Source organism: Chiroxiphia lanceolata, chromosome 1, assembly GCF_009829145.1.
Source record: "Chiroxiphia lanceolata isolate bChiLan1 chromosome 1, bChiLan1.pri, whole genome shotgun sequence".
Classification (NCBI taxonomy): domain Eukaryota; kingdom Metazoa; phylum Chordata; class Aves; order Passeriformes; family Pipridae; genus Chiroxiphia; species Chiroxiphia lanceolata.
In genome coordinates, this window is record NC_045637.1 from 60,769,371 (window position 1) to 60,841,459 (window position 72,089).

Below are 72,089 nucleotides of genomic sequence, written 5' to 3' on the forward strand. Positions count from 1 at the left end.
TACGTGGGAGTTGACTGATATCTATGTTGTCAGCTGTTTGCCAGCTGTTTGCTCCTGGGATGAGCGGGGTGAATGTTAGCTTCTCAGAACCATCAAAATAAACAGCATCATTTCTCTTTGTTCTTTCTCTGCTGCACAAATATGTTCTGTGGGTAGGAAAACTTCCCAGTTCCAAAATCTCACCCTCTTTTCTTCAATCAGTTATGAATACATATCAGTATTTATGTGTTTCTCATTGTTTGGTGATGCCCATAAAAACTGTAGAGGAAGCAAGAATAATAATTGTGGCAGCTATGGAATATCCAGAGTGTAATGAATGCTGTAAAGACAAGTGTGAAAGTAAGGGGCTACTCAAAGTAAAAGCCTGTTACCCAAAGAACAGTAGTTGAAGTCGACGGAATTTTTGCCATTGATGTCATTGTAAACTAGGTTGACCTTTGGCCAGGCAAATATAGAGGTAGATGAGCTGTGGCAATGTCTCAGGTTCTCTCTGTGGAACAGCACGGCACTGTACAGCTGCAGGCCCAACCCACAGTGGACATCATTTATGTAACCCTTCATTCCTCCTCCATGGAAAGAGGACAGAGTAGACTCAAGTTTGCCTCTGATGACTGTAACGCACAAACCCAACATATTCAGAATGCCAGCAATTATTGCCCCAGGCTTTTGGGATGTGAGGGTGAAGAAGAATTCGTTATACTTCCTGTGATCTGGTTTCTTTGATGAAGGAATTTCTCTCCTATGGTCCTGGTTTGGTAAGTGGCTAACACATGCCTAGTGTCAAATATGTAAGCAGTGCTACTGACATAAATGTGAATTTATATTATGTATGTGAATATAACTATTAATTTACCTACACTTTACCATGATCCTAAATGCTTTGCTGGAGAGATGGTCAATATTCTTAAATTATTTTTAAGAAAAAAAGACTTTTATTTTGAGATAGTAATAAATACTAAATTCTTGGAAGATTAAAGGATTGAGAAGACTTTACATGTCACTTTTATGCAGGTATATCTCCCTTTGAAGTCAATGGAACTTGTGTGTGCCAAAGGGCAGAGATATAGGGTGGCAGTATTTCATAATATTGTGACTTAGGAGCCAAAAACATCAAGGGATATCTAGAAAATGAACTTTTAAATGCTTGAGTGCTTCAAAATGCTCTTTCTTCTTTCTTTTTCTTGTTTTATTCTGTTTTTTTGTTGGGGGGGGTTGTTTTGTCTTTGGTTGTTTGAGGTTTTTTGAGGAAAACAACTTGGAACATTTTTTTTTTTACATGGAATGTAACAGTTAACATCCACTTGAAGGAAAATTTGTCTTTCAGGGATCTTTCCTGATAGTAAAACAGAACAGCAGAGGTTGTTTAGAAATGCGCATGAGAACCTCAGGCATTTACAAAAGAGGCAAGGGGCAATCTAGATGCAGGAGGAGATGTTGCTGGAAACAGGAGGGTGAGCTCTTGAGCATAAAATAGAGATAACCAGGAAGCAGAATGATCGTAAGCCAAGGGAAGGTGTATAAACTGTCCAGGAGAACAGCACATCAGAATCTACCTCTGGGAAATCTGATGAATCAGGGAGGCTGTGACTATTTTACACCTTGGATTATTTGTGTGTGCTCAAGCAAGAAAACTATATAGCTATTTACTTGCTTGCCAAAAGAAAACAATTAGAGTGTGTTCTTACTGATGCTCTTAAATGAGAACATTATTTTTGTTTTACAAAACATTGCTCTTATTTATTGACTTTATTTTGGAAGCCTGCAAATGTTGCATTTCTCCTTACATTAGGGGAAGGCTTAGAGCTCTTTATGATTCTTTCTTTTCACATGAACTGCATCTAGGAAAGTGCCGAGGAAAGAACGAAGGGTGCTTAGCACTCTCCTGCACTGCCTAACATTGTTATAAAAAATTGTACCTTTCAAGAGCTGGGACAGAGACTATGAGGCTGAACTGTTCCATTTCTGGTAACAATAGCATAATATTAATCACCTATTAACAGTCTTGGTCATCTGGATTCTTTCCTCATTTTCTATCAACCTTTTGAAAATCCTGTTTTGCCCTTGCTGGTCACTCTCACGAATGGCGTCATCAACTGTATCTTGGTTTGAAAGGATGTATGTGCGGAAAGGGAAAGAAGAGGGATGAGAGGTTTTAGCCAACATGCTTTTGCAAAACGACTGCTAGCTTACCACATTGCATTCTTTTTTTTCTTGCTAATTACAGGAAAAATGATTTATTAATATTTGTGCAATGGTAACATCTCAGCTCACCCACAGCCTTTTCTAATCCAGCCAATTATTTTTAGTATTACTTTTAAGCTCTGACTTTAATTAATGGGGTGCAGAAGTTTAAAGCATATGGGGTTGCTTTTCTTAAGACTCGGAACAAGCAGAGTTTTTAAAAAACCCTGCAGAAACACTTCTCAATACTGCACTTAAACTCTGTTTCTGAAAATACTACATATAAGTTGTCACATTTTCTTCAGCTTGACATAAAATTCTGTGACGTGTCACATCAAATAGCAACAATCATGAAATTTTTAGGGATGTGTCAGTTTTGAGATACACACTTCCTTGCTTTGATCCACCATGGTTCAATTGGAAGATAAAATAATCACTTCCATTTCTTACTACTTTTTATAAAAACATATAATAAAATATATATATTTAAAAATTTCCAAAGTATTTGTTCTGAAGCCCCTTTAAACAGAAAATTCTTGTTGCTGCTAAAATCTGCTGCAAAACCAGCACTTGAGTTTCAGTGATGTGTTTTGCCTTCTCCACAGGAAAGCTTGAAAGGTGCCATCATTTATGGAATACCCATGGTCATAGCTGGTCTTCCCACACCTAGAGCATGATCCTAAGCCCCCTGAAGTCAGGGGTGGTGGCAGATACTCAGCACTTTGTGATCCGGGTCTGTCTGAATAAAACTTCAGCTGCCTTTTCAAGCAACCAAATTGACAACCTTCCAGGAAATCCTTGGTCGCGCACTGCTCTCCCTTCAGCAACAGGTGGAGCGAGGAGTGTGCAAACTTTGCTAGGATTTCAAAAGGAAGCCACATAACTACAGCACCACCTCTTCCTACTGGGTGAGCTCATTTGAATGAAGCAGGAAACAAATCCTGTTGCCCTGGGGTCCTCCCATGCCGCCCCCCTGATCCTTCCTGAGGGCTCATTCGTCTTGGGCGCCCGTCATGGCTGTGGTGGGTGGCAGCACACATCTGTCGGAGTCTGAGCACAGCTGCGTGAGGGGAGGGCGCACTGACCGGCAGCCCCATCCGTGGGGTGATTCATCAGCAGGACGGCTACTGCTGGGAAGAATTCCTCCCCGGTGGGATGAACCTCCAGTGACTCTTCTCAGGGGCCAAGGATGTCCCCCTCCCATGCAGGCAGGGCCATCGCTCAGCCCAGGATTGAACTCTCCCTCACCTCCTGACCCCATCTTCAACTCCTACACTTGTACTAAGGCATGAACTGGGGCTCAGAGGCCTCCTACCCCACCTCCGCTTCATTTCCAGCCTCACATCGGACACTGGAGGTTGGGGAATGGCTGCCCTCAGCCCCACAGCATCACCTCTGTCTCCCCTCACATACCATACCAAGCTGAAGAGGCTTCCCTGCTGAACCCTGATGGGAACATTTTCCCATGCTGGAGGCTGCAGCCACCTTTTAACAATTTAATCTTAATCTCCTCCTGGCCCAGACCCTCTGAACCCTCCATGAGGCTCTCTTCTGCGGACCCATTGCCACTCTCTGATTGTCCCTGGATGCACAGACCAAAGAAAAACTGTGGAGTCACTCTGGGGCCTTGACTGTTGTCAGATTGGGTTGTCCCTTCTGTTTTGGAGGAGTGAGTGGTGGCTTTTGCTTAATGGCTCTGGAAGCCATTGCCAGGCTGGGGGATTGTGCTGACATCCCAGGAATGTGTGACAAAGGGTGCAGAGGATGCCATTTCTAAATCATCTGGTCTGACTATGTTGTGCTGGAGGAAGTGATAAGGAAACAGTAGCACAAGGACAGCAGCTGAACCTTTGTGCTTTTTTGTACCTTTTTTTACTTTTTTTTTTTTTTTTTTTCCGAGGAAGCTTTCAATGTGCTTGCCTGCTGGGTCCTCAGGGAATAACATGCTCTGGCAATTTATTACACTGTCTCTAGGCAGAGCCTACCACTGCTATATCAGGGAATTACTTAAGGAGTTACTCAGGTCCAGGTGGCTGTTTGAGAACTTATATCAAGAACTTACATCACCTACTTTCTCTTGTAGTTAAATTTAGGTTCCTTCTTTATGCTCATTTCTCATTTTATCAGAGCATAATTTAACCACTGGTCACTGGAGACAAAGAAAAGCCTAAATAAGCTTCAGAATACACCCAAGAAACTCCACTGGGTAGAGCTAAGAACCAATGTTTTCTTCCAGAAATCAGTGTCCTTTCTCAGTGACTCTAGTAGCTTATGCCCTCCATGTTGGATGAAGGAAGTAGCACACAGGAGAAAAGAAGGAAAAGATACATGACAAGAGTTATCAGGAAGGTCAAGGGAAAGGTGAAGAAAAGGTATTTGCTCACATCATAGAAGAAAAGGCAAAACAATGTTTTTTACATTTAAACTCCTTGGCTAAGTTCACTACTGCATTCACTAACAGGGGCAGGAAGTATATAGAAAGTGGCATGAGCAACTGCATCCCATGTCCCAGACTAGCAGGGTGAGTGCTTGGGTGCTCCCACACTGTCATTGCAGACCAGGAGAGCTGGTTAGGGTCCGGAAAGGAGGATGTGCAGGGACAAAGTTCTTCTTAATACCAGAGAATGTCCAATTCCAGGGGCTGATGGCAGAAACTCTATGGAAAAGCAGCTTGGGTATGCTTTATGTTTGTATTGCAATGAAATGTATGTTTCAGGGCTTTGGACATTTTTATAAAAGCACGATGATGAATATAGAGTACATTTAAGTAGATTTGGACTCTGACTACTGGGGACTGCCTGTATTGGGACAGGTGGCAGAGGTACCTCTTTCTATCCTGTGTCTTTCTCCATAGAAATCAGCTAGCAGTTATAGTGAAGCATTTTAAGGCAAACCAATACCAGTGACTGCTGCAGTGCAAAGTCTGCCCTGTAAACTGCAGTGGTTTGGGAGCTGATTGACAAGCAGCTTAGACATCTGGACACCAGGAGCAGGGTAGACAGATGGAGCTGCCAACCTTTTCAGCTTGTCCCCAGGTAAGGCTGTCCCAGCTCATCAGTCAGCACCCTTACGTTTCTTAGGCCTTCAGATTTTAAAAAGGCTATACTGACCCATAAATCTAGTACGATGAATGGGTTTGGTTTATGATTCTTTGGCTGAATAATAATAACTCAGCAGTTTGAAATGTTTGAAGACTTTTCTTTGCTCACACCTTCCAGTGTTTAGAATGCGGTGTTTCATAGCAGTTTTACTTTTTCTTTTCCTTTTGGTGGAAGCAAATTTTTTGCCTATAAGTAATTTAATTATGCTGCTGGTTTTTTTCAAGGAACCTGTAAGCATTGTACAAGCTTGACAGCTAAGGCTGTGTGATGCTGTAGGCCAGTAGTCTTTCAATTCAGAAAACCTATGTTCATGTTTGGATATGAGATGTTCTTAACAGTGTACTATATTTGCTTCTCTCCTTAAGAATGTTTGTGTCCATTACAAAATGCATTACACAGTTTAGTGCAAATTGTAGTGTCTTATCAACAGAAGGGGAGGGAGATATTAACAAGTGTATCTGGACAGATTGAGATGTAAGCTCTATATTTCTTGCCAAGAATTCAATGTGTCAAAGGGTTTTGAAGACCTTCATAACTTGTTTTTGAAATTTATCCAAGCCAGTAGCATAGGCAGTGTGATGCACCCAAAAACTCAAAGGAAGACCGTGTCGTGACAGTCCCTTCCTGGTGCATCATGTGACCCTTCCCGGTCACACTCCTCCGTGCCCCAGTAAGGGAGTCTCTTCATTAAGCAGAATTCTCACTCCTGAGCAGAAGTAAGTCCCTTAAGTGATCACTTGCTTCATTACAGAGGATTGAAAAAGAGGGGTTGTGAACAGAGAACAGACATATAGATTTATCTGCAGGTTGACTCTAGAACTGAGGGATAAGCTGCAACTTTCTCAGCCATAAGGTAAAATTGGTGACTATATATCGCATCCATCATCCTAGCACTAGTCTCTCTCTGATAAGCAATTTCTGCTTTGTTGTCTGTATGCAATAGTTTTTCCTTCTGTGGCTCATGAGCCAACTGGAGGCAAGTGTAACCTAGAACATCTCTAGTCTTTCTTACAGGTATAGACATACATGTAATGATTTGACTCAGGATGTACCAGAGCCCATTCTCATCAATCTGTTTTGAAAGCTGTCTTCCATTTAGTCTATTTAGTCATGAGAATCAATAAATGGTTATTGGTAGTCCAGACCCATGTCAGCCAGATCAGTCTTATTTTCGTGGTGGGCATTTGCAAAGACACCTTCATGTGTCATGACCACAGCACTTCACTCTCAGTGTGATACTGAGATGTGAGATGTCTGCAGTAAAGTGGACATCAATTCTAAAAATGTCTGGAGTGACATGGGACTGATTGTCATCCTGGCATGAATAGGTACTGTCTCAGAAATATATGAATAATATAGCATAAGTGTTGGTCATTTGTCAATCTACTGTCCTGGAAAAGACTGTACCTAAACTAGCTTACATTAATCCTTTGGAGAAAGACCTAGAAAAAAACATGTATAATTGTGTTGACCAACATAGCTTGAGTGCCTTTCCATTTCTGAGCCCTCTTGGGGAAATCAGATTAAAATGGGGGAAATATTTTGCTTTAATATGATTTTCATGGAGTAATGAATTGAATGATAATGCACAAGTTACGGTGTATCAATCACATTGGTGAATAATATTTGATGGATTTAATAAAACTTACCTTTCCCTTTCCTCTTTTTCCTTGAAATATCTCCCTTTTTCCATATGTAACTCTGCAGCTTCATTATGATCTTCTACAACTAGTGCCTCCTTATTGTCAGGTAAAGAGCAAGCCGAGTGATACTGCCTTTTTCCTTCTTCAACCACTATCAGAACAGTGCAACAACCCCAGTCACAAACTCAAGAGTCTTTTGACAGCAGCAATTAAGCAACTTAATTAATGAGTGAATAAAAATGATAATATTTACTGAATGGGAGCATCCTGTTTTGCATTTTTATTCAAACTGTGCACCTGAAGAATACCACTGAGTATACTACCTCCTCCCCTTCTGCTTGCAAGCTTTCTTCATTTTTTTTCCCCACACTATTTTGACTTTGCAAGCATCCAAAAACTATTGCACACCTAGACACAGGCATGATGCTGAGGCATCAAAAGTCTCTTCCAGGCAGCTGAGGGGAATAGGCTGCTATCTTTGTTGTTGTTCTGCTGACTCTTAAAACCTGGCTTATATTTAAGGGACAATTTCTATGGTGTATTTGCAAGCTTGAACTTCATATCAAAGTAGGTGATTAATTACTGATAAATGGCTAATAAAACATTAATGCATTTTGTAATTAACAAACCTTGGAATGATAGTGCCTTTCACCCACTTTCTAGACGTGTTTCACATGCATGTATACAGACTTCTACTCCTCCATATTCTTTATTTGACTGTTAATCTTTGCAATCTTCATATATTACATGCATACATACAAATATATATTTTAGTCTACATGGGTTTTCTCAATGAAATATATAACCCATCTCAAGTGCAAGTAAAGCCCCATACATAATTATTTTGGAATGACAGACAGTGAATTCCTTAGCTATTATTTTTGACGACCCTGTCATGGATGCCAGGCATATATTGTGGTAAGAGCCTGAGAAACTTGGGAAAACCCACCTGGGGAGCAAACTCCTTTTTTCTTTATGGAAAGGTTCCCCAAGTGACAGGCTTGCAATCCTGGGTGAGCTTAATTAAAGTCAATAGAGAAAACTAAAGCATTCAAAATTGCTGCCTTTGGGGCTTCCCCACTCTTCTTTTTCTTCATTTGCTGACACTTTTAAGGGGAAGGTGCATTTTAAATTCCTTATTTGGGGCTTGGGGCTCAGTTCATCACATTCCCCTTCTGTTCTGTATCCCACATTAAATCTCTCTGACACTTCAAAGTGTTTCCCATGATTTATGGCTAACTAATGCAGGTGCACTGGGCCTCCTGTGAGGTGCTGAATGTCCTCTTTGACATCAGTATTAATGAATGAAGTTTTGGCATATAAAGCCAGGTAAGGCATATTACGTAAAAGTACAGATAAGTAAACTGAGGTGCCCAAAAAGACAGCAATGAAGCCAAAGGGAATTTAACTTTACTAGCTTCCAGACTTCTGCAGTATTTACTAAGCCTCTTGTACCACGGGGTCTGCTAAGAGTATCTCCTTGGGTTTTTCCAAAGTATGCCAAACCAGACTTTGTGTCCCCAGTCCTACCTCATTCTTTCTCCTCTCCTGCCTCAGTTACCTGTCACAGGCCATACACACACAGAAGGAGCCAAACTGTGAGCTCACACCCATAAAAAAAAAGCGCCTTCGTGTAATAGAATCTTGACCATCTGCTGCACCTCGTCTGTTTTGAATCATACATTGTCAAATGTTACAATCACAACCAGGCCTGAAGCTTGGATTAGTTCTTTAGCTTGTAATCCTTATTTTTTAAATGAATGCCAAAATGCCTACTGATTGCAGCGCAAGAAGGGCTCATCAACCGATAGCTACAATCACCTTAGTTTGGACCCCATCGACACAACTCACTGGAAGTGGTGTCAGCACCTGCAGTGAGACTGGGACTGGGGCATTTCTGACAAACTACCTTTGAGGTTTGCTTTTGGAATAAAATCCTCCTTTACCAGCCTCTCATAGTGAGATGGCCACACAACTTACAAGTGAAGGCATTTTTATTAGTGCCTAATGCTATATATGCTAAATGAGGTTTGTGGATTAGGAAAACGCTTCAAACATTCAAATGATCAAAATATCTGATCATAAAGATGGGTGTCAGAAATTCCCCAGTTCCAATTGTTGGTCCTATAGCACTTATATTATTCACTTCATGTTAATCTAGGCTGTTTGTATATTTATTGTAGGGGTAGGATGGTAGTAATTACATATTCCGTCCTCCACAGCACTCAGAAATGTAAGAGGTATGCCACGTCAAGATCAGGGGTAAGTCAAAGTCCAGTGAGTATACCTCTGAGGTAAGGAGATCCACTTAGATTCATAGCAATTAGGGCTCTGCACAAAATGCTACCTGAGATCTCAATTCTGAAAAAAACCTTCCCATCCTGTTTTGGGCTTGTGGGATATCTAAATCCAGCAGATCAAGTTCAGATCTGTTTATATTTTAAAGTGTGGCAGACCAAGTGCCTCTTTTCCCTCTTCCTCCTTATCATGCTCCCTTGGCAAAAAGCTCACCTCTTTACTTTCCTCCTGGAGGAAGGATATCAATGCTGAAAAGGTTAAGTGTGCCGCCTTATGAGTTGGGATGTTGTGAAATTTACACTCATTAGCTTCTCTGGGTGGCCATCAGGAATTTAATTAATATCCTTGACATGGGTTGTTGTAACTGATATTGTGGCTTCCAGATGCCCATTGGTGAGAGAGACAGAGATTGCACTTGTGAAGAGTGACAGCTTTCAGGAATACGCAGAGGGTTTGTACTCTGTCTTGCAAGAAGAAAGACAGCTCTGGTTGCCACCTTCTTCCTGTGGGAAAAAAGGGAGAAAAAAACCGGCAGCCTTTTTGCAGGTAGCCTCACTCATGACAGTAACATCACGTCTGTTTCTGCCCTTGTCAACACATCTCACTGTCCACAATCACTCATCATCTCCAGACAGACAGCACTGGAGGAGATCATCAATTGCCAATGCAATTCAGCAGATACACTTCATAAATTTTAATTACATTCCCACTGAAAATGAATGGTCAGAAAATATAAAACATCTGCCATCCAGATCATTTACATTTTTCATACAATAAATCATTGGCAACATCCAAAACAATGGATTAAATCATGTGGAGTGTGATAGGTCAAGAAAGAAGAAACGGCACCCATTGTGTGATTACTGTTTGGACCAAAGCCATGACATGGTGTACAGTATCAAGGAAAATAAAAACATTAAAAAATAGTAACTGTTTGGACTTGTCCTCATAAATAAAAGATCCCTAGTCTCAGATAGACCCTGCTAATGGATCTATGACTGTGCCTATGGAAAAATGAGGGATTGTTTAAGTAAAAGAATATTTAGTTAATTAAGATGGAGGGAAATGAGCATTTATCAATTGAGTGTCTGGGCTATTTAGCTTGTAAATAGAATAAGGAAGGGATGTCAGTGGAAAATAATCTGTTAATCAGGTTTAACTAACATCATGACTGTTAAAATTATTCAATCAACCTTTTGTTCAATAGAGTGGTGTGAAATTCTAGTGTGAGATCATCAAACAAGTGTCCAAATTAGGTATTTTACCTGGAAAAGCATCAGAAGGCTTAGCAAGCCAGGCATGGGATTCAGAGGGCATCTACTACATCCTTTTGGCCTCTGTTTGGCAAGGGAGCCAGCCTGATGGTACAGTGATGCTTGATGAGCCCTGCCCCAGGAGGTAAGAGAGCTGTGCTCAGCTCCTGTTCTATTTCAGCTACTGTACTGCTGGAGAAACACACCAAGGCAGCAGGATCATATTTCCCCCCATACAGGGTTCGAGGCAATGCAGCCAGAACCACAAACACAAAAAATTACATTTTGCTCTAAGTACCACAGATTTCCTCAGATCTGGTGAGATTTAGGTGCCTCAGACTCTTGGAAGCTTTTAGCCCTGAACTGTAGATGCTTTATGTTATTCAATACTATTTTTTTATCCTGAGCAATGATATCATTGTTATGTCACCTTGTGTTGCATTTTCATCCAAATGGTGCTTTTTTCAGCAATCTTAATCACTACTTGCACCGTTACCAAGCCTGGGACATTGCCCTCTCTTCTTTGAGCCATTCTTATTCTGTAAAAACTGAAAGTAATTTTGGTTGGATCCACCTCAAGGCTTGTTTTTTTCATCTTTTAAATAGTACCAATACAAAGGCATGGACATCCATGGAAGCAGCAAACTGCAAGCACACTCAGTCGCAGTTGGTGAATACAGCACATCTTCATCCCTAGAGCTGATGAGAGATTAGTGTGTTAACCTCAGTATCTTTCCTGTTGAATGAAGTGGGTGAAAATCAGGTATACACTGAGCAAATGTTTATTTTGACTGGAAGCCCTGTCACTTTGTGTATTTATGTGAAATAGAGAGATGTATGCTTAGCCTGAGGAGGTAACTGCACTCTTCAAAAAAAGGCCATTGATGAATGGCTGTAAAAGCTATACTTTTATCTGTTTTATGTTCTTCTAATGCTCCTAAATTGTTGTATATTAGGTTAAAAATAGTTCATTCTGATGTTACAATATGAGCATGTCTCGCAATGGTATGTGCAATATAAGCCTCTTCCATTTGACGATTTACTGCTGTTAAAAGGAAATAAAAATCCTCATAACATATGAAAGAACAATGTAGCTGAGAGATTTTTCAAGGTGTTCAGCTTGAGTTCCTTGAACTAGGAATAATGGTTTTTTGACTTGATGTGTCTGCATATTTTTAATTCAGTTACACAAATATCAGAGGGAAAGAGGTAGCAATTTTTTCCCTCATAGAGATGTTTTACTTCATACTAAACTCCTTTACAACAATAGTAATTATTGAAAAATATCACAGAAGTGCTGCAGCACATGTTATTATTATTAGTTACTATTTATACAGTGACACATATTGCTCTACAGACAAATAAAAACAATGTGGCTTTTCCTCTCTTACAATGATGGTTTATGGGCTTTTTATTATGAATTTGGACAGCTGGCTTAGATATAAAAAGTAATTCTCCCCAAATCTATTTCTTTTGCCCTAAGCTCCACCCCAAACGCATAAGTTTTCTAAAATCACAAAGTATTGTTCCATTTGGTGTCTGCTCTTCCCACCTTGTGTCCCATCCCCCCACTCCCACCCAACCCCACACTTGTTCCATCCCCCAATCTCTCCTGTTTTTTTCAGTCCCATTACTGCCACTTTCACATCTGCTCAGTTCAAGTCTGGAAGCAAAAACACCAAACCATAGTGCAAAGTACCTGGTATCTCTGCCCAGCCCAGAAATAAAATGTATCAGCAGTCTGTTTTTTCCACTATTTCCAGTCTTTGGCCTCAACAATGATCATCTGTATATGGGAGGATATAGGATAGTCCATTGGACCAACTATTTCCTTACGGCTTTGTCCTCCAACAAAGTGCAGTCCTCACATTATCCACTGCCCATTGCTTCCTCCTAGACTTTCATAGAAGTACCTAGGGAAGCAAAACTACGCTCCCAATGTGCTGGGTGGTCCAGCATATAGAAGAGGATATATGTTACATATTCTTAAAGGAAATAAAAATTATACTTGTGCTATTCAGGGAGTGCTACGGTCTACTGAGTGTAACTCTCTTAAGCCTTCCTTACACCATGGATTTACAGATTTCAGGGGGCCAGTTAAGAGCATACATTCCCAAGAACTCATTCAATCAGACACAAACAAGAAGTTTGTCCAGTCCCTCACATTACTTCAGCACTTCTTTCTCAGTGTACCTTTCACCATTTCCTGCGAAAATTACAGAGATTTAGGAGAAACTTCAAAAAGGCATATAGGTGCCTAACATGCCACTCAGGCAAAACACAATTGCCTAAATTGAAATCATCCATCTTATTTCTTATGCAGCTGAAGAGTAGCTCAGGTAGGGCACCTAGATGTTTCTAATAGAGCTTTAGCACCGCTGACTTGCTTTGCCTCAAATGCACACTGTTGATGAGTGCCTCCAGATGATCCCCACCAGCTGAGTTTTGATTTGCATCCAGGAGCAAGGTCAGAACGCACCAGCTGGGTTCCTCTTGGGTAAAATTCGTCTGGAAAAAGCACTCCGGGAGCATCCTGAGCACGCCCATGGCACAAAGGGGTGCCTCAGCTGATGGGTCCAGGCTGCAGCTAGTCCAGAAAGAGTGCCCTGAAGGACATGTGCTGTGGACATGCGGTGCTCACTCCCAGCTCTTTTGCTGCACACATCTGCTCCTATTGGTCTGCATGACTAGTGCAGGCACAGCCACTGTAGCTGTGCAGCTTGTCCCAGAGCTGACTGCATGTGCACATAGGTATGTGGGTCCAAGTCACCTAGATGTGCGTGTGTGTGCGCGCGCGCACATGTGTGTACACATGTAATATATAATTTTTTTGTGTGTGATACACCAAAAATAATGTATGAGCTCCCTCTGCTGCTTTATACAAAGAAATTAATCAAGAAAAATTGCTTGCAAAGCTGAGAGTATTTTATTCATATCTTGCTGATAATGCTGCAAGCACAAGTAGTACTAAAAATAAATGCATATTATACTTGCAAAGCACTGTCCAAACATTAAATAATTAAACAAAAGAATCTGCGCTTGTTTCTTTGTCTCATAAAATATTCCAAATATATCTGGTTTTATTGAATGAAACATGTCAACATTTTGGGCACAAGAGTGTTTTCTGACTGCCAAGAAGGTGTAATTAAAAGCAGTGAAAACTTTGTTGAGAGTTAAGATACATTAAATACAGCTAGTTTTTTTCTCTTCTTAAAGAGAATAAATAATTTTAAAATACTTAACAGTGATATATTATTGTGTTAGTAGTTTTTGGATGCCTTTTGCCTTTTGTTAAACAACATGACATAAGCTACTTCTTGAAGTTTATCTGAATTTTTAAGACCTGTAGAAAGAAATATCAGATTACTTCAGGGATGAAAATAGAACCATGCTGAAGAATGTTGATCTAAAGATTTAAAAAAGCTCTAAAATATATTTTTGTCTTTTCTTTCTTTTTTCTTCTTCCTAATTCTTCTGCTTTAAAAATGGTGCAAGAGCAGTATCTGAAATACATTATTATTTTATGTATTGGAAAGGTAATTTTGATAAATTGACTTGCAAACAAGTTATTTCCTGAAGAGGCAAAATCAAAAGTTCTCTGAATATTGTCAGAGAAAAACTTAGAGCTGCATGAAATTTTTCAGTCAATTTTTCATCCTGAAAAGTATAGATTTAGTTAAACAGGGAAATGGATGTATTTCTATCAATTTCTATATCAATTCACAGGATCAGTTTGAATGACTTTTGAAAGATTTTTTTGACATTTTGAATTGCAGAATAACAGACTGAAGGTACCCCTGGCATCATCTGATCCTTAACCAAATTGAAGTGTCTCAGTATTTCTTAGGTGGATGCTTTTCTCCCAAAATGCACTTTGAAAATAATTAAAAAAAAAGAGAAAATATGCAGAAAAAACTCCCAAAGTAGAAAGCAGATGAACATCATGAACATTTTGAATCACACTCGACACTGAATGAGACATAAAGCAATGTTTGACTTTGCCTTTCAACTTCCTGAAAATTCAAAAAATTTTTAACCAAAATAATAAAACAAAACAAATTTATTGTCAGAACTGTCAATAATAGTCAGTCAATATGTATGTGCAGGGCTACTTAAAGCCTTGACCTGAATGGAGAAGGAGAGACAGTGAGAACCAAGTAGAAGAAGCCTTTCACTGGGATTGCACCAGTCGGGTAGGCTGAGGCGAACACTCAGTGGAGTTTACCCCATGTTATACAGAATCACAAAATCTCTAAGGTTGGAAAAGATCTCCAAGATCGTTGAGTACAATCTTTGACTGATCACCACCTTGTGAACTAGATCAGGGCATCAAGAGCCACGTTTCCACATTTCTTGAACACTTCCAGGGATGGGGACTCCATCACTCCACGGGGCAGTCTTTTCCAATGTTTAACAACCTTTTCTGTGAAGAAATTTTTCCTGATGTCTAGCCTGAATCTCCCTTGGCACATCTTGAGCCTATGTCCTCTTGTCCTGTTGCGAGCTGCCTGGGAGAAGAGGCCGACCCTCACCTGTCTACACCCTCCTTTCTGGTAGTTGCATGTTGCTGAGAACACAGCTGTGTTGGGCAGGACACGTCTCAAGGATGAAGGACCACTGCCTCCCTAAGATCTTGCTTTATGGTGAACTTGCCACTGGCTGCCACAAGAGAGGAGCCCCAAAGAAGAGATACAAGGACTCCCTGAAACAACATCTCAGCCTTGGCCATATTGATCACCATAACTGGTCTACTCTGGCCTCCAGTCAGGAGGTCTGGAGACACACCATCTATAATGCTGCTGCTTCCTTGAGAACGCACGCAGGATCACTCTTGAGGAGAAAAGACAATGCAGAAAGAATCGCGTCTCACAGAATTTACCACCTAAGGAGTCTTTCTGCTGTGCCTTTTGCAGTCGGATGTGTCTATCTCGGCCTTTTTAGCCACCAGCGCACTTGTAACACATGTGGGTAGAGCCCTTCCCAAACCCTTCCCAAATCTTTGTTCACAAAGCCTAGCCATGAGCTGAGCTGAGAGAGTTATAAGGTCCCCTGTGAGCCTCCTCTTCTCCAGGCTAAATAACTCCAGCTCTTTCAGTTACTCCTCAATATGACCTACTCTCTAGACCCTTCACCTGAAGGGCAATGAAGTTAGTGAAGGGTCTAGAGAGTAAGTCGTATCAGGAGCAGCTGAGGGAGCAGGAGTCTGTGAGAACTGTAGAGGAGGATAAACTTCAGCAGTTTCAAGTTTTCAGAAAAATTTCATAATAACAATTTCTGCATTTTGACTTACAGGACTGAGCATTTCCTTGACTTTTGAATAGTTGTGTATTTAGGATTCTCACAATACCTTTGTTTAACAAATATTTGCCGCATGGTCCCCATATGGGTTAAGTGTGACTAACACCCTCTTCTTAACTTTCCTCCATATATTTCAACTGTAGCACTATAGACCTGTAACTGAACGGTAAATAGTTTCAGCCACTTCTAGTTTTGGGCTATAATCTCATAGGTCATAACTTGAATGTCTATAACTTGTTTCTCTATGTGTATACAAAAGCATTAACATACACAAACAACTGATAATAAACTAGTCTAATCATGGAGCTATCTGTATTTTCTTCACCATTAGTGACTTACCAAGGATAAGATGCATTTGAGATTCTCCTTTTTTTGTCAAGCTTTGCTCCAGTGAAACTACTAGAAAACAGTATTTCTACCTGATTAAGTGTTGAGCTGGGATTTTGAGCTTTGCTAAGTAAAAAGTATAACAGAGTCCTCCTTAATTGCTGTGTATATTACTGGACCATATTGCACAGTAACTACTGGGTAGCTGCATTGAAAAAGGCTGCACCTCTCACAAAAACTGATCTTTAATAAGCCATCCTTATTTGTCCACATTTGCCAGACCTTTGTATCATGGCAATCTCTCTGTAAACACTTCTGATAACGTTAGTCTCTATTCTGCTTCTATTACTGCACCAAATTTGAGTCTAATAAATACACAATTCACTGATGGAGCTATAATTATCCAATCTGCAGGCTTTGCACATATAGGAGTTGAATCAGATATTCAAACACAGGGCCTGATGTCTCTTCTGGCAACTCCACCACCTCAGTAGTTTGCATTTTACAGTTTTAAATTGGTAACATTAAATGTCTTTAATAGCTTATTACTGGAATCCTTTACACAACAGAGATGTGGTGAATACAAATAGAGTACTTGACAAATCACAGACTGTAATGGTTGGCAGATCCCATTGGCAATTTAGTAATGTGCTCAGGATCACAGATATTAGGGTTGGAAAAGACACATTAGGTGAAATCCTAGGTTGACTGAAGAAAATGGCAGAATTTCTGTTGAGTTCAATGGAGCCAGTTGCATTAATAGTGTTGCATTATATCACCTTCCAGTATTAATCATAGCGATTCAGTCTGTGTGCAGTCCTACAGGGAGCACCTTGAATCCAAGCACTCAGATTTGGTAGGAAAGTATGTAGCTATAAGCTTTATTGATTATTGTATTCATTTAGCACTGGCCAAACTCCCAAGGCCCTACCTCTGGGCTTATTCAAAATTTACTAAGTTTCTTCTTGTTGTATAATCCTGGTCAGGAAGTCCAAGAGGATGTCCCTGGGACATTACACATCAGAGCTTGAAGAGACTCAAAACTCTCACAAGATCCAGAATGACTTCTGCTGAGCTTCTCAGACGTTTGCAGCAAGGACAGTAGGCTTATTTAAAGTTGCTTGTTGGAGCCATGGGCTCCTTCTTAAATCTTGAGTCTCAATATTTTCCATTGTCACTGGAAATATAAGTCCACCTCTAAAGAGGCAACTGAATATGCCTTCTGCAACAAGGTTTCCTTAGATGGTAAAGAGGCAGGAGGCTACCAAGGACATAAGGCAGTTAGTTTGTCCTCATTGAGATCGAGATTGAGATTAGAAGAGCAGTGCAGGGCATTCCAGTAGTGTATAGTAGGAGGCATAATTTAGTACACCCTAAACTTCATTTGCCCTCAGGTCGTCCCAAATATTCCTTGAGTCCATTCTAGAAGCTGAGGTTCAAAATTAATAAAATGGAAATGTGACATAGATGTTTTCTGCTTGTAGTCATAACGAACATAAACTAAGCATTGAGTCCCTGAGGTGGCTGCACAAAGTTTCACTGTCATTTCAAGGCTCAAGTTCTGTCCTGCTGTATAGGAATTAGAGGACAGTCCCCAGATATGAGCCCTTGAGAAGAAAAGGTACTAACCGCTGTAAAACTTTACCTGGTATGTAACTGGTGCACTAATATATTCTGCTGATAAAATCCCATGGTCATGTATCATTTCAAATCCTCCCACTGACTTTCAGGCAGTAACTGAAAAGCAAAAATGGAAGGTGATCATTGCCTCAATAAAAACCTTTCAAAGCCAAGTGTAAATGAATGCTGTAAATTGCGCATTTCTTTCCCCATGCGTCTCACAGATCTGAACTCTGAGGATCAATCAGTTGCACACAGGAGTCATGACCCTGCTCTCATTGCTCTAAGGAACTGTTGTCTTACTGTATGCTATGACCCTTGGCGTGAACCTGGTAATACTAGTACTTGTGGGTCTATCAACAACAAGCCCTCTGTGGTCCCAATGTGCTTAAGAAAACTTAATTCCTCTTGTTCCAAATGTAAGGATCTCTTTTGTGCCAATTACCCTTTGACACTGCTATTAAAGCTTACTTTTCCAAACACTGGTCCCATAAACACTTCTCCCTTCACAAGGAGATAGGCTAGCAATAGCAAGGAAAGCTAGTGCAAAAATGTTTTCTTTCAATGTTCTGATTTTGGAATGGTTGCTAAATGTATGCCACTGCCTCTTAGGAAGCTTTGCACAATGGCTGGATAGCTGACTTCCTTATGACTTAATCTTCAGTTTTCCTGTAGGCTTAGCAGACAGGTTGTAAATGCTTTATAGTCCTTATGGTAGTGTTAGATCTTGCTGTGAATCTATGGGTGAAATCAGATTCTTACAGATCACTATTCAAAATATACCTTAGCATTGACTGCTGAGGTGGTCAGTCACAGTCTCAAATAAACCTTCTTTGTGGCTATATTAGCCTTGGAAATACATATTTTAGTTATTTCCACATTCTTGAACCAAAATCACTTCCTCCAACAGGGAGGTGAGTCCTGATCAAGCCAGTTCAGGTGCTGCAGCAGCAGCAGCAGCAGCACTGTTAATGCCTGCAGTTGCTCTGCTTGATGATTCTGTAGAAGGAGCATCAGAGTGGTGCATGTACATCTGTTAGACCTGTTTATGTGTGAATGATCCATCAAAGGCTGGGAGGTGAAAACTTGATACAGAACACACCAGAGCACAAGGAAATGCCTGGCCTTCCCCACTAACTTCTTCACTGATGCCTTTTGTCTACCTCTCTGCCCCTTTACTGAGCAAATAAACTGGTCATTGGTTTCTACGGTAAAGTCTTGGTGTCTTTTCTGGCTGAGTGGCACGTTGCCCCACCAGCGGGAAGCTGGGCAGGATGGTTTAGGCTGTCCATTTGCCAGGTGAGCAGGTTGGTGGCCCTGGGATGCAGCTGCACTGTGAGAGACTTGAAGAAGAGAAAGCACAACTGACGGCAGCTGATAGCTTGACGGCCTGGAGGCCTTTCACAGACTCATTCAAAGCACAAATGCCACTTCTGGGTCTTGAGAAGGGCAGAACAAGCTTAAAAAGGATGAAGGCTGACGTTTCAAGGAGTGTTGTTGGGGGACACTGGGCTCTCTTCATGGCCACTGCTCTGCTCAGGGGCTTTCAGAAATGCACTACCTTGTACTTAGCCATGATTTCTGCACTTTGCTGTAACTCACAGAGCTAGACTCCTTGGTCCTCAGGGCAAGGCTTCCACTGCCTACCCGACTTCTCAGCAGGGCTCCTTAGGTTGTACTCAGCCCAGCTCCTGCCACACCAGCCTGGCTGCTCCTTGCCCCAGAGGTGAGCAGAGGAGCTCCTGTGCATCTGTGAGGAGCCCACGGCCAGACCTCATCTGCCATTGCATGTGAAGCAAGCTGGGTGTTCATCTCATATTGGGGGCTGCAGCTGGGAGCATCCACTGTGCAAATAAGTAACTCTGCTCCGCTTACCTCTTTAGCAGCTTAAATGGTAATGGGGTACCTTCTTGGACAGATGAAGGCAAATGGAGAAGTGAGCTGCAGTAGTTAGCAGGCAGGATCTGTCATTCCCTTGCCCAAAGACTACAAGGATGGCCTGTCACTCAGTTCATCTGGCCTGAAGATTTCTGATTTTGGAAAAAAAAAAAAAAGGATTTACTGTCTTCTTTTTCTTTTCCTCTGTTCATTCTGTGAAAGTTAATGTTTCCCTGCTGTTGTTGTTGGCATTTTTAACAGAAAGTCAGCAGCTTGGGAGCTGGTGGTCTGCAAAAGTAGTCACCACACACCCCAGGGTAAGGGCTGCTTGCACTGGCTATGGGCTGGACAGGCTGCAAAAGGGAGCAGGGAAGAGTGAATGGAAGTGGATGAGGGTTGTAGCATCAGGTTCACTTTTCAGGATTATGTGGGATGGTCTTTATTACTGTGATGTTGTCTGCTTCCTTCTCTCAGGATGTTTCAGTCATGTCCCTTGGGCGTGCTCAAATGAGCAATAGTAAAACTCCTTCCCTTAACAAGTGGCACTGGTGAAACCATGCTCCCATTGCTGGCTGATTTAGTGAAGAAGCTACTGTCCTGGTCTTAGTTTACTGCCAAGTCCCGTTGTGGGCACACAGCAGAAAAGGAGGTTTTTTATATATACAGTCAGTGTATTGTAGATGGTCATATTTTTTGCTCAGAAAACTCTTTGCCTAAGAGAAAACAAAGAATGGGGATACCCTAACCCCAAAGAAGAGAGTTTTGGAAAGCTACATGCAAAGGGAAAACAGATATACAGCCTATCCACTGAATTTGTATGGACTGTTTTTTTCCTGACATGCTAACTAATGGCTCTGAAATTTTAGTGGCCTTTAGTCTTTGATACTGATTATAACAATTGAATTTCAAAGGCCTGACTTGGGTTGTCTATTATTATTATAGTAGCTTTACTGTTTTTGTTTGAGCAGCTCAGTTAATTTTAGGTGGAAAAGACCTTATTCTCCTGTGGTTAACACTTTACGTAGTCACTTCCTGAAGAGCTTCCTCTCTGATGGCTCCCTTTGGGCATTTATTTCCAGTGAGTTAAGGTGGGCTTTTGGGTCAGAGCTTAGAGAGCTGTGAGTCAGGAGAGAATCAAGGATAATGTATTTTTCTCACTCTCTCTATCTCTGTACTGCTTTATTTCTGGAAAATCAAATATAACAGTTTAATCAAAAAGGAAGTGGGAAACAATGTAAAAATACTGCCTAGCTTTTGTACAAATAAAGAATAAATGAAATAGAAGCATATTCATCAAAACCCAAGTCAATACTGAAATGAAGTTGGCCCCTGTTGGTATATGCAACTTAAAGGGAAAAGAAAAAAAGTGGGGAGCAAAGCGCATAAGAAAAAAGAATATTTTTTGTATGTGTGTGAAATAACTGTTTTTCAGAATATAATAGCAGTAACACATTCTATGCATAAATGTTATGAGGGGGAAACTTCAGCTTTAAATTAGATATTTTTCTTTCTGTGCAAAAAGAATAGCAGAGAATAGCTTTGGATACATGTTGGGAGTGGGAATTACAACCTGGGTAATTTGGAGGGGCTGAATTACAAATATCCAATGCGATTGATGATAACAGGGCAGATGGGCCCTTTAAAGTCCTGGCAAGGCAGGAGGTCACACTTGTAATACCGCGACGTACAGAGACTGGGAATCCACTCAGGGGACTGGGAACCCTCCCAGGGGCTCCCAGCCAACAGTCTTAAATATAAGTTCTAGTGCAGAAGGAGTATTGAAAATGTTGAAAAAAACCCGGGAAAAAAAAGAAAAGGTGGCACAAAATATGGACTATCAGTAGAAATATTTGTCTTACAGTGTCTGAGGAAACCACTGCCTCGTTGTTGTTTGTTGATCTTTCTCTTAGTCTTGGTTTGGGGAAAAGCTGCTCAGGAGTTTTCCCTGGTCTGACTATGGGGCTTGGCCTAGTGATCTGGTGGAAAATGAGTCACGGCTGCCCCCATCAGCTACATAGTGATGCCTAAGAGGTGACTTGATTCCCACTCAGATCAGCAAGCACTCCTTCAGCTCACCTGCATCACCCTCCTACAGAGCTCTAATATCTTAATTCACCATGAAGGTATCCATGGAGGTTAGACAATGATCCTCTCAGGTCCAAGGACCCACCCAAAAACAGACACTAACATGAGGCAGTGACTCTTTGCCATGCCAACAGTCAAAAGAGTAGTTTACAAAGTGAACTGGGAAAACTAAATGGTGATCTGTTCCATCAGATGATCACTGGATGCATCAGATTTTCTCATGGAGTACGAAAGTGTTGTCAAGAAAGGCTTTAGGAAATTTTATTCCTTATAATTTCTTCTTGTCTTGTTCCTCAGGATTTAGAGAAGATTTTGGGATTGGGATGTACCTATTTTTTGTATAAAAACTTGGGTTCACTATGACAATATAATTCTGCCATGCTTTATCTGTCATCTGAGTAAGATTTCTTGATGCTAAATGAATGATTTCTGGAAAATGAAGCTGTATAGGTTAAGGCAAACTTGTCTTGCATTTTGTCCAAGAACGATAACCATTAGAAAAATACAACCAAAGTGAAAGGTAGGAAAGAGTAGAAGCTCCTCAAATTTTTCCCTTCCCTTTCAATTGACGTCTTTATGATAACCAGATTTCATGAGAAATAAAGATCTGGAAAAAAACTGGGACCCAGTTTCCTCCTGGCCTTGAGGGCAGACCTGAAAAAATTCATAAAGCTTTTCACAGGAATCTTTAATGAAACCACCTTGGAGTCCTATATGGTCATCGGGGTTACAAAAACTCCAGTTAACCGCAGTTGGGAGGAGGCCAACAAATGGATCACATTATCATGTGTTTGTGGTACTGGTAAAGTTTCTGTCAAGAGATTCTAGTTTAAGCACACTTCACACCTGATGAAAGCATTGCTTTTTTAATCATTTACAATGTGGCCCTCGTTGGATGCAACATAACTTCTGACGCCAGAGATATACTAGCTGTTCAATATAGGATACAAAGCCACCTTTCTCCATATTGAACTCTTCATACAGAAAAGGAGAGAGACAGCACCTAATTGTGAGGACATTGGTCAGATAAAAGTGTGTAAAGAGAAGCCTCGAGCGTCAAGGGAAGCAGAAAAAGAAACCAAAGCCATGATACTATTATGTAGTGATTTGCTTCATCTAAGTGCCCCTTACTCTACCCAACAGAGGTTGTGTTGCAACTAGTGCCTGTGATGAGTCCCCTTACCCTTACTGTCCTTGAATGTGCTTTGGCAGGCCTGAATTTCCTCAGTGATTATTTTACCGTGAGTATTGGAAAGGCAGATGTGTGGTTTGCCTCCTGGGCAGGAGAGCAACTGCCTGCAGAATGCTGTTAGCTGGGAGATTTAACTGCATAAACTGAAGTGCTGTGAGTGATGATTTTAGAATTGGCATGTTCTCCTTTCAACTTATAAACCTATTTTGGTATTTATATAGAGCCATAAAATATAGTAGGAGTGTTTTAATATATTTACTTTCACAGGACAGCAACATATATCCTGAAACCAAAGCTGCTATTTTTGTTTTCTTTATTTGTTTTCTAGTAATATTTAAATTATTGATCACATCCGCTCAGGCTTAGTAAATCTTGCATTCACATGTACCTTTTTAATGACTGAAATAGTGATTTTTTTTTTTTTTTTTTGAGTCTCTGGATAGTAATGTTAATGGGCATACACTGCTGAAGAACTGCTTTAACCCACCTACAAAATAAATATGTCTGCCGTGATGCTGTCATGGTTAACTTCGATGGGAAATCACCATCTTATTGCCCAAGAAAGGAGTGGAAATGTTATCTGGAAAGAAGAGTTCATATGACAATGACATTGATTTTAAGATGAGATTCTGCTGCTATGGCTGCTACTCTGCCTTTCCTGGAGCTGCTAAGATACAGTTGAGGGCAGAAATGGACAAAAAAATGTGGCTAATAAAGGAGTTAAGAGCGTTCCTCATTTATCTAGGAATGAAAGAAAGAAAGAAAGAAGGAGAGGGGAGTATCCTCTGAGACTGTAATGTATTTTCTGAGAAAGAGACAGACAAAGGTAAAGTGAATGGAAAGTTTTGATGAAGTTGGAAGGACTGAATAAAGGAAGTTCCATTCAGAGTGGGAAGTGTGGTCTTCAACATCACCACCAGTTTGGCTCCAACTCAAATAAAATAATAGATGTTTTCCTTGACCTTGTGCTACTTTCGTAGTGTGTTACATGATATGTTCAAAAAATTAAACTGGCTCTTAATAATACTCGTTACTTTGGTGTTATTATTGGAGTCCTGCATACAGACTAATCCTTCAGGCTTCACTTGGACAAAACTGTCAGTGTTTTCAGAGTAGGTTTCACCAAAATGTCCAAAGAAAGCTTGTGAATACAGTCTCATTTCAGAGCACTACTACACATTCCCAACGCTCACTGAAATGGTAGCTGAAACAGGTTGGAAATATCATAGCAGCAGTGTTTGGAGATACATCAGCATTGCTTGTTTTCATCAGTCTGGAAATACTATAAGATTGGCTGGAAGCAGACAGAGAGGAGTGAGTCTGTTCAATGGGAAATAATGGACTTCAGGTTAAGGTGGAAGACACAGAAGGATTCCCCTTGGAATCAGCTTGTTCACCTCTGGCCTTTAGAAAACATGCAGTAATGGGCCAACACTATCAAGGGCCTGTAACAGTGAGCTCAGAACTCTTTCAGATCAGCATAAATAGGATCTGTCTGTGCTTGTAAGGATGCCTAGTCTGCATTTTTATAGGTGCATAAATAACTTGGCAGACTAAATTAATGCACAAGCCAGGTTAAGACCTTTATAAAAGAAAAAGATTGTTGCATTATTGGCATTAATGTGATTGAAAGGGTGAGTGCAGAGATATAATGCCATATGGCGGCAAGCAACTCCTATGGTAAGCTTTCTGCTCCCCCAGGCACTGGGAAACAGGGTGTCAGCTTAGGGAAGTAGAGCAGAGAGTGACTAGAGTACCACTTATGAGGATCTTGCTTAGGTTTTCCTTGTCATCATTGCTGGTTAAGGAATGAAGGACTATGCCTATCTTCAGCTGCTGTAGAGTCTAGACAATTTACAGACTTTTCCTTTAGAACAGGAGAAGAATTACTGTTGTGCATTGCACAGTGCTTTTCCTTTATTTGTATTTTGCCTGCCATCCCCAAATGTGCTTGCCATCTTAACTCCAAAGAGGTCTCTTGTTCAGGAAAATGCTACCTAGAGTGAAGAATTTGGAAGAGCTCTCAAAAATATACTCGAATGTGATTAAGCATTCGGGTTTGAAATGGGTAATGTTCAGTGTGCACAGAGCACTGGAGGGAAGGACAGAGAATGAGGAAGAAGCAGAACTCAGTGTTGTCAGAAAGCCTCAAGACCTTTGAATTATTACCCTGAAAATTGAAACCGCTCTATCAAAATTCATGGAAGTGTCATGTAAGGTTGTTCTCCCCTGTACCTTATTTCCAAAGTTTGCACTCTGAAATGTGTTTATCTGTAATTCAAACCTAGAGGTCTGACTCTGAGTGACCTCGAGTTATTTTTTTAAGCATTCTCTATTTACGTGACTCTGTGCATGATGACCCTTTGGACACAGAAAGATATGCTGATGTGCTTTGAAATCAAAATGAATACACACAGACACACCCACCCCCTTTCCTTCCACCCCTCCCTGTGTGGCAGCTCCTAGAAATTTATCTTTTCTCTAAGTCTAAGGAAAGATTACAGAAAAGTTGGGATGTTATTGTTAGAAACTAATGCCGCAGCTACTGTATTATGCATATTCTTAAAATACACGTGTGCACAGTATCAGATGCCCATGCTGTCCAAACATACTATGTCATGTGAGAGCACTTCAGAAAAATCATTACAGTTTATCATATATTGTGTCCCCACCACCACCACTTGAGGATGAAAGTTTTCAATACTAATGTAGTAAAGTGTGTATTATGTTGATTTATGCTAATAGATTCTATAGATGCTGTCATAATATACTGTTAAGTGATGACATTGGTGAAGTATCCTTGCTTCCAGTGTTAACAGCCAACCAGTTTGAAAACAGCAGGGGAGCCACCCACCTCTACAGTCTCCATGGTCTGTTAGATGCACCTGGGAGATGGGCATTTCTCCAGTTATTCCTTTTCTTATGCTTTTATTGGCAAAGCTTGCTATAAGGAAGTTAAAAAGATGTTAAAAATGAGACTTTTCTCAAATGTCTTTCAGCTTATTACTGTTTGGCTACAACACGGCCCACTACGTTGGATTTGAGATCTTCCTTGGGCACCCACCCTAACCTAGGAGCTGCAAATGTCTGTCCATATGTTACATAGTAGAGTAAATTCCATGTGAGACAAAAATTTCTGTGCCTTATGAGCAAGACCTTATGTGTGCCCATAAGCAAGGCTGTCTAGCCTCTCTTCAGATGGGGAGGAGTATGGATGTCTCTCAAGACCTCCCTTCTGTCTGCAGCAGTGAGACTACTTGAAAGGACTGAAGAGAGAAGGGTGAGGACCAGGAAGGGCAATGACGAACTGCTTTTCTTCGGCGGCATGGACACATTGACTCCCCCCCCTGCTCTGATTGGCAGTGTGGGCTTTTGTGTTACTGGGTGCCTTGTTTGTTTCCCTTGTCAGTGCTTAAGGGTACAGAGAAAAATACTGGTCTTGAAGCAGCTGAAAAGGATCTCCGTTTATTTGTCTTGTTGGCTTGGGGTATACTCTCAACTATGGATAATAGCACTTTGCTGTGTGCAGTATATGTACAGCCAATGACTGTCTCAGCTAAGAGGTAAGGAAAGACTGCTGTTTTCGTGCCAACTCTGAAGGAAGTGTTTTAATGAAATGGAAATAAGTAGTTTCTTTGAACTCTTTTTTGTGTTTTTGTGTTTGCCATGTCCTGTGCTCAGGTATGAAGGTAAAAGACCTTCATACAACAAGTTCAGTCTGGAACTGTCACAGATGACTTTTATTGTCCAGAGTGGGATATGGAAATGTTTTGTTTTGGCATTTCATGTTAAATAGCAGAACATGTAGGACATATTGGCCTCTGGCAAGTATGTAACATAGCTGATGTTAACAATGCAGTAATAAAACACTGCACTATTTTAAAACAATCACTTAGGTCATGCTATATTGCAGCTAAAATAACATGACCTTCACCTATCTACCTGTTGTAAAGCTTCACCTCAAAGGATGCATTCTAGCTGTGTAATTTATCTTCCAAGCAACTCTAAATTTACTAAGCCGAGCCTGAACTCAGTTCTCTGCTTTTGAGCAGTATATTAATTTAACTGAAGAGCCTCTAAAACAAAAGGAACATTGATAGAATGGAAGCAGAGGATAGAGAGAACACAGCAATACAAGCCTTTCTTGCAAAAGGAAGTTGCCCTGAAGAAGTAGCAATAGATCAAACACTCTTCATCACCAGGCTCGTCTATGGTAATTGAAGTTAACAGTAGGACATTCTTCTTATTGACACATCATTTGTTTAAAAAGTAAACTCGGTTTGACTCATAGACTGTAATGATTAGTTTGTAACATATGGTGGAAAAATTTTTAAAGGCTGGCTTGTAAGCTTTTTTAGCAGTATGGTACAAGGAAGAGTTGCAAGAGGGTGGAGTAGGGAAAAGTTGCAGCTATTGAAGCACAGAAGGCAAAACATTGAGCAGTCCTTGGGAGAGACTGTAAGAGAAAAGTTTCTTGGTTTGCCCACTATTTTGTTTCTGAAACTGGTGTGTAGGAAGAAGCTCTCAAAAACCTCAGGAACATTTAACATGCTTCTGTCTGCTGGTGACCATGCTGGGGGCTATGCCCTCAAAGACATAGTTTAATGACGGGGGGGAAGTGAGCCCCATATCACTGAACATTCCTGCATAGCCCTGCAGAAGCATAATATATCACCACACTTCTTACATGTAGATAGAAGCCCCCTCATGCAGGGCCATGGGGCTACTGCTGTCTCTCCCTACAGAAACATTTCTCCTCTGTACCCTGATTACTTGATGCATGGATATCAGCATTCCCTCAGAGTTTGGTGGCATCCTGGTTTTCCATTAATTACTCGATTTCTTCATAGAAAGGATCAGTGATGCACTGAGGACTGGCAGCAAATAATACTATAATAAACCTTAGGTATCATGTGGGCAATTGTCTCCACACCTCTTTTTGCCTGGGGCATTTAGCATGCTATGGCCATCTGTATGTGCCTATGTGAGAGTGCGTGTGTATACATGGGAATGAGTGTCCGGAGTTTACTGTGCCCATTTCCTTGCACAAAAGAGGCATAACAATTTGTCTTGCCATCACTAAAAAGAGCAGCAGTAGTGCTCATCTAAGAAAGAGAACACACTCCTCACCAGTGAAATAGCACATTTGTGCTGATTGCTGTTATTGAAGCAGTTTATTAAGTATACAAGAAAGTCCAATACAACAAATTCAGAGGGAAAGAAAGGTTGTAAAGGCCAAGAAAATGGTTTTTCTGTGAATCTCTTCATTATGGAGTCATTTGGGTTGGTCACTACTTTACAGGGAAAATGATATTTTTGTGGGGGGAGGGAAGAGAAAAAAAAGAGGAATTTACAAAAGCCAAAGTGCTCAATCCTATTTTCCTCCTCTCCCTGGCTCAATTTTCTGATAATCTCTGGTATTCACTGAATCAAATGGTGACTGCTGATTGTTTTGATGATAAATTGCCTGCAGTGCATGTGGGACTAATTATGAGATGGCACATTTCATTCTGCCACCTGTATAAACTAAATTTTAGACAGGCACAATAAGGGAAGTATTCCCAACAACACAACATTTGGAAAAGCTGCAGACCTTCTCCTTGTTCCCTCCCCCACTCTTTCTAATGGAAAAAATTGTAATAGAGAGTTGAGTCTTGAGTCTATAATATGGGGAAAACCTGAGGGAATAGAAGGATAAGGGAGAAATCAACCTGGAGGATCTACAGGAAAGGAGAAACGGGGATCTGGGAGAAAAGAAAGAGAAGGGCAATATGTCCACAGAGAAGGAGAGATCAAAGGGAGGAAAAGACCTGAAAGCAATAAGATTGTTTTGGCACATGAGAGGGAGATGATGAGGCTCAGAAAGTTGGCCTGGGGAAGTAGATGCTCAAAAGGTACAGGCAAAGAGCTAAGAAGAAAGGGAGGAAATCTGGGTCAGACTCTCCTTGGTGACTGAGTGCTGCTTGATACGGTTTGAAAAAGTGAAACAGAGGATGAATTTTGACCTTTTCTAAATCACTGGCATGGCTAGGACACAAGCATTGCAATCCACATAGGCCAAAAGAGAAACCACAGATGCTTTTTGCCTAACCTCTCTCTCGCTTCTTCTTGCTTCTCACTTCTGGAGGTGGGGTGGTGTACAGTTTCGATTAGTATTCTTCAGAAAGAACGCTTTTGTGCAGGACAATAACTCTAAATTATAAACCATATTGTAACCTCCACTTGATATTTCTCTCACTTAGTGGGAATGAAACAATCGACCAGAATATTCAACTTTTTCTTAGTTTTGGAACGAACAGTCCTTATTTTCTATAGCCTTTTACACACAGTTGTTCTGCCTTTCCCTTTGCTCTCTGCAGTTGTCAAGAGAGTGAAAGTGTGCATGAAGGTCCTTCAGTGTGAGAGAGAACAAGAACATGGGATTGTTGCTTCATCCCGTGTTTTATGCAGTGATGTTGTCATGGACCCCTACAATAACAAATAAATAATCTTCCTCCTGTCTTCTCTGCTTCGAGATCAGTGCTTGTGTTTTCCATCTTGTCCAAGGGTCTCAGTGCAATAGCTGACACATAATAGCACATCCCTGCTGGTCATCCATGAGTGTATGCATGTATATGTATTTACACATTTTCATCACATTGACTGGCTAAAGCCAACTTTTGGTTAGATAGTCTTCAAACATTTTAAGTCCCTTATTGCCATTGTGTTTTGTACATTGCATGAAATCCCACAGGAATATCACCAGGATACCAGCAATATAGCTTTGTGACGTGCATTTGCTCTCCTAGAACAAATATTCGTGACCTAATCTGTGTATATCACTCTTTTCCCGATCAATTTCCATTCCAGCACAAAGACATTATTTCAAAGAGAATAATGCACATGCATATTTGTTCTTCCTCTTACAAGAAACTGGTAAAAGTCATTGTAGTTTGATGTGCTTTCCACAGCAACACAGCATATATGTGCAAGAGACAGCATTTCTAGTGGACTCTTGCCTTTTTCCTGGTGTTCCTGAGGAGAAGAGACCAAATTTGTTGTGAGTCCATCAGAGTCTCAAGTCTATCATTGTGAGGGTCTATCAGATCTCCCCTAAAAACGGCTGAATGCTTTGCCCAGATTCAGTCAAAGTGGGATTGAGGTTTTGGGGCTATCAGGGTCGCACAGGGTTTATGCACATATGCCCTGGATAGGAGAAAGAGACACAAGTTAGTACTCCCACCAAAGATTGCTTGAAGAGTGAATTGCATCTATGTCATTAGGCTACAGATAACTGACTCAGGAAAAAGTGGGAGGAGATAGCGCTGGGAATGCAGAATCATGACGAAATATCCTTCTATGGGTAAACTTCTGCGGTGTCTTTATTTATTGGTCTTCATTAAATAGAGGTAAATCTGAACCTGAGGCTCAAAGGCACAGAAATAGAGTCTGTCTAAACTCCTCTGGCAATGATACTATGCAGAGCGTTTCTTTTGTCATCCATCCATCCAGCTAGCCAGCCAGACACATGGTTATACTTTGGAAAATCATTGCCATTTGCAGGGTTTTTTTATAATGTAACACGTTGTAATTCTGCCTTGAACTTTCCTTTTGCATAAGATTGGTTTATGAAATACCTTTACAGATGAACTATTAGGAGTGACAAGGAAAAAAACAAACCTGCAAAAGCAGCAGGTTGGTAGACAGGTATCAGTATGAAGTCCGGAAAATCAATTATTATTTTATGGTAATACTGTAATATAGGGTTTTATTTGATAGACTTCCTTTGCCTTCAAATCTGAGTGTATGTGGGACAACTTCGAGTAGAAACCAGCTTATACATCTTGGGGCAGACACCTGTGCAGCCCAAACCTTGCTTCCCCTTGAAGGGTTGAGCTTGTAGGTGTGAGATAGAGCAGTCTTCTCAACAGACACACAGACAGAAGGGATGGGGAGCTGGGGATCTGCAAACTGGAAAGCGAGAGAAAAAAAATGAAAAGTATGGAAGAATCCTAGAGTCCTCTAGGACCTCAAATCTGGTGCCCAAATCAAACGTCCTCTCCAATGTCTGCATTTGCATTCTATCCCTGTATCAAATGAAAACAGTGATGGCACTGAAGTTGAACAAACCACTTTTTTATTTATTTAGTACCAATAAATCTGTTTAAAGATGCATTACTACTTTTCTTGAGGGATAATTTAGACTGTGTATCAAAAAAAATCAATACTTTTTTCAATTACAAATAATTACCTGTTTGACTCCTTTCCACTTTTTCTTTTTTACTTATTTTGTATTCAAAATATTGCTACTGAGAGTGTCTTCTCTCTCAGGTCTAAAACACTAACACTTTTAACACAGAAGCAGCAGAATCATCACAGGAAGTCTTACCAGTGATGGTTTTAAAGGCTGTTCATGCTGTGCAGAAAGTAGCCAGAGATTCAGGAGATGGCATGTTCACCTCACTACAGCATGCAGAGGGTGAAACCTGTGTGAACATAAATGCTGTCAGGACACCAGGGAGATGGCTTCCCAGAACTGGGCTTCTTGCTAGCTGGGAAAATAATTTGGATCAGGTGATGTTTCTCAAGGAGATGTTGTTTAGTTTTCTATGCAAAACGTTTAAGACCATCTGAGACAGACGAAAAATTAGAGGTGGGGAAATAGGAAACAATTTGAATAACATCACGTTTTCCTAACTTCTCCTTGGTAGGTATCTATGAGAAACAAGAGTTTGTTTATTCATAATTTTAATTTGGTAACATTTGTGTTTTCTTTCCATTTTATTGATGAAACAGCAACAAGCCCTGAAGTTTCAGAGAGGAGCAATAACCAAATAAACAAGCGTTTCCTTACAAAAGATGATTCTTTGAAGCAACATTGTACAAAGTCAAAGCTAGAAGTAGCTGAAAACCTGAGGGAGTCTGTGTAGTAGCCTGTCTTTCCTAGTCTCTTATTCTTGTGAATCTTGTCTTCATATATTTAGTCTTGGACTAAAGTAGCTCTCTGGGGTTTGTTTTTTTTTTTTTATGGGTTGGTTGGTTGGTTTTTTGTTTGTTCGTTTTTTAGATTTTAGGTTTGATGCAATTTAAAGTGTTTTATTATCAGTGTCATTAAAGTAGCATGACTGTGTTGAGGTGTTTCAAGTTTGCCCCTTTCTGCAATCTGAATCTGTAGATGTGTTTGGGGTAATTATATCAAAGCCAGCTTTTAAAAAAGTTAGCTGAACTACTGGCAGGAGCATAGTGGGTGCACACCTTGGACGATGTCAGCGTGTTTCACCCGGATGCGGGGCAAGCTGGAGCTCTAATTCCATCAGGCTGCATAGCTATTACAGCTAGGCTGGACATGTCAATAGGAATTGCAACCACATGTTTTGGTTACAGAGTAACTTAATTTTAAGGTTGTTTAATATAATTCTTATGATATTTGCAGCATAAGCATAGTCAAAACAGTTAAAAGTGCCGAAGAGTGTTTGGAAGTGGTTAAATATATTCACTGTTGACTTCATGGAAGCTCAGAGACAAACTCATCTGTGAATGGTGTAAGTTTGCTCTTCTGAAAAGCCACAAGATTTCTGTCGGAGATTTTGTGACAAGGGGAGCATGACCAACCCCATTTCCTAGGGGAAACTTTCTCTTTGCATGCTTCATTTGTGAAAAAATGTGAGCTTGTTGAGCCTTGGACTCACGGAGGCTTTGTGTAGCTCCTGTCTGTTCATGTGTTTGCTGAAGTACAATGGCATTCATCTCATCCTGTAAAGACTCAGTTCTCCAAAAGAAAAAAAAGAAGCAAATTTTTAAGCCTCAGCATCTTACATTTCCTGACTGTTTAAGGTGATATTTAGTTCTAATGAAGGATAAATAGTTGGCAGAGGCACATTCCTCTCCCTTTCATGGGGAAAGGTGTGTGGGAGCAGGGAGCTAAGAAAAGCTTAATGAAAATTCACACAGTTAGGAAGACATTTATTTGAGCATTCTTGTTTCTTCTTCACTCTCTGGAAGTGATAACAGGGGAGGTACAAAAAGTGGAAGGTGAATAGGAGGCAGAAGTTGTTACGTGCTAAAAAGGGCACTTCATAATGGAGAACTACTGAGGGATCTAAGACACTCTTGAATGTGCACATTAATAACACCTTAAACAAGGGCCAAACTAAAACTGCTGAAAAAGGATAGAAAAATATTCATTCACTTCCTATTAAGATAGGGTTAAATTCTTCTCTTCAAAAATAGATCATAGTGTATGTAAACTTTCTCATGAAGAAACAGGAGGCAAATCTGCCCAGTCAAGGCTAGATATATTTTTATCACAAAGTAGCAGTAACTTCTTCTAGTGTTTTTTTTTTTTCCATAAAAATAAAAAATGTAACTAGCAGCAGAGGTTGTTGTAGTGCCAGTTCTGCAATGCATTTAAGAATGTGCTGAAGTGCTTTCCTATGCAACAAAGCCCATAGCACATGCTTTATTTTAAACATGTGCTCAAGTCCCATTGAAAGCATCAATGTTTAAACACGTGTCTAAATGCTTTGCTGTACGAGAGCTCCGGGCACAATTCGTTGTCCTTTGAAGCCAATGGGAATCTTTCCAGTCCTTTCAATAGGTATTCCATCAAGCAATAAATCTCAAATGTTAAACAATGAAACCAGAGAATAAAAAGAAATCTGTTAAAGGTAGTTGCTGACTACATTCAAATAACAAATAAATATTAAAAAAAAAGCAGGATGTGGTCACAGTTATTCCAAAAGCAGACACAAAGAGAGATGAGATCCACTCAATAAATTCTTTGTTCAGTTATACATCGAGCATGTTCATTCTGCTAAACTATAAACCTGTATTTACATATTTTTTGATGTTTCAGTTCACTGTGGCCCTGATTCAGCAAATTACTTAAACAGGTGCTTCACTTTCTGCATCTCTAAGTTCAAAAATCAAAGTGGATTCACGTGTACTTGTGATCTATCAATAAAACGAATAGAAGCTTTGCTGCATGTCAGATCACAAAAACCTTCCTCCACGAAGACACTACTATCCAGAGAAGGATTCTGTATACAGTAATTTTACAACCTGTATCTTCTCGCAGTCTGACATTACAAGAAACATTTTGTAAAAAAGAAAAATGATAAAAAAGCAAACAAAAGGAAGCAAGTAAACCAGAGTATTGTACTCATTTGACTATGGTTACTTTAATTTTTTAGGCTGAAAACAGTTTAAAAACATGGTAAAATACCTACTTTGTTCATTATAGGCTTCTTGGAAATGATACAGCCACTCTATCAAAGGCAAGAGACCAGGTAGAGAGAACCAAACAATTTTCTGGATGGCAACAAATATAATAAAGAAGAAGATCTGATTGACACAAATTTTGCAAACTGGGTGAAACCAAAGCTCAAGGTTTTCAGGTTTGATACGCACTGCTCAACTGCAATATGATTTTTTATTGTTATATAGAAAGTGTTAATATGGCAGAAAATTTGTTTCTTAGTAATAGCAGTGCCTTTCTTGTTGTATTACTTAATATCTTTATCACATTAGAAACCTACAGGGTATCTTTAAAAAATAAATTGACACATCACATTAGCCTTCAATGTGACAATTTTACGTTCTTGACACAGAAGGCATGACAACAACCCACTTAACTACCGTAAAGGTGAAGCAAGGAGAGGCATGCTGATATCTATTTTGTGTAGATTCAGTCCTTGGTATTGCAACAGCTTTGGCACTTGGGCTGGGTAAATCTCAGCACTGTTCTCCTACCTTCTGCTGACAGCCCACTTTCTTCCATCTTCCTGTCAAAGAAGGGACACAGATTGCTCAGGTGGCTTGGCCATGGTGGCAGGTGGCAGTGCATGAGGCAAAATTAACTCAAGACATCATGACAGCTCCAGGCTTCTGACCGCTCAACGACTAGCTGGTACCTTCAACTTACCTAGAATATTGATGTTATAAGCAAATTCTGGGTGAAATCCAAAGTGCACTGAGTCATTCTTTGTGTATCAGAAGCATTTTCTACCTTTTAAGACAGTTACAAAGGCAGAACAAGTGATTGTGTAAAAATTCCCTCCCACATACCAGGTTTTAGACCAGAACACTTCCTTTTAACATTTCATGGCATTTCTTTCTTGCTTCCTCTAGCTGTAGGATTTACTGAGTGTATCCAGGAAAGGAATTGCCTTACATGAGGGAAGAGGCTTTGAAAACCTCATTGTTTCTTTTGTGTTTGTGGTGCTATTGGTCTGAGGCTGACCAAACCTACTGCATTGCTTCAGTGCTGGATGACACTTCAGCTTCTTTTGTCTGTAAAATGGGGATGGGGACATGTAATGCATGGAAAGCTGATGATGCATGAAAAACTGCAAAAATGAAGTGCAACATAAAGGCCAAGTCATTTTATAATTGTTTTCTGATGAAAACTGAATTAGATTCTCAATGACAGAGCACTGAATGATACACTCACATAGATTATAATGTGGCATGCTAACATAGTCAGGTGTTGGTAAAAGCAAACTGATATTCCTAATCAGTCAACTTTATTAACCTCATGTAAGAGAACACAGCGAGTAGATATTGCCTTTCCTTTGTGTTTTGCTAGCAACCTGCTATTGCCGTCATAACATATTATGAGTAAAACTGCACTGCAGATAAAACATCTGCTTTGAATAAGCAGGTGTATGGCAATTTCAGAACCAAACCCCAAATCCTAATTAAAGGTTGCTATTCCCATTAAACAAAAAAGTGTTACTGAAAGTTAAGCACAATATAACAGTAGCATATGGACATACACACTCTTCTTATTATCAGGAGTCACCTAATAAATAAGTACATCCACAGCTTGCACAAGTCCTCCAATGGTTTTCCTTTTTCCATTTCTTAATGATATATTTTAACATGATGAACAACATCACATTTTTAACAATTAGAAAGAGAGTGTTGGACATCTTTGTATCTGGAAAACTGATATTTGTAAGCCAAATGCTGACCATTTCATTGTTACTAGTGACATTTCCCATTTACACCATGTTAACTCTTTCTTGAATTAATGACTCTGTTGCTGATCCTAGCTTTATTAACAGCTGCTCTAAGATCAATGGAGGATTCTGCTTCTGCTATAAAGCATTTGATTTCTCTTGTCCACCTTGAAAGGTGGAGAGTGCTCTGCTCTGTTTGGACCTCTTAGTAATTAAATCTATTTCAGAAGAGTTACTGACTAGTTTAGAAACATGATTAATAATGCTGTTTCTTAAAAAGTAATTAGAAGAACTAGAAAATTCAGACAAGTCAAGTACTTTCCTCTGGGTGTCATCTGGATCTAGAAAGTTAAGAAAATACAGACACGACCTGCAAAGTATAGATCGTGAAGCAGGAGTCTTTTAGTGCTTTTGAAGAAGAGGGAAAGTTGAGAGCTGGGCTAAAGTAGTCTTCCATCAGCCTTCTGGATAAACTTTACTGCAGAGTCTGTGAGACCTTGGAGAGGGCTGAAGAGACCATGAAGATAGTTAAATCTGGTGCTGTGATAGACAGTAAGTCCACAAGTTATAAATTATCCTTCCCCTACTTCCATAGAAACTCGAGCCATTTTGTGCAAAGGATCCAAATGCACTACTATGTGCTACTGGAAGAGAGGAAGAGTGAGAGTAGATGATGGCACACTGATTTCTTGTACTGTAGCCAGATAACATTAAGATCCGAACCTATCCCAGATACTTTTATAGGAATACGAGGTTAAGTAAACATAAAGTGGGGAAGTCAAGCTTTGAAACAATGCCTAGAAAAAGCAACTTCTCAGCCCCTAAAAATGATGCAGTGGAAGACTTAAGTTGTATAATTAAATGTGAGTGTGATACAAGTACTCCATGCGTTCTGGAAGCACTCCTCTCCTCTTATAAAGTTCATCAAGCTCCACCTTTGAACTCCTCCCCCCCCCCATGCATACATTTGGAGTATTGATTTAAAACTTCGTTATTTTCATGGTTGGTGGGTGTTTTTGTTTGCAGATTAACTGTACTAATTACCACCTTATACTCTTTAAAATGGCTTGCATGTTGAAATTAGTAATAAACCAAATCAAGTTCTTTCAATCTTCTGTTATAATCTTCAAACTCTCAGCTGTTCTAGCAGCCCATGGGAGAAACACTCTGAAAAGAGCAGGGTATTTATAAGTAGGAGTTAAAGGCACAGTGCCCCACAAATAAATGCCTTGTAGCAAATTCCAGTAGATATGATATTGAGCTTATTGCTTAAGAGTTCCTACATCTGTCTTGCTTGGAGTAAAATCTCCTTTACATGTATGTGACACGAATACATACCATTCTAATCCTTGCTTAGTATAATGTGTTTGAGGTGTGATTCTTGTTGTGCTCGGTGCTGTACAAATGCAGAAGACAAATCTTATCTTTCTTTAGACTTCTTACCAACCATCATAATTTCTTTAAAAGTTAAGCATCATTTTTTTTTGCATGAATGAACAAAAAATATGTATATTCAATGCAGTGGGAATTACAGCTTGAAATGTCAGGACTGATGGAATAAGGGAATAGGATAAATGTTCTTGTTAACTACTTTACCATGTTCAAGTGAACAAAGTGGGATGGAAATTACTTATCCAAAATGATGTAGGGTGTGCCAGATTTTATGGCAAGACATAAGATTCATGGCTGTTATAATGTTCTTCTATTTTTATTGTGCTGGATGCCAAGCAAATGAAGGACATGGAATATTTTATTGGTGCTTTACTTATAGGTGATCCAGTACAAAATAGTATTCACTTTTTTTTTTTTTTTTTAATAGTCATTGGACTGGCTTTAGACAAATTACTGATCAAGACCAAAAAATGGGGGCAGTACTCAGTGCTATTAGCAAATAATGAGCAGGGCTTCAAGTTATATAAGATTTTTTGAAAAGCATTGTGATAGGCTTAACAGCTTGCTGCTTTTGGGGCCTTTGGGGAGCACCTGGCTCACATTTGCAAGCTTTTCTTCATGTTCAGGAGGAGAGAAACTTACACTGCAGAGGCAAAAACTGAGATATGTTTACTCCTAGCATGGGTTCTTTCTATAGTAAAAATATATATATGCATACATAACTATATATATTTATAAAATAAATATATATACTTATAATATATACACTCTTTTAGTTACAAATGGTCCCAGCAGAGGAATTTGCAAACTTTTGAGAGTTCCTCTGAATTACATATGGAGAAGTTTTTGGCAGGCCATGAACTCCAGAAAGTTTATCGCTCACTTTTTGCTACAAAGAGGTCAATACTGCAAAGGCAGGGGGAAGTAGAGCTGAGTTCATCTGTTGACAATCACCAAAGAGAAATTAGATAATTTTTTTCAGGGTGAATTTTCACTCATACTGAATTTTGTCCTACAGTCTATTTGTATTTCTATCATAATCTAGCACTGCTAAAAATCTCAGCTATGCTGAAGACTGCTATTGTTATAATACATAAACAGTATGGGTTATTTTAATGGACATATTGCCTTAAACTGAATTTTCACCATCTGTTCTGCCCCTAATTTTGAATGCAAAAGAACATATTTCACAATTACATCTGTAAGTAATGATATAAGTAATTTAAATGCATGTATATGTTCACACAATGCAGCAGACAGCTGGGATATTTTTTCTTTCAGGCACAAATCAAGGGAAGAAATCTACTAACTCCTCAAATAGCACTTCCCCCCTTCCCTTCTTTTTCCCCCATCTATTGAAGCTGTTCCATTGCAGGAGTAGTCATTCCAGTAAGCCAATTGCTGTACCTAGGAGTTAAAAGCTGGCTCAGTAAACTAATGCGCAAACTCATTTTTACAATGCTTCCCCTGTTTTCATCCAAATCCCCTCTGGCTTGAATGACAGTTTGGCAGATGCAAGGCGTTAAATCAATCAGTTTCAATAGATGTTCAGGAGGAGACAGGTCAGGCTGTGTGGGCCAGTCTGTCTCTGCTTCTAGCTTTGTTTTCATGCCATCCTTTTACACAGGGTTTGGCAAAAGTACTCTTCTGCAGGTGAATCTTGGACTGACTGGGATGAAAGCTGCCTGGTCAGAAAGTGGGACTCACTACAGCAGCAGTGGAGCACAAACTTATTGGAATATGATAACCACAGCTATGTGGAAGGCTGCTATGAGACAGTACAGTAAGGAGACCATCTTGGCTCCTATTTGCAAAATGCTTATTTTCAGAGAAGACCTTCAACTGGAATGTCATTCTTCTGCCAGCATTTGCAGCTAAATATTGGCAAAATTCCTTGATGCTTTGCAAAAGATCTATTAGGTAAGAATTTGAGATGTATAAAAAAATTACTTCTTGAGGGTACTATTTAGGTAAAAGGTGACTTTACAGATTTTATTCAAAGGAAATAATGAAATCTGTAAAAGTTGAATGGGTTCTGCAGCTTACTTGTGTCCTTCATATGTGTCATATGCATTTAGTCACCAGTAAGAACTGAGATACCAAAAGAAGTCACATTAGCCAGAAGAGAAGAAGAGGCTATTATAAATTCTCAGAACAAAATTTTAGCAAGGAGTTTATTCCCATTGTTTAGTGCAAATTGCTACTAGGGATTAGAGAGGCTTTTATTTTCTGTATTATTACTGTCTTTTTATACTGCTGTACGTTTACTACTGCTAGCCTTTTGCAATCTATGAAATAGATAACAGCAGTGGATTTGCATGGGCCTTATATTGTAGTTTGATAATATTCTCTACAATTGTGCCCTTCGGACCATACTGAATTTCTTACTTTTTAACTGATAACATCTTTTTTATTGTAAAGAGGTGATAACCACAAACAATGAAATGCTGATTTACAACAACTGTCCCTGAAAGCTTACAGAGTTGAGAATGATGGAGGAAAATTATCAGTGAATATTTAGGTAAGGTGAGAGGTGTCATGTATTGGGAAAATTGGAACTGTGTTGGAGATATTAGACATTCAGATTTTCCTATAGTATCTTTTGGATTCGATTTCATTTTAGCAACTCTTTTCTCCATGGGGGTTGGGTGATTAGGTATGTAACGACATATAAGATGTAGTCAGATAATAGCTGCCTGGCTATCGATATGCCAAGGAATGAAGAAATGCTGGGGGCAGCCTCTGCTATGGGTCTCATTTGGTGCTGCAGCCCAGTCAGTATAAAGTCAATGGAACGAATGTACCCACACTGTGCTCTCCATCCCTCCACTGGCTTTATACAGCTGAAATACACCTCTAGATTACTATTTGTCTGCAGGATTGGACCTGATGTACCATCAGTAGAGAAAGACAAGGTCCTCTGAACTGAAGTGAGGGCCATAGAAACTGATTTTTCCAAATGATTGAACAGCAAAACTCCAGATTATAAGTGGGTCTGCCACAGAGTAAAGAAGTTTTTTAAACTCATGCTACAAAGGGCAAAGAAGAAATTGTTTTTTCTAAGGCCTGAAAATAGGATCCTAAACACCTGAAACCCATAAAATTATTAAGGATGGAATGAAAAACCTAACTGAAGTGATGAGTATCAAGGGGTTGCCTCCTTCTTGTAACACTAGATGATTTTTCTGTGTAGGGCACTTACGTTAACAAACAAAATCCACAGCTCTTAGTTTCTAAACAATTACGACAGTCTGTTTCAAAGAGCTGATGAATTAGTTTTCCTGGGGGAGGAGAACAGCTGTACTCCTCACAGAACACCTTTCTGGCTTATTTCTTGTAACTTTTCGAATTGGTGTATACGAACGAATTTTCAAAGCAAATCTTTTCAGAAGCAAGTGGTAAAACAAGAGCATCCTTTGGGAAGGAGAGGGAGGGAAAAAATAGAAGCCAGAAAAATCTGATAGGAAACAAAAAAGGAAAGGAAAAATAAATACAGTAGAAAACTACCAAATAAAGAGGATGTGGTAGGTAAGATTCCCTGACATACGGAACTTCAGTGCTGGTTTAGGATACAAATTCAAGGCTATAAGAAACAAACACAATTTCATTAGTTTGATAATTAAATAGCCACTGCACCTAATATGAGCAAGTGCAAAAGTTAAGCAAGACAATGAGAGGAAAACAACCTCTTCAAATAGAAGGATATTTTAATAGGAATTGGCTATCTCAACACTTTCAGCCTCCTGGAGAAAAGGGGAGATTCCAAGCTGGGATCATTAAACAAACTATGTCCTGAGTTCACGGACCATTTAAAAATTGTGATTCAAATATTTCTGATGTTCTGACATAGAAATGCAACCTTGTTATGAAACTGTGGTTCAGACTCTTGTTCAGTGAAATCTTTATTCCCTAGCTTTATCAAAGACTTTGATGTCTTTTAATATTCTTAAGCATATAACCTCTAAACTGAGAGATATATTGAAGGAGTAGGAGGAGTAGATTTTGTTTAAAAAATAGAGAACTGGGAATATAAAAAACTAAAACCCAGATTTTTTTTTTAGTATTAATTATCTATAGAATGAAACCTCCATGGCAGATATGCCAGCCAACTCTCTCATCATCAGTTTCAAGACTTCAATCAGTGGATGACTCACAGTTAGTGAAAGAGAAATTGTTCCAGCTACACAAGGAGAGCATAAATATTATGTTTCACTTGGTATCATAATTAACTGCATGCTTCAGATATTTCTTTCATGTCTGCTTTCACAATAGGTAATATAATTTACCATTAATAGGATTAAAATGTCTTAAAAAAAGTAAATACTTCATTGGTTTAAGAATGTTTTCTGTTTGTTTTGTGCAGATACATATTTGGCTACAGGCACAGTATTTATACCTTAATGTAGAAAATAATAAAAAAAATAAGATAATATGTATATTCCAGAAGCAAATGCATTTGCTTGGCATAATAATAAAACTGATTTTTCTCTGAATTCCTGAAAATGAATCCTGAACTCCCAAATCATTTACATTTAAAAAATATTTCATGCTAGGGAAAAACCACCAAAATATTGCAATGTCAAAGCACAAATATTTGTGTTGGGGACTTAACAATAATAATGCTAAATGTCCCAAATTCAGAAATGCCTGTTTGGTATAGCTTTCTGAATTGAGTCAGGAAAAACCACCAAGTCTTCAAAGAAATATGGACTATCAGTTACTTCCCATTATAACATCAAAACGTACACCCATCAAGAAAACTAAACTGGGAAAATGCAGGCAGGTAAACAAAGAAAAGGATGGAAGGGTGAAAACAGTCTTAAAATTACTATTAGCAGCATAAGCTTTAGATTTCAAAACTCAGCTAATAAGCACATGAATGTCCATCACTTAATTATTGTTGAGGTCCTGTTCAAAAGTTTTTTTCTAGTATATTTATGATTTGTTTTGGTTTCATTTATCCTCTCATTTTGCCAGATTTTTAAGTAGTTTTTATTTTGGTTGTTTCAAGTGGAATTCGTCTGACCAACATCAGAGTAAAGCAAAAGAAAAAAATGTATCTTAAATATCAGTATCCTATATAATGTATAGTTTTCTTTATAGGTAGAGGGAATCTTTATTGCTTAGGTGGCATCATTGCATCTGCTGGTTGGTTTGTATAGAATCCACTTGGAAGAGGTTTGGTCTCCCTGTTCACTGCAGCAAACAGAACTTGGCATAAACATTTGAATGTACTCACTTAACTGCTGATCCATCTATTGAAGTTTCATTAGGGAGCCATGTGCATTTGCAAAGGATGAATGGTTTCATTAGCACTGAGACTAATAAACTTATAAAAGTTAATAATGTGAATATGTTTGATTTGGAATTATGCACATAGACATTAAGAATCACAAAAAGGCAGGCTTAATAATGCCCATCTTTTTTCTAGACTTACACAGCTGGGGTATTTTTCACTTTTCTAAGAGCTTTTAACAAAAAACACACATTGATTTCTTTCACATGGGATTGTATGATATTATCAACAGGTTCTCTTATTACATTAAAACTTCTATCTAAAAGCAAAAATTTTACCCCCTCTAAATATTATTTTCTACATCGTTTGCTGTAGGCTTTTAATTTCTAGTTACAGCAATTTTTGTCATTAATTGATCAAGGTAAGTGCATAAAAATTGTGTTATAGTCAAAGCACATCCATTTTGAAGTGTCTGTAAAGATATGGAGGTCATATGTAATCTTTATGAATTCCTTTCTTTGAAGGCTACCAGAAAACTTTCTATTATAAGATAATCTCCATGTTCAAGCCCCTCAATTGAGCACAACATGGTTCCTGAACTAGTTTGGTTGTTAGCATCTGAGTGACATAGCACCTTGGGGCCATTTTTTGTTTCATTATCATCATCATCATCAGAAAATGTGTTTAGTTTTTCTCCCTCCACAGCTTGTTTTTCTGATGCCAGTATTACCTGATCACCTCAATCCACTGCACTGTCTGTGTTCTGATTTCCATCTCTGAATATTCATGATGAGGTCTGAGTAATCAGCTCTCATCCTAGGAGCCTGACTCAGCAGTTGATCCCTAATGGTTACCTCCCAAACTTGTAGACATGTACCATTCTATTTGTTTTAAATGTGGAAAATAAATTCACAGTTATTGAAGTTAGTCGATTAAAGGGTGAAAATAATGAAATATGGTTCAGAAAGCTCTACGTTAGGGCTGCAGCTGGCAGCAGTACAACAGTTTCAGTACAGGGTGATGCTCAGATGACTACAGGGTTTCTAGGACTGCAGTTCATTGCTGAATTTACTTCATGAGTCCCTGAACCATCTCTTCGTATAATATGAAAAGCCTAAATCTTTTGTCTATCTCCAAAAAGTTTCAGCGGAGACAGACATGATGAGAGGGACCCTACCCAGCCTGGCCAGCATGTTTTACCCTAGATCTACGACACTGTGACTGCGTAAGTCTGTCTCACTGCATACACATCTGTCTCCTTGGAGAGACTATCAGTAATTGCACCACTTCTGATAGAGATATCTGTTTCCTTTCACTGGGGCCTGGAGTGAGACCACATCAGATTCTACCACAAAGGACACTGAGTGGTTTGGGAAGGAACAACTGCCAGGAACACACATCTGTCCATTTCTGAATTGAAGATGTATAGTTAAAGATTCTCTTTTGCCAATAACTTGTCACCATCTATTTTCTTTCATAACTTTCTTTCTATTAGAAAATCTCTGACAAATCTATCAGTGGCTCCATTCTTAGACTTAACTAATAGCAGGGCTGCAGCTGCAGGAATTATAAATACATCTGGCTTTGTGCTGCCTGCTACAACAGTGTATCTATTATTATGATCTGACATACATCCTAACATCTCCTTCAGGTGCTGGCACATCATTTACAATAATCTCAGGTAACTGATGTTGTGACACCTCTCCTGCATGTGTGCTGGGTTCCTGTTAAACGACCGTAAAGTGAGCTACTAAAGGATAACACCACTGGAAAAGAGCAAGACCAAATTCAGACCTTCTGTAAGTGGGTGCAACTTCACAGACATGACGTATTGCAGCTTGCAGGACAAGACAGGGATTTGACCTGCAGTGGTATGTATTCTTTTCATATAATTTTTGCCAGCTAGAAGAAAACCAGTACTCCCACCTTGCTGCAATTAATAGGAAGTATGCTGGGTTGAATAAATATTGCCTAAATCATCCTCCCAGCTCCTTATTAGTTGCTGCTAAGAAGCAGTAGTGATGTAGGGCATCACTGAAACAAGACATACAATGAGAAATTTTGGGGTCTGTTCAGAAATGAAGCCAAAAAATTACCAAACTAAAGTTTCACTTTTGACTGAACAGAATATGAAAAGTTTCCCTTACAATTAAAACCAGGAAAAAATGTTATTGTATTCACTCACTGACTTGACCCACAGCTACAGACTGTATTTCAGGTATGGAAGGCCTAATCTAGCAATCTGTCCTAAACTGGAAAAGGAATTAGGGTGATTTTCTTTTTTCAAAAGACCTTGAACATTGAAAGATATATGAAAAATCTAAGAACTAGCAGATCCAAGATAAATTCCCTCCTCTGCCTGAGAGCAATCCCCCAGCTCCAATCTCAGTTGGGTGTGTGTGCTCCCACACTATCCCCTTGACACTGTCCCACTTCATATGAATAAATAGATCAGTGAATCAGTTGTAAATTTATTTCTTATTTGGTAAACTGTAGTTTTCTGATGTTCTCAGAAACTGGTGAAAAAAAATTAGAGGATATATTAGAAAGACAACTGCCCAAAAGTCTCCCCAAAAAATTCTCCCCTAGAATTGCAGCTGATGTAGCTCATTTCAGCACAGTTAAAACCAGGGCAAAATTCTAAGCAGTAAAGCTGGAGTTTTATAATGAGAAGTACTGTGCAAATTTTGCTGTAGGCAACCTTTTCAGATCTATCAATAGTACACTTAAACACAAATTGACAGATGAAACTTTCAGGATGGCCTTATTAACAAGTGAATTAGACAAAGTGAAATCATACTGAAAAACTCTCCTTTAGCATGTTTTTCAAAACACCTGTATTTTTGTTTCTCATGCTCCAAATTCAACATGTTACCACTTTTGTATACCTCGGAGAGCCTCAGACAGATTTGTACGACATTGCATGTGAACTGTGAGAAAAGGTGCTATCAGTGATTATGGGCAAAATCCTGCCCATACACGTGTGCTTGACTCCTGTTGGGTTTAGTGGAGTTTCACATGCATAAATGAGAGCGGGGTCTGGTCCTTAATCTGATGACATTTTTTCTGTACAGCACAGCAGGTTAATAATAAAATGGCATCTCTTCATTTCTGCATGCAATTTTTTTTTTTGAAAGAAATAACTGCTATGTCTTTGGATCAGGTGTTAATTATTCCCAGTAAGGTTTGGTGGGTAACTAGTGATGCAGATATCAAACCACCCACTCTCTTTGTAGATGAAGGGAAAGTATCAGGAGGATTTCTGCTGAAGTATTCATCACATCTCAAGTCTCAAATTGTCCAAACCATTCAATTATAACACTTCACTCAATGCATGTCAGCATGTCTGGCACTGTGTTTCAAGAACAAGTTGAGCTCGTTTCTCAAAAAGGCAGACGTTGGCTTGTCCCCTTGAGGGACAACAGAAATAGAGTCTATTGGCTCAAAGTTGAGACCGGTTCCTGGATTAGTACATGGGAACTATGGGAACTATTACAGCTTTCTAACTTTGTAACCTCCAGACTCAGTTTGAACATACATATGTAAGAGGCTGAAATTTCCTGTGGTAACAGCACAATCATACACTATTTGCCACTGAATAAATAGGTAAAACACTGAACTGATGACGACATGATAAACAGGTCTAGGGATGTGGGTCCTATCAGTACGGATATAACCCTATTCTCACCATCTCTTTAATGGTAAATGGAAGCAATGCCCAAAAGAGAAGAGGAAATCCTTTGAGTCCTCGTAAGGTTATATGAGATTTTATTGTTAACTGCAGAGATACAGTACATCACTGTCAGGAAGCGGTAACCTTGGATTATGGTCACCGATGATGAAAAAGGCTTTCAGAAGGAGGTGATGGACACCATGTCTATTATGTGGTAGAAAGGAAAAAAGGGTGGCCGGAGAACTTCTAGGCAAATGGGGACGTCATGCAAGCCCATATCTCCTTAAGCTCTTTGTGTTTGCTTTCTGTGCTGGACTAGGCTGTACATGTTCCCAGAGCAATGAAAAGGCTGCTCACAGGGTTTTTTGTGTTAATGTTCAATTTGATGTATCAATATAGTTCTGCTTGCACGGGCTATAATGAGCTCAAGATCATAAAGCTCTTATCAGCAACCCTGTTTAACTTTAAATGTAGCTCAGATGATTCAAGCTCCTCTTTACTCTCACTTCAGTCAGTTTTGACCTGAAGCTGTGGAATGACATTGGTGAAAATTAGCAAGGTCAGTAAATATCATTCAGGAGAATATTTCTAACTCCCTCAGCCAAATTTAACCTATATCAGAGTCTGTCTTTATGAGCTCCATCCACAGTGCAGTCATGTTTGTGTCATCTTCCTTATTTTTAGTAGGAATCCTAACTGTGGAAGTATTTTAGCTCTTAAAAATAAAAGACAAAAAATTGTTTTCAGAAAGCCTTGTGTCTGTAGGTAATTCAGTTAGTATGCAGGAAGTGATTTAGGAGCACATATCCCATTAAGACAAATTCCCACCCAATCAGCTGAACTACATTAAAGCCTATTCACGGGCTGTGTAGAATCGGTTGCCAGCCTGACCTAGTTATCAAAATGGTGTCTCACACTAAGCCTATGTTTGTTACCACACATTTGTGCTAGTGGGGAATTTGGTGTACCTGGTTTGCGAGCATGACCAGCTAAAATGGTATGTTTTTAATTAGGAGAAAAAAATAACAAGACAACAGACATCTGAGGGTAGTTTTGTTGAAAGCTGAATTGATGAAGAAAAGCTTTCACTTTTTGAAACCATTCAATAGCCAGGTGTTTTCTAGTTGTTCTTCAGTGCATTTCACTCCCGCATGTCAGTATTACTTAGCACTATCACATTTACATCAAGTCAAATGCTGTAATGCAGAGAGTATCACCATAAGGAATGAAATGTGTCAGCCTACATACAGGGATTCTTGGGAAATATTTACCTTTAAAAAATCCTGCAGCTTTTATACAAATTCTTCTCACATGTTTGCTACCCTAAAATTCACAGGTAATTACAATGGGATGAATAATCCACATTAATCAGGTAAGCAGGTATTTGAGATCCAGCACATCTCCTATCAGACAATGCACATGAAAATACAGTAATTGAAGCTGCTGAGAGAATTCCCCACTGACAATGTCTATGTAAATCCACTGTAAAGAATAATTCTATGATTATGTAAAATTTGAACAAGTCCTTTTATCTTTAAAAGAATGCTGCAACCTTATTTCGCTTAGCACACCAATCTGGAGGCACACAGAGTAAGAAGCGAATTGTCACAGGGTCCAATCCTATGAGATTCACACAGAGCCAAAGCCATCACTGCTGTAACACGTGTGACTACTCTTTAGTCCGGTTGTCATCTTCCTGCAGAAAACTCCTCTGAATTAATGTAGCATATTTGTACGGGGCTTCACAGTCCCCTAAAGCTTTTTGTCTCCATCTATCCCTCTGTAATCTTTCTTTCACTCTATATCTTTATTGTAGCAACTTTCGGTCTGTATTTCAGTTGGTTTTGTATGGCCAGATCCTCACATTTACTCAATGTGATTTAGCTCTTAGATGACATGGAAGGGTCCGTATGTTGCAATCATATTGTAGTAGACTTCCTGGCCTTAGCAGAGTACTCCTGACATGGGAAATTGCCAGCAGGGAGTTAACACCTTGAAATAGAATCACAAATCCAGCAGATAAAACAAGAGCTTTCCAAGCACCAGCAGAAAAAATGCCACAGGAGACGGCACTTAAAGGGACATTTTTGCTGATTAGGATACTCAGTCTTGAAACTCCCAGTTTACCTTTCCTGGAGTTTGAGGCCCTCCTTACTGGAAGAGGAGGTCAAATTTCTGAGCCCTTAGCCTACTTGTGCAGGAGAGGAGATGTGAAAAGGGTTCCCCCTGTTTGTCTGAAGGCATACACACCTCTACTTTTCATCTCTCAGGTGAATACTGCTCTTTCTCATGCTGTGCTTTGGGAACTTGTATTAACATCTGGTGGGCCACAGAGAGGGGATGTGAGAGGCAGATAGTTGCTTGGTTCTCTGTACTTCACAGTATGTGCTTTCTTGGCAGTGAAGTCTGGATTTTCACCCTGTTTAAGTGAACATTTATGTAATGCTTTGAAAAATTTTGTCGCCTTCTCTCTTGCTCTGTGTGCCATAACCACAGGCCTGGGAGTTGCATGGTCTTATTCTGATGTGGGATAAGTGTCACTAGCCATGCTTCACATTAGACACTGGAGAACCTTACAAGATTCTGCCATGGTAAACAGGAATTGTGAGGTTCTAAACATTGAATATAGGAGATGCAGCACATAGAAAGTTTTCTGTGTGTCTAAGGTCTTTCCCAGAAGCAGCATGCCACACAGGAGCGACGGAGTGTGACACACACTGAAGTCATGTGTCAAGTCCAAAAATTTTCTTTCCCTGCCTGGCAGCCAGCTTTCTGAAGCTAAGTTCAAATGACAGAATCACAGAATGGGTAAGGTTGGAAGGGACCACAGTGGTTCATTTGGTCCAACCTCCCTGCACAAGCAAGGTCATCCTAGAGCACATTGCACAAGACAAGTTTATGTCGTTAAGACCACTCAACATTCTTGCCACTGCTGCTGCAAGTCCTGACCAAGGAGGCAGAGAAGAAGCATGGCCACACTTCTCTCTTGGCATGAGTTTTCCAAGTGAGCTGTCTGCAGGAGGAGCATGCTGCCTCCTCTTTGAAAGTGGGACAACAGCTGACACGTCAGGAGACTGTGACAAACAAATTAAATATAAAGCTAATAAAACAAATCACAACTTTGTTAAAAGGCACATGAACAATTCCCAGAGATACTCTCACTCATCACCCCAAACTTGCCTTTTTAATATATGACCTTCATGTAGCAGTGTACATCTGTTAGTGATCGTCGCATGAAAGTTGCACTGGTGGTCATCCCATTTACACTGGATATACTACCTGTAGTATTGCATGTAGTCTTAACTGGGCTAGAACCTAAAACTAGCGCACTCCTCCAGCAAAAGTCATCTTTTCATGTGTTTCCAACTTAGCCATATTGCTACAAGTTATGATTTGAAAAAAAGTAATGAGAGGAAGATACTGTGGTGCTGTAGTAGTAGTTGAAGTTTCTTCAACTGTCCTGGATGTACAGCGATAGGACTAAGACAGGTACCTTGTCACACAGCAGGTTTGTGAAGAAAAATCACCAAGAAAAAACATTGGGGTAGACATATTCTCAGTACAATACCTGACATAAGCATAAAGTATCAAAAGATATGAGCCAAAGCAGCATAATCTGGCCAGAGACATGGGTACCTGGAATCAGTGGGTTTATTCAGGTATGTAAGGGCACAGACAGGGCCCAAATTTTCACAGTGATATTCTGTATGCTGCAGCTCTTTGCTAGCTAAAGTATGAAAACAAAAAAAAAAACCTGAAAAAAGCTGAGATTTGTAACAGAACTATCTCACCTACCCTTCACCAGGAACTGGCTGCTGGGATGTTGTTCTGTAACAGCTGTGGCATTGGTGACTTCTCCAGCTTCACATCTTTGGATTAAGTATACATAATGACGTATCACTGCAGCAAGGCTTGAATGATATGAGGAATGTGATAACCCACTGCCCAATGCCTATGCTATCCAAGCAATGCAGATTGTGCTGCATGTATGCTGCAATGCCATCCGTGTGCTCTCAGAAACAATAATCAAGTCTGTTACAGCCAGAAAACCTGCCAAGGCCAGCAGTGACAAAATCACAGCAATACAAAATAGATTAAGTATATTTTTATCCTATTTTTCCATTTTTTCTTTCTTTTTCTTTTTTTCCTTTCCCCATTCCTGACTCATCTGCAGCCTGAGCCTTTTCATCTTCCAGCCAGCTACAGAGTTCCTCTGGGAAAGTTCCACATGCACAGAGAGAAGTTCCTGCTTATCTCTCCTATGCAACAAATAAATACCCTCAGGCCCTTCAATTTACTTCAGAATCATCAAGCACAGTTTAAAATTTAACCTGGTAGTGTATTTTTAAAGGGGTTCTTAAGTAAAGTTTGTGCATGTATGTACATGCATGTTTGTGTGCATGCAGGTATTTTTGCCTACTGTCCCAGACAAAGCTATCTCCATGTAATTTGGTTAGCAGCTTCCCTGAAATGACTGTAATGCCCCTGAAGTGTTCAGGCATCATAAAATCCTCATATCACAGATGGACCGATTTCAGAGGCAAGAGGAGATCTTCGGGTGTGTGAAACTCTTTCTGGGCCTAATTCACATGGGCAGTCAAAACAATTAGGTTTATCGATAATATCAGATTGTTAAAAAATTGTTTAGCCACTATAATGACAGCCAGGTATCCCTCTATATTGCTTCCTCTTACAAAGTATTGCAGAGTGAAAGTGTTCCTAGTTTTGTCCATGTTTTCTAGCCTACGTTTTGATGCTAATTTCTACTTATCATTCTCCTGCTCTGTCACTGAATTCTTCCACAGTCCTTTCGTGGGGACTCATCCATGAGGATACTTACTTGCAACTTTACTGCTTTTAAATTTCAGCTTTCCCTTTTACTCTGCTCTATTTCCATATGTCATTTTCCTTTTCTGCCTGTCTGGGAGTTGCTGTACCTAACTCTGTAAAGCATTATCTCTCCATCTCTCTAAAGTGTTTTGTGGTACTTTGTGTGAAGGATGGCATATAAAAATAAATTGTATTGCACTGTATTTTTGGACTGGCATCTAATCTTTACCGAGCTCATTCAACCTATTTCTGAAAAACATTGGATCTTAAAGACTCTTCTGATCCAATGAATCTTGATGACTTTTCTGATCCTAGAAAAAGACTCCCTAATTTTCAAGTCATCTCCTGACACTAACACAGAGATGGGAGTCAGGAGAGTAGCTTGAAAAATAGGGTTTGGCAGAAAAATATTCCTGGAACTCTTCCTTATCTATCCTGTGTCTTAACCTCACCTCTGCCCTCCACTCCACATTTTACTTGCAAATGTCCACCGTTATGAGTGCTAGGGTGGAGGAGAGCAGGAAGCAGGCTGATGGTGTACAGCACTCGTAGCAAAACAATCCAACAGCTTGCTTATGCATCTATTTGGCTTAGGATGGAAAATTAGAACAGCTTTAATCTGCTAGCAGCATCAAGCAGGGAAGCACTCCCTGGAGTGAAAGCGTTAGGAGTGTCACAGCAGGGGCTGATGAGAGACAGCCTGCCATGGTGTCACAGCGAGGCAGTTGTACTCAATACACAAAAATCTGGGGTGCTAAGAAGTACCCAGGTACCTGATTGGGAATTGTAGGAGGAGAAAGAATAAGCCTTTATACTGGGCTCTTCTGCAATAGGAAAATGCTTTCAGACATACTCCCATATTACTGTCTTTGCTTGCACTTCCTTACCTTTTACACCCTGCCACATCAGAGGTTTGGTCCCCGCCTTATCAAACACATTATGCGCGTGCCCTCGTACTCTGTCATGGGAACCCATTTGATTCAGAGAGCTTCTTCATGGGTACAACCATGACCATATGTGAAGTGGTCAGGATTTGGCCTCAGACTGGAAAATGTAGGGAGCAGCAGCCGTATCTTTGCATTTGTTATGCAAAGGCCAGATATGTTTGCCTTCTACTAAGTAACTCTATTCATAATAATGAAAGCACAAGACCTGAGCTACTAAGGAAAAATGTAGGGATCTCCCTTGCTTGCTCTGAGATTCACTGAATTTTGCAGGACTGTTCAAATGCCTGGACATTTCAAGGAAATATTTAGCTTGTGACTTTCTGTAAAAACATCAGATTTGAAGAATATGACACCCTGGAAAGCCCTCCTGCATAATCTACTTGTTGCATTTGTTCTTTGCCACACACAGAATGATTATGTATGACTGTCTGCTGCTCCTGGGAAGTAAGCCTACCCCCACTTGCAAACATGCTTAACTTTACCACAGCTTGACTGCACTCTGTTGATACTCATGTGAATGTAAAGGTAGGTATAGTACATATATTTACAAGGTGAGAGCTGAGACCTGTGAAGACAGCAAGACATATTAATATCTTCCTACCAAAACAAGGAGCACTGAAGTTTGCAGTATAAGGTATGCACTAACTGAACATGGAGCTAGGACCCAATGTCAAGAAGTACCTATTTGTGTGGGTTTTGTTTTCATATGTGTATTATATTTGAATGTATTTGGACAACCAAATACATTTGGACAACCAACACATGTACAACAGTAAAGATTAGGTGTGAACCTTGGCCAACGTTGACCATTAACCACCTGATGTATGTTTCTGGAAAAAGAATATATGATTTACTCTTTCTTGTGTTCATAGATGGTCTTCTCCAGCCTTCTTAAAACCTCTCTTCCTCTTGGGAATACTGAGGTGTTACCAACAGTCAGAGTCCTGCCATTCTGCAATGCTGGATGTGAAAAGCAACTAGGACTTCAATTGTAAGCACAAATGCTTCCTAATAATTTTATATTCCCATGAACATCAGACCTGGAAAGCAGCTTATATACATTGTGCAGCAACACCCCATTACCTTGTCCAACCTTACATAGGACTTATATGTCCCACTTCTTCTTGGAATTTGTCTGAAATTCTGCTGATGTTTCTTGGTCTCTTTTCTCCTCACTTCAGAGTTGCTGACAGCTGTTTCCTCCTCAGCTAGTTATTTGGAACTGAATCTGAAAGTGAAAAGACTACCTGCTTCTCAAGCCTTTCTCTACAAAATGTACCTAAAAGTGCAATGACAAATAGTTCATGTGATTCTCTGAGCATGTTGTGGAAGGTGGGAAGTTTGCTGTCCATATGCTGAAAACATCAATTGCTTTCTGATACCTGTATAGGCCAGCAAACACCAAACTAATGTGTAGTGAAGAGTGCCTGTACTTTAGTAAGTGGCACATGCAGGCTATGCCCCTTTCATCAAAGAAGGTCTAATTGCTTGAAAGGCTTAGAGAAAGCTGCTGGAGAATGATAGCTCTGGAGACTTTATTCTTGCTCCCAAGGAGAGACAACAGGGATTGGCTGGGTTTAGCATAAACCTGTGTCAAATTATTTTAGTATGCTGTACTGCCAAATTGTCAATAGCAGTAGAAAAATATCTCTTGTATAAAATGGATTTAACTGCATAAGACTCTAAGGTGTGAAGGCAAGTTCAGCACGCTCAGTAATGACCACATGCATTTCAGAGTGGAAAGGTTTCTCTACAGAGCCATGGTCACTGCAGTATGCTGGAATAGGTGTAGTCCAAATGACTGGAGCACTCTTGAAAATGAAAGCTCAGATAGTTCTCCTTCAAGCAGTTTGCACAGATTAGTTCTAGGAAAAAACAGATAGCCCAAACTTGCCTGCTCCTAATGACTGGATGGGTGATATGAGGAGAAACAATGAAAAGGCTAGAATTCAACAGTGTCATCCCGGTCCCAAGTGTTCATAAATACATTCAGAGATGCACTTCAGCACCTTTCAGAGACATTGCCTCGTACTTTCAGTGAAATCTCTGCAACTCCATCCCAGTCATCAAAATAATGTCACTTTAAAAAAAAAATACATTTTTAGATATTTTAGCAGCTCACGTACAGTATTTCTAAAGATTAATGACATGGAAGACACAGTACACCCTCCTTCCCTGTACAGGAGTGAGTATATAATACTCATCATGAACACACAATATAAAATAATGTAGAAAAGAAGAACATCATAGCTGCTTCATTTATGGATTTTCTGGTTTTAGTATCGTGGGGTGAACCTAAAACTGAAGAGTTCTTGCTTTGATTATTTTTCAGTTTCCAAAAGGTCAGAGGTAACTATTTTTACTTCATTTTCAGGAGACTATGTGAGTGCTGTCGCTGGAGTTCACAGAGTCACAGAATAGTTAGTGTTGAAAGGGACTTCTGGAGATCATCTAGGCCAACCCCCTACAACATCATAACAATATTAAACTAATATGTAATCAGTACCATCAAAAAAACATTGTGTTTTTTTTAATTTGAAGTGATATGATGATCTTACCCACTGAGAAATTTTATAGCAATAGTAAACTTCTGCTTTAACAATGTTTACAAAACCTTCCCTCCCCTATCAGTTAATTTTACCGGGCTAAATTTTAAGGAGACCTAACTCTGACCAGGCTTTCATATACAACCTTCTAAACTCCCTTCCTAAAAGTTCCTGCACTCCTGAATGGTCAAAACAAAGTAATCTGGATCATAATTTATGTGTTTGTAATACCTATGAACCATATTTCTCCCTTTGCTTGCAATATCTTATTAATCTTATAAATCTTTTATGTTATCTTTTATCAGACTGTAATGACATGCTTTTAAGTTTCAGATTTTAAATTAATAAAAGTTGTAAAAACACTCCACTAAGTAATATATCAAAAAGCAGTTAAGACTTTTTGTAAGTTAAACCTTGTGAAGTCAACTAAGTTCAGCTTTTCAAATACATTCTCTACCTAACACCTAGTGGTGTTAATAGGAAGACTTGTATCCACGTTCAGCATCTGATCCTAATGCTCTGAAGTTAGTAAAAGACCCCTGTTGGTGCAAGCGAGCTGTGGTTCGGGCTGTCATTGCTGGAGAGTAATAAATCCACCCAAGCATATGTGTCTGAATCAGGAGACCAAGCATCTGTAAGGACCTCTCCATCTGGTTCTCCACGGTAGACATTCCTTCATCTTGTCTCTTTTTCAGAAGGAACATCAGTGGTATCCCTGGTTGTCGCGTTGTGCTTTGTTTTATGATCCCTTTGTAGAGTGGCTCATATGCTAAAGCCAGACTGAAACTAACGTGTGTTTGACTTCATTGAGCAATGTGAGAGTGTGAATCCTCAACCAAGCATCACCTTCAGAACTGTTACTGAGTAATTAATCTGTAACAGTGCAACTGGCAAGCAAATAGCTTTAAGAAAGGAAATTGCGTCTACTTGTACATAAACAGTGAATGATTTATTATTTTACTCTAAGCTGAAAGCAAATAATCTTTGACTTGACGATAAGTGCCCTAGTTGGAATAGGAGATGCTTTAGAACTGAAAAAACCCTTCTAATTCATTTTCATCCAGTCAAAAGCCCAAACTTGCATCAGGAAATAATTAAAGAAATACCAAAGGCTGGGGCCAATTTGGTTGAGGATGGACAGGTGCTGTGTGCTTTATTATCAGCCAAGGTACTGTTATTTCTTGAGCTCTTGTAATTGTTATTTTTATTGACTTTATACTTTTAAAGAAGCAAAACTTAAGCTCCAGAAGTCTAGAGCAGCATCTGATCATCTGAAATTTCTTTGGTCACAGTAAACAGTTTGCCCAGTTTATATATGTATCAGTTGTCTGGGTTATCTTTCTTCTCTCTCTAGGCCTGGCTATGGCACAGAGAGCATTGTTTGCTTGTTGGATTAAATGAATGGAAAAGGGCTGCATATAGAATGATCATATCACCTGAGAGGACCTACCCCTGATCATATTCAGGCTGCCCAGTGTATGTGATAGTTCACAACAGAGTGCTCCTCCTGGTCAAGCCATTCCTCTGAGTTTATGAAGTATACCTAGAACTAAGCTTGTGACAATATTACATGGAAAATGTAATTCTACATAATTAATGTAAACATTCTTTTATTTCTCCTCAGCAGGTTCCTTGTCAGCCTTTGTGTCCTGGTCTCAGGACAAGAAGTGCTGGTTGAGATGCAATGTGTGGACTAGAGAAAGTCCTGAAAATACCTACCACACAACCCATGTCCTTATAAGAGACAGAAACCACTATGGTTTGTGTGCATCTGTACACAACATGGGGCTTGGTGTATTTAATTGGGTGTATACACACAACATTTACAGTGAGTATCAATGAAATATGAGAAAAAGTGGCTGTCAGTCCTAGTGAAGCTGGCTGTAGAAGGCTACTTAACAGGTTATCTGGATCACAGTTAATCAGTAGCTGGAGTGGTAAACATTCCCTGTGTTTACTTTAGTTCTCATACTGTTATATTGATTTACTTTTAATTTTGCATTTGTGGTCCTTACATTTGTGGAATTATTACATCTTTTTTTCCTACTTTCTTAGCTCATGTGTTGAGTAGGGCTTTACACTACTGCTCATTTTTATAAGATTTTCTCATTTTGTCAGATACCAAATAGAGAAGTGGTGAGTCTGCTAGGTGTGTTGTGGTTTCCATGTTCATTTTACACCACCACAGTTGAAACCATCATGAAAGTAGAGCTGACTTAGAGACAAAAGAAGTTCCTTAGTGGTCAACCAGCTGAATTTTCAAAGAAAGTCTGCTGAATCTGAGATGCTCAAGAAGGAAAAAAGCACAGAAGTAAGAGAAAAAGATAACTCTTATTCAGTTTTATTCTGGGGGAGTGGAGGAGGATAGGGGGGATGCACCACCACATCTGTGTTTTCTCTATGCAAACTACATAATGTGCATTTTCATCTCAGGGTAGGAAGAAAGTTTACTTGGATGATGAGAACCTTTCTGCATACACTGGCTAGTACATACAGGGCAATTATTACTAAGAAAGTCCAGCCACCACTAAGAGTCCCAAGCAAGTTTTGGTTTGCATAAACTGGTGACCCACGAAAACACCCTCAGTCAATCCAATTGATCTAAACTCCCATAAAGCTCAAAGTTCAAAGACCTTTTTCAGCCTGTCTGACTTATGACACTGCAGAGCAGAAACAGGAATTTGGCTATCATCTGGATTTCATTTCACAATCTATATATCCCAGCACAAATAGTCACAACGAAGAAAAACCCATTACAAATTCATGGCCTGTAGAGCTTCACTCTTCAACTGACAACATTTATCATGAGCTCTTTGCAAAATCATATGAGATTTCATAACAGGTGTCCACTTCTCACAGGTCATCACCACTGTGGCCTGTGTCAAAATCCATTATACAGTAGCTGAAAGCTATACATACATGTTGCCAGCTACCTCCTTTTGCAATGTGTGGTGGAATGCAGTGAGAGAGAAGCAGGAGACATAGAGTTTAGATCTGAACTTTCCTTTACTTCTGAATTTCACCCTCAAAGTTGAAAATGAGATGACAGCATTGAACGCAGAGTTCTCTTTCCAGTCAGCCTGCTGTTGTGATACAGAGAGGTGAAAAAAAAAGTTCCATGAGCATAGAGTTTAAATAAAAATCAACATATTATATTTTTCTTTAGTGGTCACTTTAAAACAAAACATAACCATGTAAAATTCCACTCATTCTTCCTGGATTTTTTCCAGTCTTGTCAGGTTGGGCTGTTTTGATGTGTAATGAGTCTCTTATCTGACATTTCCTATTGTCCCTAGTGGTTGTAAAATCATTACTCCTGAGAAAACAAAGTTTACATGTTGATAAGTGGTGAAGGGAAGAATAAGACTGTGATGAGAAACTGCAGCTACTCTTCTCACTTCTCTCTTATGCTCTGTCTTCAACAGGAATAATTCACATTCCTGCAATTTAGAGAAAAGTTTCCAAGTCCTCTGTTTGGGAACATATTTCAGTTTCTCCTGGGAGGTGAAAGCAGTTTGCTGTGAAATGCTTCAGACTCTCACAGTGACTGATTTTCTGCTTCCTTCTCTTGGGGTAGAATCAATGATGGTGGGGTAGGTTCCAAAAAATTTATTGGAATAGGAAAAAAAAAAGACAAAAATAGTTGAACCCATTTAATAGCTGTGATATCATTTTACTGGCTTCCCCTATCTGCAGGGCATATGTCAGTGGTTGATTTTGTCCTTGCAGCACCAAAAGAATGGTCATAAAGGCTTTTTCCTTGCCGGTATCAAAAAGGGCACCCCAGAGACAGCTGTCCCTGATGTGATTAACCACTGAAATGGTACTTGCAAACAGGGTGATGAAAACCTCTGAAGTCTGCAATAAAGTGACGAGGCTCAAAGTCACCTTGAGACAGGGAAAAAAGATTCCTAGAATTGGGAGAAAAAATGTGAATTATTTATATGAAATATAATCCAATAATATATTAAAAATAATATTGGAAAACATCGTTATTACATTGAGAAGCTTTTTGAAAACTAGATGGCTCAAAATGGTTTAGTTTAAAATGGCAATATAAACAGCACTTAGGATCTGAAGAAAGGAATAGTAATTCTTTTTTTTTCAGGTTCTTTATGCGTACCTGTATTTGCACTGCATCACCTATGTAAGGGAATTAACTGCAAGGAAATTAGCAAAGAATGCTTGCTGTCAAATTCTGGTTTTACACCTTAACTTGCAGTGATGGTCTTTCCCAACTGGACCTGCATCAGCTCCTATTATCACAAACATCAAGGAAACATGTTTTTGAGCATGCCATGGCATTCAAAAGGCTTGGGCTTTCTCAGACCAATAAAACTCCCAAGTGAAAGTCTTGTCCCACCACCCACCCCACATTAAAATCAAGGCTTTACACCTTTGAGAGCTTCAGATGAACCTCATTTTTATGTGTTGTACAGAAGAAGAGAGACACCTCTCAAAATTCAGAAACAAAACAAAATACCTTTGACACATGATGAAGTTTAAGGCAAAGTCAGTTCTGGTGAGTCATGGTGTAAATGTCTGAGCACCACCAAAAATGTATCTATCCATTTTTATCATTATGCAAAGGCCAATGAGCAGTTTCCGTTATTCTGCTTCAAGGATCTTGCAAAGAAAAGGCTTGCTTTCTTAAAAACATGTCTCAGTTTGAATATTATTTTGGAAAAGAAATACTATCAGCAGACTTACACTACCTAGCTTGATGTATCTTTTGTCAGTGAACCTGGCATTTAACACCGACTCATTTTGGAAATTCCAGTTACCAACCTCACAAACAAAATAAGTAGAAGAATCCCAAGAGAAACACTATTTTGCAGAAATGAAGCCTATCTGCTTTTCCCTGTCTGTGTTGGTTCACATGGCCAGAGCACTAGAAAGTATCTCGAATCCCTGCTGCACCACTGTCCTGCAGACAAGACCCCATCAGAAGAGCTCGAGCAGTGACCCCCGGGCCATTCGCCTGCTGGCAGCAGCTCCAGGACCCTGTGCCATTCCTCCTTCCCTGGAAAGAAAAAAATTGTTTTCTGTACCTCAAGCAGGCAGAGGCAGTCATTTTGAATAGCTGTAGTTCCTCAGCGTAGGTGAGAAAAAAGGAAGAGAAGAACCAAAAAGAGCACCTTCTGTGAGAGCAGGCAGGGTTTCATTCTTCTACAGCGTGCTATATCAACACCGCTCCACAAAATGGCAGCTGGCTGGCAGGCAGCAGCTTCCCAGAAAGATGAAGTGGTAGTCCCTGGAAAATTAAATAACTGGTATAGAGCTGCAAATCCTGCAGTGCTGGCTCCCAAAATGTTGGCTCAGGGTGGGGTTGAGGTGTGGAGGGAGTGTTGTCATACAGGGCTGGATAGCCTCAAGGACATTTGCATGGAAAAGGAAGGAAATGTGGAGCTGGGATAGGATCATGTAGGTGCTGCTCTGAAGTCTTGCAGCCTGGTGCTTTCAGAGCAGTACATTTTCCCTGCTCCAGCTCCTGAACAAAGCAAATTAATGAAGTGCCATTAGTTGACTACTTGATGTTGCAAGCATTTAACACCTTACACGTATTTTTTTCAAAGCAAAACTCAGACCCAACCAAAAACCACATTAAACTTTCACCCACTTTTTGAGAAAACGAAAAGTGCAAAGGGTGAGGGAGAGAAAAGCAACAACATTTTGAGTTCTGTTTGTGTTTTAATTAAATGTAATAGGTCTGTTTCCAAGATTTACACCAATCTCTTGTTCAAAGTGGAAAATGGCACAAATTTCACAAATTCCGTTTTAAAATGACCCTGAAATTAATAAGCTTGTGATGTTGATGAAGTGTTACAGATTTTTATTAGGCAGAATCTGAACTGCTTTTATTTCATGCTCACGTGTCTTCATACCTGTGTTGGGTGCAGCTCTCAGTGTGAAACTCTGAACTCAGTAATTATAGCTAAAAATTGTGACAGAAGGTTTTAAATTTCAGAGGAAAGAAGAAGCAGAGAAATACACTACAGCCATATGGGAGACACAGTCATTTTGTCTTTGCTTGAGAAATCCCAATGAAAAGATGAAATTGCACTGGGGGGGGGGGGGGGGGAAGGCAGTAGAATTTGGCCCTGGTTTTTGGAAAATCTGCCCCCAATTTAGCCAAGAGTAAGGATGCCTCCTTTCTAAATGAATGGAGAATGGCAAATTTGCTAGTGTGAGAAGACGCTTGTATAACATTTTAGCTACTGGGAAATATATCGTCTGCTAAAAAAAAATATCTTATAGTGCCTCCTTAAGTGCAAACAGAGGTAGCCAGCAGACAGTGTATGACGTGTGTAACTCTGGGCACTGAGAACTTTGCGAGTCTGCCAAAAACTCATCTCATTAGTGTGTTTTGCAGCTGTAGAACAATCATTTGGCTGAAATGATGTAGACTGAATATAAAACCATGTCCTGGAGGTGAAAGGCCCAGTGGAGGGAGTATGCTGGAACTCCATGCAGCAGAATGATGTTCTAGGAATTCCCTGGACAGGGTACGAAAATTTGTCTGCACATCTTGATACCCAGCTTTGACAGGAAAAGGTATATTCTCTGCAACAAGATCTTTCTTTGCAGCTAGCTCAATTCTGGAACTGTGAGGCTGGAGCAGTACATCTTTTATACATAACACTCACAGATCTGATATACTTGCATTAGGAAGGAAATTAAGACAGCTGCCTGTCCCATAGGAGCACAAATTAAATGCTGAAGCCCAATACATTTATGCAATGTTTTATACACCTCCAAAACACAAAAGCTGTCAAGTCACAATTTTGGTGGTTTTTGAATTGTTTCTTACACACTGTCAGGGTTTCATGCACCGTTCTTTACGTTTAAAGAAAGCAACATAGACTGATTTCTGACATGCACCCTCCTATCACATCTATCAGTGCAGTACAGTGAGTGTTAAATGAATGTCACCACAGAGCCTCTCTCTCTCTCTCTCAAGTTTTAAATTTCCCTTGCTAGTGTAAAACTTAATGAAAGCCCTGGAGTATACAATAGCATTTTGAAAACAGGAATTTGTGACTGCTGTGAATCATCACTCACAGCAGGGACCCAGAAATGTGAATTGTGGGAGGAACAGGCTCAGTCCCCCTCTCTTTTTTACTGGGAATTTATTACAGGCGTGTCATTATTTACAATGCACCATTCACATCCTCTAAAGAGCCAATAAACTGGCTGCTGAATATGCATTTTGCTCTGTGGTGAACACAGATGTTTCCAGCTAATATCCATTTCATTTAATTTCTTTTCTTTAAAAAAAAAAAAAATCTATCTTGCTATTTCTGTAGCAGCTGGGTAACTATTTGCCAGTCTTCGGTTTGGGAATCACTCCTCATATTTATTATAGTTGGTGCCATTTGTGTTGCTCAAAGTGAAGGTCTGTCCATATTACCAGTCTCTGCCTGTGTTTGCAAGGGTACCAAATACAGTTGGTAAAATTCTTTCACAGCTTAAAGAAAAGGCTGCTTGAGGATTCAGCACAGGTTCAAATTTCACTAATGATATGTGACAAAAATAATTTTGTGTTCCAAGAGCACATCAGAAACCACTGGTGTTTGAGGGAGATTTGTTTTGATTTTGCATTCCTGTGAGTAAAATATATTGTTGATTCATAACTGACAGGTTGGTGGTCATTGATTTACAGTCCCTTCATATATTAGTAAGAGAAGGCATAAGGAATGATGGTGAACTGCAAAAGGTTTGTAAGTTCAACTCAGATAATCATTCCTAACTTTAGATACTTATCTCTGCTAGCCTTATCCCTGGGGAATGTAAAACTGGTCTGTCATTTCTGTGAAAAAAGACTCTCCGGAGGTTTTAGTTTCCTGCATCTTGTCCAGCTGGAATCTTAGAGTTCAAAGGTAACTAATAAATACATTTCTGATTATCATCATCATTATTATTCATAGTCCTATAGCAATTTTTTTAAAGCCTCACAAGAGCTGTGGTTTCACACAGTTTGAATACGGATAATGGCTGAGGAGGTGGCAAAGAGGGGCTCACGTTTTATCCAAATCAGATTGTTTAAACTAGATTGCTATTCTATAAATTCCTCCCCTCCTTGTGGTGTGGAAGGCAGTGTTATTGGGAATCACCAGATGGCTGGTTACAGATGGTGTTATACATTCTATCTTCAATTAGCTCTTGAAGAAGTGCTTATTGTTAGCTGTGGTGCAGTTCTTCCTCCACATGAAAATACTGCTGCTAAGATCTACCCTGCCTGAACCTCTCTGACGAGAAAAGCACTTTTAGATGTGCGACTGTGAGAAAGACTTCTCAAAAGCACTCCCATGAGAAAGAACTGAAAAGCCAATGCGAGTGGACGACCTGTGAGGGAGCAGCTCCCTAAATTTTTACCTTCTACCTGCAGGTTATATCCAACTGAGGAAATAAGATGTTTGGGTCTAGACCGTGGGAGGTGGGCAGAGCCATACAAAAACAGAAGGAAAAGAACACAGCAACTCTTGCAAGGTGAAAAAGCACATCAGGCTTTGCTCTTCCATTCCACTCTTCCCCCTCCACCTCTGTATGCACAATCAGCGTTGTCCTCTGCCAGAGGCTGTGTATCCCTGCTGAGTGGCTGGGGAAGAGGCAGGAAGACTGGAGACATGAGTCGGTTTGTCACGCTTCTGACTCACAGGAAGGGCATCTGAATGAGTTAAGATGAGGCAATTCTGCTCAGAACACCACGCTTGGAGACACTGTCGGCATGACAAAAAGAGGAACCTGCAGCCCACATTACAGTGGTAGGAAGATCCAGTTTGAGTATAAATGGTAAATTTCTCCTTGTAAAGAGCTGGAGTCAGTGGTTTTGTTAGACTACTTTCTCAACCTTTTGGGGGATCCTTTCATTTGTAAAAGCCCAAGTCAGGACACTCCTAATATTTCCATGTAGGCTCCTGTATGAAAGAGGTAGGTGTGGAAGGGACCTAAGTTAGTTCATGTATTACACCAAGTTCTTACCTCCCTTATGCCTAATAAAAACATCAACCCTTGTAGCTGCAGAGTGGTTGCAAGGTGCAGTGAAGAATCAGGTCTTTTGCATCTGGAAGTATATTACAATGCATATCAATTTAGTATGTATTTCCAATGAAGGGAAAAAAATTAATTTTGATCAAAGTGTGACATAAAAAAATATTGAAAGTTATTAGATAGACTCAACAAGGGCCAGTTGCATCTTTAAGTAAAAGGCAGGAATCCTCCATTGTCATTGAGAACTGGGTCAGATGGCAATACCTGCCAACATCTGACAGCAGAAGAAAGGTGGACACAAGCCTTGGTCTCCCATACTGCAGTACATGCTGCATGATCAGATGTATGTGCCTATATGGTGGGGTCCTTGTCTACCTGGGCCTGGGCTCTGTCTCGTACACCAAGGTGACAAAGTGTAGTCTTTCAGTGACACTCATGTGCAGGGGGTCTGATAAAAATGTTTTTTTAAGATGCTTAAACTTGGACTTCAATAGCAGTAAACAACCAGGTATGGAACTTAAATATTACATGCACAGAACAGTCCCTAAATATGTATTTAAATGCCAATAAAAGTTTTACAAGTTCCCTGGTGCTTGTATAATCTGGCTTAACAGCTTCTGCCTCCCTGGAGCCCCATCATGTGGCAGATACAATGGGTTTCCCTAGGACTGAGGGCTGGAAGGGACACAGCCATCACCTGCTGCACAGCAGGTGCCGGCTTGGCTGGTGCAGGCTTGGGGGGCCACTGGCCAGCCCTTTGGTGTCCATGGTATGAGGAAGGGGATCCAGGAGGTCCTCTGTGGAAACTAAGTGAAGTAGTGGAGTGAAGGCTGCAAAGTCAGTAGTAAGCAGATACCAAAATTGCTGAACAAAGAAGTAAAGGAGCCTTTTCCTCTTCTCTCTCTCGTCTTATGGTGGTAGGGGCCTTTTAAACATCATTCCTTCTTTAAACAAGGTGCACTATGCTTCCTTTCTGTTTCACTATTCTTGTTTTTCAGTCTGCTCGCTCAGACTTCAGAGTCTTTTCAACCTTTACAGCAGTGGAGATTTTTAAGATTTTGCCTCTTTAACTGGATTTGAATTTAGCCCTAGCCCCATAGTCAAACTTCCTGTGTTCATAAGGTAATTTGTGATTTGGGTAATTCTTGGATCTTGCTTATAAGCAAGCAAACATTTCCATGCTTTTTTCCTTGGTCGTACTTGATAATTTCATACATTTTTCCCTTCTAGCCTTTTCCCTCCATCATACCCCCTCAAATCTGCCATTCTTCTGCTTTCCTCACTGAGTTTCTCCTGAGCAAGGCTCACACAGGGACAGAGGTAACAAGGAAATCACTGTAAAAAGCATGATTTTAGGTTCAACGAAATCATACATGTAACAGTGATTAATATGAAAAAGGTGGAAAACTTTTCTATTTTACTGACCAAGTCAGTAAAATCTATGTGGGCTACCCATCATAGTTACCCCATGCTCAGTTCAGTTCTTGATGGCAGACACTTTGTCTGTTTTCTATCCCCAGTTTGCTGCTGTGTTGTGGTGTTCTGTACAGCACTGCCATGGACAAAGCCTGCATCCCTTTTGCCCGTGGTAAACAAATACTGAGGAAGGAGAGACGAAGCTGGCACAAAGGAAGCAGGTTATCGTAACACAAGTCACTCTGTTTGTTCTGATTTTGCAAGGGTTTCCTATTTTGTCTCCATTTTTATTCAATCACTAATCTAAGTGGAAAATATAAATATAAATTTGGCAAAACTGTTCCTTTTAGACAACTGCCTAAAGGTCTTATAGAAGATCACTGAAATCAATGGAAAAAATTCCACTGACTCCAGGGGATTTTGGGATAGTTTCTAAATATTTGTTCATATAGGAGACAACTGCTCTTTTGAGGTAGCTATTACACATTTCACAACCTTCCTTGAGGGCCTTTAAACCAAAGCAATGAAAGAGAATAAAAAAGTTTAAATAAGATTAAAGTTAAATGCACTACACTTTCAGTACCACTTGGTAATTCAAAGGTTGCTATCTAAGCTCTGGGCAAGGTATGGGACATTTCCCCTCCTTTTTGTAATGGGAAAGAGGCATGAAGGATTGATTTAGCAACAGTTTCAACTCTCAAATTCTTGTTCTCTCTGTTTGCCTTCCACTCTTTGTCTTGTTTACTGATATATGTTTATACAGAGTATACATGTGTATAGGGCTTATGCAGAATGTAGAATATGGTGGAAGATCACATTGGGCTTTTCCTCTCTCAACCTGCCAGTGAATGAAATAAAAATTAAAATACATTGGCATGCTATTCAAAGTAAAAGGCTGGTTTTCTCCGTGGATCTTCATTACATCACATTGGATTATATTGTTCTATACAATTAGAGAGAGCCAACACCACTTCCTACGACTGAGCCCTGGCTCATTTCATTCCCTGTGGCCACCAGTGTTTAATAACTACAAAGTACAGGGTTTAACCAGTACCCTCCAGCTTGTGCACTCTAGTATTGGCAATAATTTGTAAAAAAGGGGTAGGAGAATGTGAATGAGGGGTGTACATGTGTGTTGTGTACGCCACAGCAGGAACATGTTCCATATAGACAGAGGATGTCCAGCACAATACACTAGGGCTGCACTTAACTCAGCATCTCTCTGGAGCAGAACCAGGCACAAACCCTAATTAAACCCAGGGTGTGAATCCCTGGAGGGCAGTGATAGAAGGGTCTGTGTACTAATCCAGCCTGTGCTGACTAACAGCAGCACTGCAAAATCACTGCTGTATGAATATATTCTACTGGCAGCTGCATGCAAACGGCAGTCCTTGCGATTCTGATGACTTTTCATTTTTATGACATTGTGTTTTAGCTTCAGGTGTGAGTGTGAGACTCCCAGTTAAATGGCTGTTCTGATTATTTTAAGTAGTCACTAATCAAAATGCTGAGCAGAGGGAGCCATGAGAGAAGGGAGAAAGGGATGGAGGTAAGAGACGTAAAGGAACGTGTGAGGGTTAGAAGGGAAGGGAGGAGGGCTTTGCATCTGATTTTCCTAAGCAGGGCAATTTCTTTAGTGAGTAAGGTGAGCCTGTCACTACTTGGCCCCTGTCTGCTGCAAGTGCTTTAACTTCTTGGCAACCCAAATGATGACTATAGGGAAGGGGAAATGACTGGAAGGTTTCTAGCAGCAGCAGCAGAAGCAACAGCAGAGAAATACATTGTGAAAAATCAGTTTTAATAAAGCCCCACCACTGACCTTGGAAACATAAGTATTTATATTATTGACTTCTGTATGAGGTTATTTGTTAAAAAAAGGGAAAAAGGAAAGAAAGAAAAGAAACTCTTTCTGTTCTTGTCTTGAGACCTGAGGAAAAAAAATAACTAAAATTAGAGAAACTGGAGATATAAACTCAGTGAGTAGAATAAAGCAAAATACCTCTGGGGTGTTCATCTGCCATAGTAGTCATTTCATATCTCATCTGTTATATGAATGTGATAGCTCCTTCCCTTTTTGATAGGATCATTATGTAGACTCCACAGATTCAATTCCATTTACAAGTCAATGGTGTGAGATTTTATGACAATTCTTTTTACTGGGTTGATTCTGGATGATCTTCTCTACCATCCCCCACCCCCCAAAAAAAAAAAAAAGAGAAGAAGGAAAAGCAGGCAGTGTCATTTTGATGCTCACACCTGACAGTTCTGGATGCACCAGACATTATTATGACAGATCTAATACTGCTGTCCTATCATGAATATGCCCAGATGTTCTTAAGCCCCAGCGTCAATGCTGCCAACATTTAAAGAGGTCTTTGCTGAAAGGAGATCCATTGCTGTTGTGGCTGCCTGGAGGAGCCAGTTTCTCTGGGGAGAAAGAGTAGTTTGTTTCAGCTGAATCTGTAGGCCATACCATCATGCAGATGATTTACTTCTTATCACGATCAGAGTGCCTCATTCCCTAGCCCTTTCCTCAGCTCTTCATAAGGCTAACTCCATCCTGGACTTCTGCAGAGGTCATGGAAGGGTGGTGAACATGGCTCCAAGCTCCACAGGGGAAGAAGTGCTCTCCTCTGAGCTTCTGCTGTGCCTACAGCATCTGATTTTGGTCCCCATGTAGGCTAGCAAACAGGTGCCTGGAAAACCTATATTATGGAAGGCCTATGTACAAGCCCATGGTATCCATATGCACACATTCTGCTGGAAGAGTTTTAATTTTGCCTTTTCCTGACTGCAAACTGAAGTTTCATAGAAGATGTGGGTTATATACCTTTGGAAGTAAAATGAAACCTCATGCTTTTTGCTATATAAGTGAATGAGCTGGACTGGTGTAGGATTGGACAGTGAACATTGTCAATATAGACACATTCACACAGTGAAATCCCCTTTGCTTAGGATGCCATTTCCCCATGTTTATTGTCAAGCTCCATTCTGTCACAAGGAGGATCCACTGGAGTAATCCCCTTTCAAGGCTAAGAGCAGCATAGGAAGACAAATATCAATGTCTCAAACACAGGAGGAGCTGAAAAAGAAAATATTTTCTTTTGTGAGCCAGGAAATAACCCAAAAACTCTCTTGATGTCCTTTCTGGTTTTACCTTTACCCTGCAGAATATAAAGAAGGAAAGGGACAGAGCACTAGTAAGACCGTAGCAGCTTTCCACAAGTGAATTTTTGTTAGGTCATGTCTTTATACTATGATAAATAGCTTCTGTGGAAATGTTTTACTGTTTTAGTGCATGTTCTGAGCATGTATAATATATTTGTCCCCATTCAGAGCCCCTTGGAAAAAGAAGCTGTTTCTTCTTCCCCTCCCTCAGTCACCTCTCCTATAAGCAGAGGTCTGCCCGCCAGCTAGGGAGCTGGAGCACATGCTCATGGACTCACACTCTGTCACGGGGCTGACTCCAACTCATATCCCCTCCTGCAGAGGAGGCCTGACTGGGGAGGGGATATTCACCATCAAAAGAGGGGGAAAAGGGCACTGAATAAACAAAGCAGGGGAAAAAAATGTCAGTGATTCTCTAACCCTTGGTTAAAGCATTTGGCAGAATGAAAGGAGACCTGGGGACTAGTCCCCATGATAATTAATCCTTACAGAGTAACCGGATAAACCATTTCCTATTGGTTCCTGGCTCAGCATGTCAGATTGTGACAAGCCCCTCTCAGGCAGCAAACTTTTCTGATTTTGAAGGGGAGCCTAGATGCATAATTTAGGATTTTGATTCTGCCTTGCTCAGAAGGTACATAAAGGTTGAGCCTGCACAGTGCTCATCATTAGACACTGGTGATTTAACCTTGGGCACCTCCACCTCAGCCACAAAAATTTATGAGGATGCTAAAATTAGGAGACTCCAGTAACACCCCACAGATTTTTGATGCAATTGGAGAAGGGCTAAGACTCTTTACAATGTTTCCCCCAAACTACACTACTTGACACAGATCCTGTAGGACCCATTACATGCCAAAACACCTCATGGCCTCATGAGATACAGTAACATAAAAGTGAATCTAGCAGCTGCTATTGATTAAGCCAAGTCATTACTTCCATGCGCATTCCCATGTGGATTTATCAGACATTTATGCCACATATAATGTTGGTCCTCCTGGGTTCGTGACTGCCCAGGACACACATTTTACTTGAGCTCCTCAGCCCCAAATCTCAGCGGACCTGCAGTCAGGTAGAATTCATACACACAGCCGTCCTTCAAGCTACAGGCAAGGGGGAGGATGACAGTGTCATGATCAGCTCCCTCCTCCTCTGACAGATTTCTGGACTATTTGAACGAGCTTTCTCTTCTGTGGCAAAAGTCAGAAAGGATGAACTCGCCAGTCATTTGCAATGCTCTTTGGTGAAGTGAAGTCGTTTCATAAATCTAAGTATGAAAGATGAATTATTTATTGTTAGGAAGCCCTTTTCCCCTCCAAATTAAAGTACATCAGAAAACTAGAAAGTGCTTGAGAAAGCAAGGGACTGCAAGAAACCCACTAGGCCACAGACACCTTTGGGGACATATGTAAAGCAAATCTTACTGTGTTGCTTCAATGTAAGTAAATACTTTGATTTACTCTTTGATTAGTCATAGGCATGGCCCTGGAAGGCTCTGCCTATTGCTATAGCTTGCTGATAGGCTGTTTCCATAGGGGTAGGGAATGCCTTGGCAGCTAGTGGCTGATAAAACACAGCACCCATATCTTGCATTCCTCTCAAGTCTCACTTTTCTGGTCATAACAAATGCACTGAATTCAGTGCAATTAGGCCAAAGGAGGTGTTTCTATCTTTCATTTTAACATAGATTATATGCTATAACATGACATTTTAAGTCATCAGCACTTTAGCTTAAATAATTATGTTTTACAGTGAGAGGGTTTTGTTTTACCTCAGTCAATTAATAACAAGCCACACTCAAATTTAATAAGTGTAATGAGAAACGCTTGTTTGATTTTTTTGAAGTCACGTGCCAGGGTAAAAGATGGAGCAGGCTATTCTTTTTGACTGGTGCACGAGGTCAGTGGCAAGCCAGTATTGCTCAAGGGTGGTGTCTGTCAGCTTAGTTTCCAGACTGTGCCCTAAATGTTTGAAAATGTTAGAGAAACCCAAAAGCTACGGGAGAATATATTCTCAGCCAATGTGTTTATCATTGAAAGGGACAAAAAGATACTTGGAATCTTTGCATGTGTGTATATATTTTTTTTTTCTGATGTAGTCGGTTTTTAGTTACATATCTGCATCATATTTAATACCCTCTTGCACTTAACATCCTTGGGTGCAACCCAGATATCTGCACTGCCCCAGCTTCAGACCAACAAAAGAAAAGATTCTCCACTGTAGATATACACACCTTGGTTGTCTCCAAAGCTGTGGGTCCTCTTCCCCATAGTAGACCTTGAGCCAAACAACCTAAAGAAGGTTCCTCTGTGTCTCCAACTTGCCAGCACATGGGAAAAAAAATGAGGCTGCCATTACAGCTCTAGAGGGGATATTATGTATTTTTTCAAAAGTGTCCTGTAGTTTAGTCCCCTGCAGTTTGCAGGGTGGGTTATGGCTTACTGATTTGCTGGCCCTGCCAGTGCATTTACGGTGTGCAGCAGCTGCAGCCAAGGAATCAGCCCCTGCAGTGACCACTCCCAGCCTGGTCCTTCAGGGGGTCGAATGGCCACTGAATGCACAGCTGATGGCAAATACCCACGTGTGGCTGAGAGAGGAGTGCATATCCAGAGGAGGAGTGGGCACAGTCCTGTTTTCCTAAATTAGATTCAAAATTAATATGTAGAATTGTTGGAGGTGTAATCCCTTGGCGTGGGAAACCACTTAAGTATGTGCTCCAATCCATCCTTATTTAGGTAAGCAGTTTAAATACTCATAGTTAGGCAAGTGCTTACATTCCTTTTTCCTCAATAGGCCAACTGTCCTGAACTAAAATTTCTAAGCTCGAGTGGTATGCTCACAGCATGTGCCATTCTACCTGCTTTTGTGAATGTTAGCTCTGTGCTGCAAATGTGATAATCTTTGTACAAAATAAGAATACTACTTTTCAATATGATTTTCAGTTTTTTCAGTCATATAAACCATAGAAAACCTTATAGCATACTCTGTGCAGATTTGACGTTGAAAACTGTCTTCAAATTGCACATAAGACACTTAGGTGAATAATTTGAAAGAAACTATATTTTTAATGTATTTTGCTCCCTTTTTTTTCTTGAAGTCCCAAAGAGCAGTTCACAATTTCCTGAAAATGAACTCACTGTTCAAAACTACTGGCTAGATAATTTCTACAAGGAACGATTGGTCTGTAACTCATGCATGAGTGATTGGCATTAAAAATCTGAGCTGTTTTGATTGGCCACTTCTCCCATAGGGTGTTTCTTCCCTCTTAATAAAAGAACATAGCTCTTAGATTTAGGTTCCCACTGCAGTCCTCTGTGTTTAAATACTGCACTCTTGGCTTTTCTCAAATATTTTAGTGTTGTTGGGTCAAAATCCACTTGTTGGGAAGAAGAAAAAAGTCTAATTTTCTTCAATGTAAAGTGAGCGTATTTGGGCTATACAGAGCTCCAGTTTCAGCCATTAAGCACTGGGTAATCTATGCCTCTGCATCATGTGCCAGTCTGCCCAGACTTCTGCAACAAGCAGAGTTTTTGAATGCACTGAAGAGTTATTAGTGTGCTTTTTTTCCTACAATTACAGTGCAGCTGTATACGTCTGTTCCTCTGAGCCAAGCATTTTATGTGCTAGAGGTTGGCGTGTGCTGGAATGATGCAAATAAAAAAATAAATGCAGGAGAGAAATGTAGTTGAAAGCTGCGAATCTTGATGTTAAGGTGGGCTCAAAAATGAAGCTCAGGTCTCTGAAGATAGATGGAACTGTGGCTGCTATGCTGCTGATTTAGAGTTGAAAGATAGTGTTAAGAGAGAAAGGAGGAGAGGTTGGAAACATAATTTAGAAAGATAATTAATGCCTTGCTTAAAGTGCAAAAGAAGAACTTCATGATGAAGCATCAGCTTAGGACAGCTGCCATGCAGGCAAGGCAGAACTTAAATCCTTTTACAAATTCAGCTTTATGTCCAATCTATCTCTTGAAGTGTACAGAAGAGAGAAGGAAAATTGTAGTAGTCAAATAAAGTAAGGAAAAAAAGGGTGTAAAATCACAATTTAGCCCACACAAAAATTGGGGAGCTTTT